Source organism: Electrona antarctica (genome assembly GCF_951216825.1).
Source record: "Electrona antarctica genome assembly, chromosome: 2".
NCBI classification, from domain to species: domain Eukaryota; kingdom Metazoa; phylum Chordata; class Actinopteri; order Myctophiformes; family Myctophidae; genus Electrona; species Electrona antarctica.
In genome coordinates, this window is record NC_136807.1 from 50,761,170 (window position 1) to 50,833,258 (window position 72,089).

General features: G+C 42.3%; 3 protein-coding genes across 4 annotated transcripts; all 3 read right to left on the reverse strand.

The window, feature by feature from the left end:
- Positions 1-2,837: 2,837 nt before the first annotated feature.
- Positions 2,838-7,933, reverse strand: LOC306939546 (pancreatic progenitor cell differentiation and proliferation factor-like). The gene is made up of 5 exons (XM_079524137.1): positions 7,779-7,933; positions 5,253-5,354; positions 5,038-5,115; positions 4,590-4,689; positions 2,838-3,922 (listed from the first exon to the last, which is right to left on the reverse strand). The coding sequence occupies exons 2-5, from the start codon at positions 5,305-5,307 to the stop codon at positions 3,751-3,753; spliced, it is 405 nt and encodes a 134-aa protein (XP_079380263.1). The 5' UTR covers positions 5,308-5,354; positions 7,779-7,933; the 3' UTR covers positions 2,838-3,750.
- Positions 7,934-15,708: 7,775 nt separating this feature from the next.
- Positions 15,709-28,206, reverse strand: LOC306918406 (tumor protein D54-like). Of its 2 annotated transcripts, XM_079496067.1 has the most exons (9): positions 28,055-28,206; positions 26,265-26,389; positions 24,935-25,083; positions 21,702-21,749; positions 19,788-19,889; positions 18,395-18,421; positions 17,423-17,449; positions 16,224-16,272; positions 15,709-15,923 (listed from the first exon to the last, which is right to left on the reverse strand). In XM_079496067.1, the coding sequence occupies exons 1-9, from the start codon at positions 28,068-28,070 to the stop codon at positions 15,864-15,866; spliced, it is 603 nt and encodes a 200-aa protein (XP_079352193.1). In that variant the 5' UTR covers positions 28,071-28,206; the 3' UTR covers positions 15,709-15,863. The 2 variants fall into 2 exon arrangements, with proteins under 2 accessions (XP_079352193.1, XP_079352194.1); XM_079496068.1 differs by lacking the exon at positions 17,423-17,449.
- Positions 28,207-33,846: 5,640 nt separating this feature from the next.
- dnajc5aa (DnaJ (Hsp40) homolog, subfamily C, member 5aa) lies at positions 33,847-51,810 on the reverse strand. The gene is made up of 5 exons (XM_079490529.1): positions 51,711-51,810; positions 47,010-47,149; positions 43,316-43,529; positions 39,934-40,105; positions 33,847-33,971 (listed from the first exon to the last, which is right to left on the reverse strand). Exons 2-5 carry the CDS (start codon positions 47,120-47,122, stop codon positions 33,868-33,870), a joined length of 603 nt encoding a protein of 200 aa, XP_079346655.1. The 5' UTR covers positions 47,123-47,149; positions 51,711-51,810; the 3' UTR covers positions 33,847-33,867.
- Positions 51,811-72,089: the final 20,279 nt, after the last annotated feature.

Genomic DNA, 72,089 nt, shown 5'->3' on the forward strand with positions numbered 1-72,089 from the left:
ATCCTTATGCTGGCTGGAACATTTGCCCAAATAAAATAGCAGATCTACAAGCTCTAGATCAGCTATTTTGGGTAAAAGAGAATAGGTGTGTAGAGGGAAGAAAGAGCGCACCTCGATCCCAAACCAAACCGAGTCAAATAAGCAGGCTAAAAATGTCAGTATTATTTTGAAATGTTTACAGATGTATTTTGTAACTGACAGACTGTAATGACTAGTCTAAAAATTAAGGAAACACAGTAAAAAGCCACATTTCCATCTATAAGGCCAAACCTCAATGAACAAAAACATTGTGATTAACGATGAAGTTATAAAATGAAGCTTCATTCACAAAATGTGGAGAGAACATATAATGAACAGATTATCACAGGTGAATAAGTGGTTAATAAACTCAGCTGACATCAGGCCATATGAGAGAAAGTGGGCTCCATTTTCGTCACCGCTAAACCCCTTATCCCTAAACTCCTTTGCCTTTTCTTTTTTTTTACTATTTTGCAAAACATTTTTGAATAGTTCAACTAGCCAATCTACATTTCCACATTGTGAGCTTTGTAGACTGGCCATTTTAAGTATTCACAAATGTTTAGCAAAATAGTAAAAAAAAGGCAAAGACATTTAGGGATAAGGGGTTTAGCGGTGACGGAAATGGAGCCCAGTGTCTCTTGGAACAATACTATACATACAATCTTGTTCAAAACAATGAAAATAACAAATTATATTTGTATTGGTATAACCACGACGGGCCACAGATACTGTACATTAAGCAGGGGCCTCGGGTTGAGTAGCACTGGTCTACTATGAGGGTTGAAGAAGTGGTTCAGCCCCATTGTATTGTATTGTGTTGTGTCACTGCTGTAGCATATCATTGTTCTGTAAAGCACCTTGAGCTGCATTTCATGTCATGAAATCTGGTATAATAATAACTTGTGTTGTTTCTAGTTGATCATACTACAGCGTGTCGAGCTTGTAGTTCTGCTACTCTTACAATTTTTTTATTTGAATCCTGAAAAGTGAACAAGTGATCGAGGTTTCCGCCCTCAGAGACGACGATATTGCACGTATTTGTGTTAATCATTTATATTTGTATTCTCTTGATCAAACAGACGGACTGATCAGCAGTCGAGCTCTTATTTAGACATGGCATGAGACGCTATGTTAAAAATAGCCATAGGCCTGCATGCAGTAATATGACTGAGCATGCTGGGCCGGCAAATTGATATCTCGAATGGTCAAGCAGATCTTCTAGCACATGCTAAAGGTTTGGGATTAAAATAACGATGGGCAGGAGGAGGCCAGGGCCAGGGGTCATCAATATGTCCGTACACGGACAAAATGTGTCCGTGCATGGCAAAGACTTGGCCTTCATAAGCTGCTGAATGTCAAGTCTCCAGGATTTCATCAGAATATCTATGACACTGATTTACTACAACACGACAATACGACACTATGGCAAGTCCAACTGGCAACTAGTACTAGTGGTTCTCAAAAGTTTTAGTTGCAAGGACCTCCTTGATAACTCTGAGACTGTATAAATGGAACCAAATGGACCTGTAATAGTCCATTTGGTTCCATTTATACACTCTCAGAGTTACAGACCTGGCTGTTATGGTCATTCAGGGCTATAGCTCTTTGTGTGTCATTTTATTGTCCAGTCCGTGGCAAAAATGGAATTTGACAAAAATGTCCACCACAAGCCGGCATGGCGATGCATGACCCCTGGGCAGGAGACAGCTGACCCTGTAACATGGATGCTCGTATGATTGAAACGCCTTGAGAAATCACATTCATTTAAGAATAGTGCATGCATCTGTCTGCCTTGTCGGCGAAGGATGTCCTAAGGCTATTTAGTCATCTGAAATTGTTAGTCTAAGGGCCGATTCATACTCCTATTTTACCGCTGTAGTGCCGAAATGATTTCGTCTCGTCAGAAATTTTCAGTAGCACCGAAGAGCCGACTTTAGGGTGGTACCCGCCCCCCCGAACCTCAAATGACGTCACATTGTAGGCTCTACAGAGCCGAACCGACTTTTATTCGGCTCTAAAATAGGAGTATGAATCGCGCCTTAGGCCCAAACCAATGCCAAACCTTGCAACAAAACAGTTTTAACCCTAGAAGACTAAACACAGGTGAATTTCACCCGGACAATTATATTTTTGTAATTTTCATAATGTTGCTGATATCTGAGGTTGGTGGGTCTTTCAGTACCTTCATGATGCTCAGTGACATCATAGAAGGTAGGTTTGTTTCCCTGCCCACATCCCTGGTTTATTCTACAGGCAGGTGTTCGGGTGAATTTCACCCGTGTTTAGTGATAGAGAAAACACCCATACACCCACACTCCTGAACATTTCTGAAAGATTTTTTTTTTATTATATATATTGTTATTTTCAAAGTATACTGCCATTTTATTTTATGCTTGAAAGAAATGTGAAAAAATGTGAAAGATTTTCTTGCATGTTTTTGTCCTAAATTAAAGGTACCCAGTTTCAATGGATTGATTGATTGATTGATTGATTACTTAACAGTTTGCAGAAAGAAGCACAGGAAAGTATACCGTTCAATACAGGGTTTAAAACCCCAAGAAAGCGGCAGCCTATTGGCTTGCCTTGTTGCCATTGGGGTCTTTCATACTCAATTCATCGATTCATGAACATGAAAGCTTAGCAGCTTATTTATATGTAGCCTAAACGTAGCAAGCAAGCTGCTATTCTTATAGTTGTAAAACAGTATAGTTCTGTGTCCATTAATTCCTACAGCCTTCTCCCAACCAGTAAAATCAATTTACAGCAGTAACCTAAATAAAATACAAAATAAAATAAATACAATGCAAACATAGGAGTACTGACTGCAAACCTTTATTTGACAGTAAAAAAACGTTATATAACAAAAACACGAAAACAGTAAAACACATCATACATTCAATTCATAAGTTTGGTCATGACAAAAAAAGATAATATACAATAACTAACATTCTCTACAGGCGTGCCGTATATATCCAGTCTGTAGAGTAGACGACGGCTAATTTAAAGCCGTGTTGTGTAACTTTTGTTGTGAATAAGATGTAATTTTGTCCAATAGAGTATGTATGTTAATACAATATAACATAACATCACAGTGCAGGAGACCTCAAGGTTCAATTCCTGAACCAGGAAAGTGACCCTGAGCCATGGGGTGTGCGCGATGACAAGAAGTGCTTCTGTTAATAAGAATACATCTAATGTACATACAATACATCCGCTCCTCTCTGTAGGAGACGATTCAACACGCACGTCAAAAATAGAATAGCCCATCACCTGCAAACAAAGCTCACTCGCCAGCTTTCGTAGGTTGGCTATTCTCGGCGCGCGACACAGCTCACAAAGTAGGCTTAATATTCTGTGTGATGTTTAACCTTTGCGAGTATAAGAGAGCAGACCCACAGTATGGTCTTCCTCACTTACAATAATAACATATATATTATATATATATTGGGGGGGGGGGGACAACCTTTATGAGGTTAACTGACGGATGGCAAGCGGCGCCACAGAAACACAGTTTGAGTGTGAATGTAACAGTCCTGCTGCATGTGGTCTTGAAAAAAAGAAAATTGGCCTTCAGTAATTGGGTCTTATAGAACATTATAGTGCCACGGACCAAGACCGAGTCTTTGCCCCGCGGACACATTTGTCCGTGTATACGGACATATTGACGACCCCTGAATGGAGAGACTGAAGATACAGGCAGTGAGGAGGAGGAGGAGGACGGAGTCATCTCTAGGAAGAGGAGGAGGCGGTCGGCGTTGTTGGCGGTGGGGACGACGGCTGCACGGTGCTCGCCTCAAACTTTCCGCTGCTGTCGCTGCACTCACTCTGCCTTCGCTGCTGCTTGGCCATTTCCCGGGCGATACACATCACCTCGCCGTTGACCACTGTGTAGGATCCGTTCCTGGAAGGGGACATGCACGTACATGACAGTCAGTCAGAGAGGGCGTCAGGAGATCCCCAGGGGTCTATTTTTAAGGGCCGCTAGCCCCTCCTGTTGAAGATTACGTCATGGCAGCCAAGTCTATTGGGATGTTTGTTTTTAGAGCATTTATGACGTAAATCGTTTGCCAGGATATTACAATGTTTGATTAGAGCACTTTTGAGATCACTTTAGAGCCAGCCAAGTCTATGGAGTTTAATGTTTGTTTGGAGCACATCGGATCCACCGCTCGGCCGCGGTAGATTTTATTTTTAAGGGGCTCTATCCCCTTCTATAAACAGCTTTTGTCCCCACACGTCTCAAGATTTGCCATTGGCAATGAAAGGGGAATTCATTCAGGTCAAATGTCCACTAAATCTTGTCCCCACACACGTCTCAAGATTTGCCATTGAGAATGAACGGAGAAATTAGGTCAAACTTTCCGCTAAATATGGCGTAAATTCAAAACATTAAACGCCATTGACATTGAAGGGAAAATGTACGTCATATGTAAACGAGCAAGTCAGCTAACCAATCAGGGGCAACAGGCATTCTGATTGGCCAGTATGAGATGATGCATGATGATGTATGTCTGATGATAAGAGCGCCCCTCACTTCACACGGGTGTGATTCTTTTTTTTTTACTCACATCATAGAGTCAGGTCCGTTCTGAATGCCGCCCGGCATGTTGCCTTTATTGGGGAAGAAAAAAGAGGACCACCAGTGACCGGAGTCCTGTCGGGGCAGACCTGTTGAGAACGCAGACAGACGGGGAGATGGTTAAACCATTTAGGCCTGACGTCGAAATAAAAAAAACAACGTCTAAATCCTCCAGTTTTCTGAAATAAATATTTTCGCGATTTTTCAAAAATAGCAGACCTACAAGCTCATAGCGCGCCACTCGGTGGCGCGCTATGAGCTTGTAGATCTGCTATTTTTCAATAGCTAAATTATAACATAATGTTTAAAACACCAAAAGGTTAACCCAGAATGGTTAAGGTACAAAGTGACTGTCAGGGCGATGGTAAGGTTAAGGTACAAGATATTCATATGGGAGGGAATCCTTTCAATACAGATTTAAATCAATCAATCTTTACCTGGGGGGTGTGGAATGACCTCTCCCGAGTACTCGGCGCTTCCACAGGAGGTGTTACTAGAAGTGGACCCGACTCTCCCTGGAACGAATACATGTAAATTCATCAATGTTAAGGATAAGGAGAGAACACGGACAGAAAGGCTTGTTGAAAACTAAAAACCAGTCTATAGAGCTCAGAAAGGAAGTTAATCATTCTGAACCGCGAGCGTCACTCACTTCTGTAGTAATCGTGCGTGGCGATGAGGGAACCGGTGGATGGAATCGCTGCCATTTTGTCAGACGGTGGAGGATTTGCTCAACGATGGGAAACGGTTCAACCTGGGAGGGAGGGGAAAAAACAGACAGACATATGAAGCTTAATAATTTTTGATGCATGTGAAAATCAAAAAGAGAGAAAGAAAAGCAAAACCATAAAAACGTTAAAATGATAGCAAAAGGCCTGGGCCGTGGCTCAGCGGTCCAGGCACCTTGGCTGATAATCCAGTCTGGCAGTGTGCCGCGGGTTCGACTCCCGATCCCGACGGCCTTTACTGCATGTCATCCCCCCCATCTCTCTCCCCATTTCCTGTCAGCCTACTGTCTGTCCCTCCATAAAAAAAATATAAAATAAAGGCGAAAGCCAAAAAAAACATTAAAGAAAATGATAGCAAAAAAGGCAGTTAATCAGACAAAACAAAGAATCTGTCCTATTAAAGCTGTCTACAGAGGCTGCCTGTCTTAGGTGTAATATATAAGATAAAATAAGATAGGTACTGTAGATTAGAGTTATGGCATAATATAGACCTGAGACAAGAAAACGTGACAAGAAAAATGCTGACAGACCGCATTCACAGAAGATATGGCCATTTCATAGAAAAGCTGGCTTAATGGGTCAGTGTCCCCTATTCCAATGACCTGCAGCTGCCGCTGCCGCTGCCCGGATCTGGTTTCAACCGACTCAAATACTTGGAATATAGGCCGTGTCCACCTAGTGCCTGGCAACCTGATATACTGACCGCTGACCCCGACCTTTTCCCCTTGGATCACCCCTTCCCATGTCTGACGACGCTGAAGTCCCCGGCCTGAAGGAGCACGCACGTGTTGTCGCACACACGCCACATTTTGTAGACATGCTGTTGACAACTTGAGCCACACATACTCTAGGCCTACATCTAATACAATTAATTCTGAAATTAATACTTATTTTCTTAATATTTTGAAAAAGATTTGGACTATTTTTTTGCCAGTATAATGTCACGCCCAAAAATAAAGATGCCATATTGAAAGTGGTTACATTTTTGTCTTGACCATGATGGTACATGCGGGAGTTATAGCTATGTGAGAGCTTCCACAGCCCCCCGCCATGGCCCCCCTCCCCCCGATGGCCCTGCACTATGGCACACTTTCTTCCTACTCGGTCTGTGTCTCATAGGAGAGCTGTGGGCAGTTCAGAAACCCGTCCACCAGTGACATCACCGATGGGGAATTCAAGCTAATAGAAACTGCAGGCTTTCTAGTCCTGAAAAGTTGCAGTGCGAAAATGGAAGCCATCGTTCTCACGATAATATACAAATCTAAAAAAAAAGTTGTAAAAAAAAAATCCTGTTAAAAAAAATCTGCCAAACGATTTCACTGGTGGACAGGTTTCTGAACTGCCCACAGTCCTCCTATGAGACACAGACTGAGTAGAAAAGAAATTGTGCCATTTTATCATGATTATTAGTGAGGAGTGAGGACCTATTATATGAAGATGTTGAAAAGTGAAGTGGTCCTTTAATGCAACTCCTTGCAACTGCCATTGGGGATACTATGGTTGCGAGTAGTTGCATACCGATATGTGTATCGACAATACAGAGTGTTTGTTCAGTAATAATAATAATAGGGGGTCTCCCCAACTCTCTAGCTCTTCAGTAAAAAACTATATTATTGTAGGGGAGGCTCTTACCCGTCTAGCATGATCTGTTCTGAAGCCAGACCTACCTAACCTCCAGACAGAATAGGCACACACCACACCAGACCTCTACCTATTATGTAACCTCCAGATGGACGCTGAGATTAGAGCATAATACCGGCCTGCGCTGGACCTACTGTACATGCAGTAGAATACATAGATCTGCACTAGACCTACAGCAATGCAACACCCGGGAATCGAACGCAGGTCTCCCGCGCAAGAAAGCCAACATCTTGTCCACTAAGGCAAAGGCATATATCTCTGTGACTCGGGGGAGATATTAAGACTTTTGAGGACATCAGGCTGCAGGTTGTGAGCCACTCTGCTACATAGAGGTATATACATCCCCAAATGCATGCTACCGCTCTACATACTTTACATGCAAACCACAATGCAGTGAGGGCACAATAGCCTATAGTGCAAAAATAAAATAAAACTTAAGGAGAAAGACATACTGTATCAGTGTATTGCAAAGGTGGAATAAGCTGGCACTATGTCACATTTCTATAATATCTTAGTGTTGATTCTCAACTGTATTCAGTCTAATATGAATTAGGTATAATAGCCAATATTACACTCTGGCTAATACGTTTATATAGCCTACTAATAACATTAAAGGCTGATAACTGGACATACTGTAAGCTACATACGATCCTATAATATTTTAAAGCTAAAATCCAATTAGGTCACATACTGTCTATAACCTATATTACACTATAGTCTGTGGCTAGGCTAATACTTTTATATACTAATAACGTTAGGCTGATAACGTGACATAATGTACATACATTTCTATAATATTTCAGACTTACCTTTTAATGAGGTGAAGGAATGATGATGTCACCAAAGTCGGTGAAGCCAATAATAATAATGTTAAATTAATTATTATTATCGCCCATTTAGTGGATATAAAGAGTCTCGTGGTCAAAGTTCTCTCTCTCGGTCGGTCAGGGGGACGTGAGTGACATGCACTTCTTAAAGCTAACCAGGAGGACACCCAGGCAGCTTTATATACGGGCTGGAGCACACCGGTGACACCCATGGGTGACAGGGCGCTGCTGTCACCACCAGGGGGAGGGGACATGTCTGTGCGGTGACACCCATGGGTGACAGGGCACTGCTGTCACCATGGGGGAGGTGACACGTCGACATGAGGGCAGAGCCAGAGGGGGGGGGGGGGGGGGGGTTGGGGGGGAGAGAGACGGACAGGTCGAACAGACAAAACGTGTTTGGTGACACCCAGTGGGTGACACACACACACACACACACACACAACACACACACACACACCTTGGATGCGCGTGTTTGCACTTTGCTGTTCCTTTCAGCATGACCAAGTGTAGGCTACTGTTTACACAGGCCTACATGGTCTGCCACTATGTGTAATAGCCTATATTACTAGGCCTACCTACCACTTTTGCACCTTATGTTTATTTTTTATTTTATTTTGTTAGGGGCGCTAGCCCTTCCAATGCATGGCTTTCTGAAATTACATCAGGTGGCAGCCAAGTCTATGGACTTTTAATGTTTGTTAGAGTATAATTATAAATCCCCTGTCGCCGGCCAAGTCTATGGACTTTTTGTTTAGGGAAGTAAATGACAACATAAGACGTCATCTCGCTGATATATAAATACATCTTGTAATAAATCTATTTCATTTTTCATGGACATGAGAACATCAACATGCCCGCAAAAATGTATCAGGTGAGGGGCTCACTTCACACGAGTCGTGACGAGTGTGATTTTATTATTGTATTATTATTTTGTGTTTACTTTGCTTGATGTTCTATGCAGTGGCTCTCAAAGTGGGGTCCGGGGACCTTTTTATGGGGGTCCTTGAAATTAAAAGAATTGCTGAGATGCTAGAGCCATTAAAAAAAAGGTTTTATGCATGTCCCTGCCTGGAACATCTTTTCAAAGGGGGTGTCAATTTGGGGGTCCAACATTGAATTGCCTAGTTGTTGTCTAGTGTTTGTTTTTCCTTAAACAAAAATGCCATCGACAAGGGAAATTTACGTCATTTTGTCCCTAACACAAACATTAAATTAAAGACAATGAAGAGAATTTTGTTTGTTTTGTCCATGTTTGTTTTGTCTGATTATTACATCATAAAAGATGATACATAATAGCGCCCCTCACTTCACACGGGTGTGATTTTTAAATTGTCTTTACTTCTCTCTAGTCTCTCTGTCCCCCATCCCTCCCTTCTCTTCTTCCAATCCTTTCTGAAAAATAACTTGATGTATTTATACTGCAAAAACGAATTCCACTCTTAACCTGTGGTGGTTTCCGAGGCTAATCATACGGAGGATGTTTACAGACAGTGTAGAATAGATTGCGGTTCCAGAGATGAAAAGAATGTCATGGATGATGGGGGTCCGTGGTGGACTGATGCATATCAAACGTAGCCTCGCGTTAGCTAGGATTTAGACTCTCGATCGTATGTAGGCTATTTTATCGATTCTGACATTTTCATAAAAAAAATATCTACGAGAGTCTAAATCTTAGGCTAGCCTAATATCTGCCCGTAAAATCTGAATCCCCCCCCCCCGCCCCCCCCTTTCCCCTCACTGTATATGTTTCTTTTCCCTTTTTACCTCCATTATGATGAATTCCTGTACTGTTCTTTGTCTATATAGAAGTGTCTATTTGTACGTCTCTAAATGTTTTGATGAATTGAACATGGTGGACCCTGTTGTAAACAAGTGCAATGCTTAATTGGGTCGTCCACTCACAGTTAACAGCCTTTGTATTGAGTTTGTGCTTGAAAATTAATGTACTGTAATTCTGCAAACTGTTAATAAAATTTTCAATCAATCAATCAATCAATGCCTGGGGCAATAATATGCATTGCAAAGGAAGATGAAAAACGGGTGGTCTTTAATGAAAAAAAAAGCACAGGTCAACTGGTTTCGGATAGAGTAGCCTCGATACCCAGGCTTTCATTTCGGATAGAGTAGCTTTCTGAATGTTTTACGCTAGGGGGCGGAGCCAATGAGATTTCCCTCTTAATAAAACGAAAAACGATCATTCCTCTCTCCATTCAACATTTGAGGGGAAAATATTTATTTGAGCCAATAATAAGACTTTCCCCTTAACATTGTGAAGCGACATCCGCAAATCACATGCGAGGTTTATTAAGAAAACACGCCCCATAGGCTTCTACCACTCCCTGGTAGTCTAGTGGTTAGGATTCGGCGCTCTCACCGCCGCGGCCCGGGTTCGATTCCCGGTCAGGGAACACGTTTTCTTGTCATTTTGAATGTGAATTAGGCCATTACTAGTAGGATTTCATTTTATTCTGCTGTTCTGTGGGACGTTTCTTTTATCTGTTAAAACGGTCTAAGGTTAGAGTGGAGTCAGTGGACTAGGCCAGGTTTTACTATATAAGTCCGTGAGCCAGGGGGGTTGGTCTGTACCATCTGGCCGAATAAGGCTCATAGTGATTTTTGTGAAGGTATACATGTCTAGAGTTAGAAAATATGTGATAGCATTGCACCCGTGGTAGCTTTATGAGTGCTATCATGCATTTTATTTTATAACACTAGGCGAAAATTGCATGGATCAATATGGGAAAAGAATAGTAATACACCCCCCAAAAATGATAGAAAAGGTTTTTCCAATTGGTTCTGGTACCTCTAGGCATGCTTAAGAATATACTGAAAATATATGTTCTGGAAAGGCGTCATTTTCAAGATGGCGTCCAATATGGCTGCCAGGAGCTTAAAATGGCTATAACTAATACTAATTCATCATTATTTGGGGGTTTAGGACTAAAGGAATGTGGCTGAATCAGTGAAAGTGATCAGTTAATTATAGGGATGTGCCGATGAGACATTTTGGCCGATATCGATATCCGATATAATTAATTGCTGTTATGGCCGATAACCAATATTACCAATGTCGATCTCATTCTGTATTGAAAGATTATAATTTTGTCTATTCTGAAAAATACATGTAACAGGGTGTCTGCACTGCAGGCTTAGGCAAGTCACATCTAACTTAAATACCTTTATAATATTGTGAGCTTGTAGATCTGTTCAAACTGTTACTTTGGGCTTGTTTATCTGTAAAGACAGACCGATTAATTAATTTCATTTCATTTTTTATTTATGTTAAAATATAAATGAGAAAAGACAAAGGAAATAAACGTCCACAAATAATAATAATAATGATCTTTCATAATCCTTAACTTATGTTTATGTTCGAAAGTCGGGCAGATACTGGCACTGAGGAGGATATTGGAAGGGGTATGGGAGCACAACCTGTCAGCGGTGATCACATTCATTGACTTCCAAAAGGCTTTCGACACCATCCACCGGGGGAAACTCATGAGTATTCTACGTGCCTACGGAGTTCCAGAAAAGTTGGTCCAGATGATAGAGTCAAGCTACAGCCAGACTCGAGCCAAGGTCCAAGTTCGGCCTCAAGCTCAATACCAAGAAAACAAAGGTAATGACAGTCAACACAGAGGACAAAACCATTGCCACTGCAGACGGGACGGTGCTCAAGCGAGTCGAGGACTTCAAGTACCTCGGGGCCTGGACTGCCTCAACTGAAAAGGATCTGAAGGTTCGGAGAGCACATGCCTGGAAAGCCTTGCACGGGATGAGGAGAGTGTGGAAATCAGACATGGGAGAAGACCTTAAGAGGCGGCTGTTCATAGATACTGTCGAGACATGGACCCTCACAGTACAACAGGAAAAATCCCTGGATGGAGTCTACACAAGAATGCTACGAATGGCACTAGGTGTCACATCACAAATGTGGACCTCTATGGGGACCTACCACGGGTCACGGACAAAGTCGGAGAGAGAAGGATGAGGCTGGCAGGGCACTGCGTCAGGTACCCAGAACTTGAGGCAAGTAAATTGACTATGGGAGCCAAACCCAGGGCAAAGCCGGGGGGGGGGGGGGAAGAAGCGTACCACCTATGTAGACGTGCTGCGGCGCGACAGCTTGGCTAACAACACTGCAGAGCTATCCTATCCAACATCAAAATAACCTGATGTTGGATAGGACATTGTGGAGGGCAGCGATCCAGGAATCCCGAGTTGGTGTTGGCTAGACCTCACTCTCGCAGTTACTATGTTCGAAAAAGGAGTAGGGAAAAGTTTATTGAAAAACGTAATCGGTCTGATTAATCAAACCGATGCCGATTAATCTAAAAACAACTCAAATCGTCCGATACCGATGTGTTTGCCGATTAATCTCCCATCACTAGTTAATTATGTATTGCCAAATCCAAAATGGTGTCCATACCACACCCAAAGTGATGTTCTATTGTACTGCATTATGTAAAAACAATACAATTACAAAATGAACAGAATAACTGTCACATAAAATCAATTTCTTATAAGTAGGTCAATCTTATGTGCTAAAGGTCAGGTCAATGTCTGTCTCATAAGCAGGTGTGTCCAAGCATGCAGCAGATACAGTATGGTCACTTGTTGACATGCACAGTATTCACCTTACCATTGATATGCAGCTGTTTGTTGTTGTAACCTACAGCAGGGGTATTCAACTAGATTGAACTGTAGAATGATGGTGTGTGGGGGCTGCACAGCGTGCACGCTTTACTGAAAATGTGGGGGTTCTCAAAATGCATTTGTGCTCAAACACAAAGATGTATACATTTGTGCACAGTAATGAGCAGGATAATATGACTATACAGCTATATGTTACCATAGAATAGATGTAGACCTATTTGACAGTGCATAAACATAATTGCCTTGACATTAACGACCTTCAATGGGACAGTCCTGTGCAACCTCATATCCATGTGCAAAGGCAAGATCAGAGCACAAAATACTTTGCTGGCAGGGAACTTCCCAGACTACCCTGATGTGCTGGGTGAGTTGGGTGTCACAATGTAACAATCTGTTGCTGCTGTTGTACCACGACAGTTGTACTCATATACAAGTGGAATGTGGCAGACCACCAAGCTCAATTTGAAAGTTCAGGTGATGTCACACAATTTGGATGGGAGATCCACATTTTGCTAAGGGTGACCTGACACCTGATGAGATGTTGAAGCTACAAATGAGAAGTGATGTTGATAATAAAGAGGATATACTTTTGACGATGAGGTAGATCAGGATTTGGGTAAGATATTGCTGCCAATCAGGAGGGCTAGGGGGATGTGGTGGGTTGATTTTATGTTCCTGATTATGAGTTGAAGCTTACAGATATTGAATGTAGTTGCAAAAGATAAATATTATCATATTTTCTTATGCTATTATAACACAAGTATAAGTTGTTATAGAAATAGAAATAGTTGTTTCTGTTTCATTGACCAGACCTTTAACATGTGAGATTGACCTGATATAAAGGCCTTTTTTTGATTATGCCAATTACCAAAGTTTGGGCAACCAAGCTAAAATTGTCCCCAAATACAAATCAACAACAAAAACGTAATATGAAACAGCATTATTAGGTTTGGTATTGAACAGATAGAAGTGTCAAATGGACTAAAAGGTGATGTAATGGTGAACGGAAAGTTATCTTATGCAGTAAGTACGTCTCATGTAATATATAGTCCCTATATGTTGTCTCTCCTGTAATAGATAACATTTCTAGATGTGCTAATTTTAACAACTTTTCAGAGAAATATATAGTCTGAGCTGTATCCCAACCATTCTTCAAAGATATATGATCAATAATAGGAGAGAACCATCAGTTTGAAGTAGAATGCTCCATTCGGATTTTGATAATTGTGTTTTGGCATGTGGTTATAAATGGAGTGATAACACACAGAAAGCTACCACAGATGCAATGCTATCACATTTTTCCTAGCACTAGGGATGTATACCTTCCCAAAAATCACTATGAGACTTATTCACCCCATCGGTACAGATGACCCCAGATTTGGGGTCCTGGCTCACGGCCCCGTATATCTAGGTGTGCCCCGAGATTTTTAGGCTATGAAAAGTGTGCCCTGGGACAAAAAAGGTGAGGGGCACTTCACCAACTCTGTTCATTGTTGGCATTTAATATTTGTGACAAAACATTAAACCTGTATATAGGAGGGCCCTCCAAAATAAGAAAGAAACAAGTGTCAAATTCTCCCTCTTTATAACAATATAGTTGTACTTTCGATGTGCATTCTAACTAGCTTTCTTAAAACGAAGTTTTACTGCAGTTATGCATTTCAAAGTTATCTGTTGAATCAAATTTCAAGCTTTGTCATTGTGCAATACATGTGATCCCCATGTAGTCTCAGTAGGTAAAAGATAAGCCCCCGGTCATTAAGAATGCATCATTCCAAAAGCCTTTTATTTTAAGGCAAGATTGAATGTTCAGTCTGCTTGGATAAATTAATATTTACCTATTTTTGTAACTAGATGCCTGGATTCATTGAAGCAAGACTTTGATTAGAGATTACCCACGGTCCACGGACACAGACAGCCAACTAGCCCCATTAAGTAACTTAGACAAAAAAATAAAATAAAGACAATGACATTTTTGATAGGCACACAGAAAGGTAGCCAATATAGATTAACCTTTACCTGCATATCACTAAGAACAGAAACTGCATGGGCTCGCTGAGAACTCACAATGTACAGTAGACAATTCCCTGATCCAGTCCAGGTTTGAATGCGTTGTTATAGCAACCACAGATAACACCTCTGTGAGAACCTAGAAAGATCGGACCCTTCCTCATGCAAAAACCTTTAAAATACAGCTGAACATGAAGTTTGAACTAGGTTTCTAGCACAAAGTATGTGGGAGTAGTTAAGATGCCAAGAAAATAAGACCATAGAACTATTGCGTGCTCGTTGGAGCGAGCCCACAATGACTAGCGGCAGCCAGGATTCCATTCAAATTGATATGGTCCGTTAGTTAAAATACACCAACAATGACACCCTAGTTAAACAAACTCATACACAAGTTCTATGAGAACACAAGTACAAACCAGATGAAAACAACGTATTGCCTGCATATGAACTTGAGGAGTCCGAGTCTGTGATCTCATGTTGCATTATTAAGACAAGAATGACTAGCAGGCAACTCATATCCCAGGAGGTGGTCATTTACACCAAGTTCTGATACAATTACATTTTGTCCAGACTTAGTATGATACTTTTACTTTAGTGCATCTGGGCAAACTTGCACACTCCTAGTTGGCGGCATACTTTAAATCAATGTGCACTTTCAAGTGAATTGCCTGGCTATGCCAATGTAACGTTGACAAACAATTATAATAATCACCTCTCTACTGTTCGAGCTTAGATAATGTAGTGAAGTAGCTTTGGTCCAAGCAACCCAATAGGCCTATCTCACAGCATTTCCCCACCCCCTTTCCACGCCCCCTTTTGGAGCTAATGGTGTTATTTTTTCTGCGGTCCATAGACTTCCATGTTAAAAGAGGTATTTTCACAAGCCACAAACTACCGTTTTGTAAAGGTAAGGTTTATTCTACTTATTTGAGTTGTTATACCATTGTGTTTTCTTCATATTATTATGTCTTTGACATTAGTGAACTTTGGAGGGAACTTTGAGTCAGGCCAGAGTTTAGCAGCAGCTTTTAAAGCACATTGTCAGGCATCGTTACTTGTCACAATTATTGCAGAACGGCACTTTCAAATACTGTACACTAGCCCTAGCATAGCATCCCTGTTCTGGCCATGTCATATTAGTCCAACAATCCACACACATTCTGCCAAAAAAATAGGTCATTTTCAGTATGACATAAAACATAGTAGGATTTAAGTGGTTAAGCAACATGCAAAAAAAAAAATACGTTTTTGAAATGATTTACTGATAAATAGTTCACAGCAATTTTACACAACAAAACATGTTTTTACATTCAGAAAAAAGACATCAGTGCTAGGATTTTAAAAAGTTATGAAAAGCCAGATGTGTGGGTCTACATCAGAAGGGTCCATGTTGAGAAGTTAGGACATGTAGAAACCTGAAGTATTTGCTCCACCACCACCACCACCCGTCACCTTCTCCTGGAAGTGAACAGCAGCACAGAAGACAACGACTTAACAAAACCTTCTCAGTCCATATTTCAACGTTTTATGCTTTGAACATTTACACCCTACTTCCTCAAGTGTTGTGGAAAGTAGCCCTATACGACACGTTGTGAGCTTGTACTGTACAAACATTATTATTATTTGTGTTTGTTTACAAAGTATTAACTTGAGACTGCACTGTATCCATTGGATCACAGACTATATCTTCCTGAAAAGTAACGTTTTAAACATGTTTTTCACCCGACAGTGACAATATTCAGACTCGGGAAAACTCACCTTCACACCGCCAACCATTTCTTCAAAAGACTTGAATGTAGAGGAATGTCTAAAGGCAAACATGAACATACATTACATTTAGCCGAGGTAACAAATACAATATTAAAGATCAGTTACCTACAAATCATAAAAATATGTCTTGAAGCAAGTTGAAGAGCCTCTTCTATTGGCAAATGGCATTATAGGCTCATCGCCTTACAAGTACAATAAAAATACTGAAAGCATCATTAGCGTCGCATTTCCCAAAGATGCACTTGTTTTGTCAACAACCAGATCTGATTTACAGCCCAATAGTATGCTGCCAATAAAATAGATGCTCGCCGGAAAACCTTCAAACTGTTGCTACAGGGTGTTCTGCAACCATTATTTTCTCAGTGATTCTTTCAATTAATCGAGATGTTTAGAAATATTATAGCAACGAAACTGAATCCCCATTTTAAAATTCATCGCATACGACAGTATTGTATCATGCAAAATAAATCAAGAGGTAAACATCTAAAAGGGTCCATTTGGTTACCAATTCATCATTTAACTGGGGACTGCCCTTAAGTCAGACCTCCCGTTAGTCCGACCTGTGCTGCGGGTTACAAATCACCCGTACCACGGGTTACAAATCACCCGTGGCTTCCTGTGAGGTTAGGGTTAGTGTTAGTAATGGTCGGACTAAAGGGAGGTCGGACCACTATTGCCACGATTCCCTGGAAGCCCCTCAAGGACCACTGGTTGAGAAGCACTGCTCTATGTGAAGCACATAATGTATGGCAGTGGTCCTCAGTCTGATTTTGGAGTCTCTCCAGATGACAGTGAAGTGACAATTTAAAGGACTTATAGGACCTTTTAAACACCTAAAAATATGAAAGTCAAAGATTTTGAAAATACTCGATCTACAAGCTCACAACGCCTCTGCGAGGGGGCGGTGTGAACTTGCAGATCTGCCATTTTCACAAATGTATCTGTGGAACCGAGTCAAACTACATTTTCAGTGCTTATCAGGGTGGGGGGTCCCACTCCCCAGTTCACATATTTTGTGGGGGTCCCCAGTTCAAAATAAATAGGATTATTTTGGGGTGTCGTGGCCTGAAAAGGTTGAGAACAACTTTGATGTACAGTACAGACAGACATCCCTACTTGATCAACATACAGTAACTACCAAACCATAGAACAGCATCAGCAGAAGCAAACCATCGTAAAGCCTTTACCTCATAGTAGGCACACTTATGGCGTGACTGTGTGTGTCGGCGGTGTAGGGGAGGACAGGGGAGAGAGGAGGGTTTAGATTTTAGATTCAGAGAGTTAAAGTCAGAAGGATAAAGGAGATTTGACATTGAGCATCATGTAGGTTAGTCCCGTCAGACATTTCAGAAACAATACCTTTCAGTTGGTTTCATAAATCTTTAATGATAATTAACCAACAGTGGATTTTGGTTGATGTTCTTTTGTTGCGTTAAAAGTGTTAAATAGCTCTACATTCCCACATAAATCATTGCTATAGTGTGTTTGTTGAAGAACAAGGATCCACCATTCTATCCAATCAGGAGAGAGAACTCACACAGGATAAACGAGTGAAACAAACAGGATCCAACAAAATTGGAACAAAACTGATATTTGAGGGGTTCTCTCTCGTGACTGTATGAAAATAACCCACCTGAAAACTAAGTACTTTTGTATTTATAAAAGAGCTGGAGAGACAGGTGGACCACAGATACTAAACAAACACTCTATAACATTTTAAAGCACTTTTGTTTTAACCAAAATAATTACGGACAAGCCCCTTTCTGGTCATAATCTGAGGTCATTATATCCATTAACCAGTGGTATATAATAATAACCAGAGGCAATAATAATGTAGAACTGCTATTTTTGAATGCTTAAAACACCAAAAAGGGGTTCCTGTCCTGAATGGGTAAAAAAAAAATAAAAAAAAAATCTTGGGATGCAATGTAATTTTTCACATGTACCCACTCGTCGTTGGATATAATATCAGATTAAGGCAAGAAAACAGTTAATCGGTCATTCTCCTTTAAACCCAGACACTGCATTCAAATTGCAGACGCAGTGAAGTGATACACACTTCATGATAAAAACCCATGCAAAGTGCTCTTCAAACAAAGTGCCCACACACCATTCCAATGAGACTAAATTGGTCTTACCACTTAACGAAAGTGTCTTACCGGGGTGGGCCTTGGAGCGGCAGAGCTCTGTTCACATTGTGGGGTTAAGATAAACACACAGGTTAGCTCACACACACACACACATGGTGTCATCACAGAGTGCGTGTTCACAGAAGTTCAGAGGGCAGCAGAGACTGGTCAACTGGAAAGCTATTGTTGCGTTAAGCTCAGATGTACTGGTGGGGTGCGTGGTGATTGGATTACGTTTAATGTTTACTGGTGGTGTGATGGGATTAGGTTCATTGTGTTTACGACACAAGACAGTCCACTGTCTATATAATCTCTCAGTCTGCCCTAATGTAGTGTTGTTAGGAGAAATAAACACAGAAAAACCAGCAGGTAACCCAAAGCGATTTCCCGATTCTACCCCAAAAAAAAAAAAGGAGGTGATACTCCCAGAGGCAAAAACTACATAGTTTTACTGAATGCGTTCCTGTCCATGACCTTCTCTAGGAATGCGGTGGTGACATTTTCTCTTTTCTTGCATATCAGCATAAAGGATAATTATATTACCACACAACTAGAGAACATGAAGTTCACAGAAATCCATCTGCTCTACGGTTACAATTTGAGGCTACAAATGAAAATGGAGAATGGAGAAAAGATGAAGGCATCAAGAAGAACAGTAAGAGAGAAGTATGAAGGAGAAGAACATTAATATAAGGGCAGATTCACACTATGGTCGCGGGTGCGCACTCGGGACCACTTGGCAGATGTTGTGGTTAGTGTGAAAGCAGCGTATCGTTCCTGGGAGGGATCCCCCAACCGTTCCCGGGGACGGCATGGAGGTAGTCTCGGGGACCGACTGAAGTGTACTCGGATACGGATCGATGCAATGTGAAAGCATTGAATACAGTTGAGTGAAGTGTAGTCGTGTACTCGGGTGGCGGAAGACTCAAGGCCAATGTGAATTATGGAAAAGAAAATAAGGTCCGCACACTGGACTAAGCTCCAAAGCTTAAAAAAAAAAGTTCCTTACACCCAAGTGAACATGACGTTTCGAGCCTCACGGCTCTTCAGACCGTCATCTTCTGATGAAGAGTCATGTCCACTTTGGTGTAAAGAACCTTCAATACATATTTAAGCTTTGGCGCTTAGTCCAGTGTGCGGACCTTATTGTCTTTTCTATTATTTACCTCAGGCCCAGCTGCACCTGGCGTTTAGTTAGTGGCTCTATTGTATTTTTCAATGTGAATCATGGCCAGCGGGGGGGGGGGGGGGGGGGGGACCAGGCGTATTCGGGAACAGTTTGAATCAAAAAGACTCGGTGTGAATCTGCCCTGAGCAGAGTGTTGTGAAGTCAAGTATGAAGGAGAACAACATTAAAAGCTATAATATGACACAGATGCGTCCTCAGGTCTAAATGGGTTAAGGACAGTACGACGGCCGTTACCTCATCTCTGCCAGTCTCCTGGTGAGGGCCATACCCACACTGGACAGAGCAGCGGTGGTCACCTGACCCACCTGGGAGAAGGTCTCCTGGGTCCTCTTGTACCTGCAGTAGAGCCATTGAAACCACAGTTAGAGTAGAGTTTATTTATTTTGGTCATTAAAAACAATACAGTGCCTGCTTTGTGTTTTTTTGCAAAAAGAAATATTGACCAAAAAGGTGTAGGCTGAAGCCTAAGCTTATTGTGCCTACCCTTCTAACAAATAATTTACTTTCATATGTAAAATAATACAACAAAGCAAACAGAAGGGAGAAAAAAACAAGAAAACAAAACAAATACAAACAAACACAACATAAAACAAAAAAACAAAGCAAAAACAAGAACAAAGACAGACAGGAAAAAAACAGTTAACAGGAACAAGACAAAAAAAAACAAAAAAAAAAACAACAAAAACGAAACAAAACAAAGTTCATTTCCTCAACTAAAACTATGACCAAAAATGTTCGCAGACATACTTTTTTTCACTGATGAAAACTAAATAAAAACTAAGCTCCGATGCCTAAAACTAAGACTAAATAAATATACTGACAATTTCGTCAGCAAATAAAAACTATCCTAAAAAGTCAGGGGACGGACTAGTGGAGAAGAGTCCCAGTATAACTAAAAGACAAGTCATTTTATGTTTGTAGATCTTTCAGCATGCAACCAACTAACCAAGTGTAAAATAAGCCATTACGACACTCTTTTATACATTAGGATGTTGCCTTTAGTGTCTTCCCACGCAGGAGACCCTGAATATGAATTCTGGGTGTTACACAAGCAGCTATAACATACTGTATACACTCTGAATCCGAGAGGTGTAAATCACATATGCCAGTGGCGTGCACAGACATTTAGAGGGGCAGGTGCTCAAGTGGAAAAAAAGGGCACTTTGTGCAGCGCGTGGAACCGGCCGGTTGCCTTAATAGTGAGATTTATAGATTGTGGGGCCTAAATAATATATTAGAAGCTTTTTATCAAGAATTGATCAATGTTACCATGGTCCACATACTGTACAGTGTAACTGTACAAAAAAAAAGAAAAAAAAAAAAGAAACAAATATGTTTTTTTTCCTTTTTTTTCTAAAGGGCACATTGCCAAAAGGGCAGGGGGTGCTCTAGCACCCCCTAGTGTCTATGTGTGCACGCCACTGACATATGCTCAATGTACTGTATACAGATACACTCATCACAAGATGCTGTCTGTCTCGTCTGTCAATAAGATGTGGTCATGAGAACCACGCTGCCATCTTGCGTTTCAGACAAACAAACTGCAGTCTCACGCTGCCTGCAGTGCCGTCTCACACACTGCCTTAAGTCAGGCTATTAACAGGTTCACTGATCCTAATTGATCTGGAGAATCCCATCAGTGTCCCAAACAAGAGCTGCCTCCCTCTTCAACATGCGAGTGGAACAGAACCAACAACAACTGCTCCATGGGAACAACATCATAATCATTATATAATCTACTACTCTAGTCCAGGGGTTCTCAACGTCTTTGGCCGGGGACCCCCGGAAATGCTTTGGCAATGTCTCGGGACCCCCGCCACGCCCCCTCCCGACCCCCAATATAAATTGACTGCTACAATAACCTTAAACCATTTTGGGCGGGAACCCCTTTTGATGTTTTAAGCATTGTTATAATTTAGCTATTGAAAAATAGCAGATCTACAAGCTCATAGCACGCCACCGAGTGGCGCGCTACGAGCTTGTAGGTCTGCTATTTTTGAAAAATCGTGAAAATAAATCTTTTTGAAAATAATTTGGGGACCCCCTAAAATAATTTGGCGACCCCCCGAGGGGTCGCGACCCACGAGTTGAGAACCCCTGGTCTAGACAGTGTTTTAGTAGAACATTAAATACTTCACTACTACTCACGCCTCAGAGCGACTGATGTCGTCCAACGTGGCAGAGGCTGTGATATATCTGCGGAAAGAAACGGAGCAACATGCACAGGTCGGAGGATTAGCAACACTTAACAGTGACCATGACAGACAGCCACGCATGTGGTTATGTAATGTAACCCTATGGCACTGGTGGAGAGTGGTCGTTGTCCACCAGTGGTCCCAGGCAAGTGTTGATTTCGTCGACTAAAAATGTTTTTTCACTGACGAAAACGAAATGGAAACCAAGCTATATGATGTCTAAAACTAGACTAAAATGTCAGGAAGGGACTAGTGGACAAGAGATCCACTACAAGTCATTTTACAATTGGTTCCATGCTGAAAATAGCAGATCCACAAGCTCACAACGCGAGCTTGTAGATCAGCTATTTTCAGCAAGTGTAAAAACAGTCATTACGACGGCACCAAGAACCGCCAAAATACATTTTGTTCGACTAAATAAACTGTAGATTTAGTCGACTAAAATCCTATGATATTAGTCGACTAAAACTAGACTAAGACATTCCAGGTGACTAAAACTAAATGAAAACTATTCAAGAGACTAAAATCAAAATTTGCTGCCAAAAACACTGGTCCCAGGTGGTCCCCAGCTAAATGATGGAGTCACTAACCAAATGGACCCATATTAGATGTTTAACTCTTGAGAGCATAAAATGAAACCAAATGGACCCTCTCAGTTAAAATTTTAAACATCTGTATTGCTTCATTTTACAAGAAGACTACACATTTAGAGAATGTAGAAGAATTGTTATTTTGATAAAGATTTGCCCATTGGGTGCCCGTTGGCCTAGAGGTCCAGGCGCATGCCACATATAGGCTCTGGCCTGACAGTGTCACGTGTTCCGAGTCCCGTTCATGACGACCTTTGCTGCATGTCTCTCCCATAGATATTAAAACAATAGATGCCTCATTGGCCGCTGCAGTTCGTTGGAGCCATGTGTGTAGACGGGAGGGCGGAAGAATTTACACTGGTACGCCGGAAGAGTGGACGGCACACTACGTCACGCTGCCACTCAAGTGACTACTGGCCAATCACAGCGCATCTTTTCCGGGACTTATCAGACCCGAACATGCGCTCTGGGACGCACACTCATGCTTCCGTGGGGCTTCGCAAGGAATCTCGGGAATTTTGACAACAAACAAATCATGACAACAAACACAATTTTTTGGGCCGAACAAAGAATTAGAAAGAAGAAAAAAACGGCAGGTTACAACACTTTTTTTGTTGTTTTTCTTCTTTGTAATTATTTGTTTGGTCCAAAATATTGTGTTTATTGTCATGATTTGTCACGACTCGAGTTGGCTTTGTCCGCGGCGTAACTGTCTTTAAATAAATACTTTGTGAAATGTCTATGGGAATCATTTCCTGGGCCATGACAGGGGGCGGGACTGCGACGCTCTATAGTCTCTCACCTTCTCTCTCTCTCTTTCCTGTCAATCTCCACTTGAAACTATCAATAAAAGGCAGAAATGTCACCAATTGATGGCCCGTAGCTCAAACGCCAAATAAATAATTTTCCTTGATATGGAGGTTGAAAACCACTGCACTATAGGGCCAAATTCAGATTGGCAGCTTATACCTGCTTTCTGGTCAATAAAGACGGGAATCTAATTCAAACCAAGTCTGAACATCAAAAAATATAGGCCTATCGTTGCTGTCGGGAGGAAACCTCATAACTCCCTTTTTGGGGTTTTTGATTTTTTTCTTTTGCATCAATGCTTATTGAACACCCTTTACGTCTGTGTGTCGTTTCTAAAATATTGAACCAATGGAAAGTAGTAAAAAAGGCTTGGGACAAAACCTCTTAACTCCATTGGACCCTCAAACTGTCTCATGTAAGTAATTGATAATATATAAAGTCACAACACCAACTTTGATAAGGCACTAAAGGCAGTATATAAGGTTTTCTTAATTTCCTGAAAAAACATTTTGGAGTTAGGTGGTTTCTTCCTGACAGCAGAGATGTATGTGTATGTTTAACACCCTGAGCGCACAGGATGAAGTTCTCCGCCCTTTCAATTAGTAACGCCCAGCACTCAGGACGGAGATTGATCAAAAGGACGGAGATTATTGATATCAAAACCGATCACATCGCTCCACAGGCTGGGAGCGTCTGTGTTATTTTCCGGTGGGACGTCATCGAAAATGTTCCCCTCCCATTTTAGCCGACGAGATTCGAAAACCTTAAAACGTGAATAACTCTTGATCTAAATCATTCCGTCCAATTCTAAGAAAAGATTATGTGTTAGACGGCCCATTGCGGTCCCGTCGCTAGTCACGTTAGAATTAAATCATACTTCCCGTTGTTGATCGCCTCGAGATTGTTTTGGCTAAATCAAGCTACTTCAGCCACATCCGGGATAACATCCGGTCTGTCGCTAAATGTGCTCCGCTGCTATACATCGGTGGGGGCTATGATTTAATGGATTAAATAACCGCGGGCGTTTGGGGTGTTAATTAGTTTTCATTGTAGCGCCAACAAGTTGTCTCAAGACTCGTCATATCGTCTGTCAGGTGGAGACCTCTTATGTCCGAAACTGTTTAAATAAAAAAAAGGAAAAAAAAGGAGCAGATCTACAAGCTCAACGCCGCGTTTCTAGCGTGTAGATCTGCTACTTCGGTGCTTCTGCGTGAGGATGTAGTATAAATAATCAGTAGGGCAAAAACTAAAGGACCATACTAAAGTATTGCAACGAGTTATTTCAGTTGGTCAAAACAGTTTCTACATTATTGGATTTATTTCAGAGAAATGTGTAAAATGATTTGTTTTCAAAACATACAAAGATAGAAAAATCATACTCTGGTCTAAAGCGCCATTTACACAGACTCACAGAGTACTATAACTATATGGTTCACCATTGTATTGTTTATAGTTTGTGTGAACTATGCCAATCACTTGACTCAAAACACATTTTAAAACTAGTGAATGGCCTTTAAAACTCATTCAACGCCACCAGGGGGCGCCAAAAGGCCCAGACCGCCACCATATATCTTTTCTTTTATTTTATATATATATATATATATATATATATATATATATATTTTTTTTAAAGTCTAAAAAAAAAACTAAAAATAAATTAGTTTTTTTAAAACACGAAAAACACGTCCTTGGCGCTCCAGGACATCATGAAAAAGAAGTTAAATAAGTCCTTGGCGACCATTGAGTTTTAACTGTATAATAATGTGTTAAAACATCCTTCACTCACGGGGTTGATGTCTGGACGTCCTGCCAGCCTTTGGACAGGTTCTGCTTGAGGTTGCTGAGCGGACTCAGACCCAGCTGTCTCTTGATGTCCGACGCATACTTCTCTTTGGCCAAAAGAACTTGTCGCAGAGTCTGAATCTCATCCTCAGTCTGTGTAGGGCAAATAAACACATTTGACATGTCCTAATAGCATAACAGATAATTGACATGATACTATTTTGCCTTATTTATACCCATTTAGTAGGCATGTAACGATTCACTCAACTCACGATACGATTCGTATCACGATATGAGGTTCACGATACGATTTCACGATATTAAAAAAATATATATATATATATTTTAAAGAAAAATTACTGTTTTTTTAATTTTATATAATTTATCTTCCCCCCTGAGATTTTTTATTTAACTACATTGCAAAAAAGTAGCATTACTTTTGACAGTGCAGAAACATAATTCCCTTCATTGATGAGCATCAACGACCATCATCACCTGGGCACAGTCACACACACACAGCTCCCCTCTACAGTGCTCTACTACTGAAAGTGACTATCATTTCAATGAATCGATTCATATCGTCAGGATTGATATCGATATATATCGATATAAGAGATATCGTTACATGCCTACCATTTAGGATTCAAATTAAAAAATAGCACAGGTAGAAGATCTACAAGCTTGAGATGTGCTACTTTTGAGGCTTTAGTGCGGTGGTTTTCAACCAGTGGTCCTTGAGGGGGTTCCAGGTGGTCCCGAGCTAAATGATGGAGAGTTGGTAACCTCCAAATGGACCCTTATAGATCTTGAGAACGTATTCTCAAGTATTGTTAATCATCTGCATCGTGACTTAATTTACAAGACGTCTACACAATTAGAGAATGTAGATTAGAAGTGTTATTTTTGATCGTTGCCCGTTATCTCTGCTAATGGTACCAACATCAATACAGCATGGAGTTGTGGACAAAATCTTATTCAACAACAAAATATTCTTTAGCTTTGTGTCTGAGAGGCTAAGGCGCGATTCATACTCCTATTTTAGAGCCGAATAAAAGTCGGTTCGGCTCTGTAGAGCCTACAATGTGACGTCATTTGAGGTTCGGGGGGCGGGTACCGTCCTAAAGTCGGCTCTTCGGTGCTACTGAAAATGTATGATGAGCCGAAATCATTTCGGCACTACAGCGCCGAAACAGCGGTAAAATAGGAGTATGAATCGGCCCTAAATCTCATCAACCATTTGACATGACGTGACGTGACAAGCGACGATATAGTATACATTATCGTTGAACACAACAGTGTTCTCTGGAGAAAAAAAGAAAACTATGAATCCAGACCTTTAATAATTCAATTCTCAGATCGTCCAACTCCTCCTCGGTAAGCCCTGGGGGTGAGCAGTCATCTATTGGTCGAGTGCTGAAATTCATCGATGGTCCAGTAGAGACATTCTCTCCAGCAAAGCCTTAAAAAAAAAAGAGCACATGTAAATTAAATTAAATACTATTCATAACTGAATTACATAATGTCTCAGTAGTTATTTGCCCCGTGCAATTTTGTTTACGAAACCTAAACAAGGCGAAGAGAAATGCATGTTTTATTTATTTACACCTTCCATTATGTTCGAATGCCAATCGCGATCATTTGTATGACAAATCAACTAAAACTTCGCGATCGTTACAGCTCTTATGTTATTATGTAAAAGCAAGAATGCAGATGGAAACATGACTTCAGCTGGCCATAGGGTAACAGCCAGCATAGGTGGGAAGTGGGAATCTATTGTTCTTTTCCAAAATCTTAAAAACATACATACACACATATATATATCCCATTTTGGGCGGGAACCCCTTTTGGTGTTTTAAACATTGTTATAATTTAGCTATTGAAAAATAGCAGATGTACAAGCTCATAGCGCGCCACCGAGTGGCACGCTACGAGCTTGTAGGTCTGCTATTTTTGAAAAATCGTGAAAATATTTATTTCAGAAAACTGGAGGATTTAGAAGACATTTTTTTTATTTCGACATCAGGCCTATGGGAAAGGTTTTTAAGTAAAGTATACATCTACAGCTGCTTCAAATTGCTACAAACCTGTATATCCAGTCATGTTGGGGCATAAGCAATAAGTGGAATGATAAAATCAAGTCTGATAATGATGTACCGTGCATCTTCACAGCATACTATACTGTACATTACTTGAGACCATTTTTCAAATATTGTATTTTTTAATTTTGACAAAATAAGATACCCAATTTTACATTGAGGTGCCCATATACGTCTCTATAGTGCCCACCTATCCTGTAATAATTATTTTCCTGTAATAATTATTGAAATATATAGCATGAGTCCAACATACAGTGTCACTGATAATGATTCATTAATAATGTATCTGTCCATAGTATAATGTATGATAATTATTCATTTACTATTATAATATGTAAACATGTTGCTGTTCATATAGTATAATTTATGATAATGATTAATTATAATAAACATGTCTGTCCATAGTATAATGTATGATAATTATGTATTTACTATTATAATATGTAAACATGTTGCTGTTCATAGTATAATTTATGATAATGATTCATTATAATAAACATGTCTGTCCATAGTATAATGTATGATAATTATTCCTTTACTATTATAATATGTAAACATGTTGCTGTTCATATAGTATAATTTATGATAATGATTCATTATTATAATAAACATGTCTGTCCATAGTATAATGTATGATAATTATTAATTTACTATTATAATATGTAAACATGTTGCTGTTCATAGTATAATTTATGATAATGATTCATTATAATAAACATGTCTGTCGATAGTATAATTTATGATAATGATTCATTTATTATAATATGTAAACATGTCTCTGTCCATAGTGCTGACAGATAGATAGTTCTCCATCTTGTACCTGTTGCGGCTAAATGGACTCAGCATCTACAGTTGCACCGCACCACACACACACACAGACACACACACACACAGCAACTCTCACAGTATGAACACGCACACACACAAAGCGAAAGCTCATATTACAGACACAACTACAGCGTTTCCATTTGGAAACGGGCAGCATTTCATACTCCTCCAGCATCGGGAGTCATTCCTAAAAGTCTTACCTTGTTGCCTGTGCATATTGTCAGAGATAGTTTTAAAACAAGCTAACACAGAGCAGCAGGCTAGTTTCACGCAGCTTAACACAACAAGGACGCTGATGATGATGATGATGGCGGTGATGATGACGATGACACTTGATGACGTCACTCACCGGTGCCCAGGTGCGACGCAATTTTGTAGTCTTTTCACAGCTGAGGGTGATGAGGATGATGACATTGTAAAACCTCTTACAATATTATTGTGTGGGTGGTGGTGGGGCGTACGCCGTACGGTACACACCACCACTGGTACGTTCCATAACTTCTACATAACTCTACTGAGATATTATGTATTTCAGTTTATATGAATAATATTTAATTGTCCACCACGTCTGTCACTGTTTTTACACGTGCTCTTTTTCTTTTTTTCAAAGGCTTTGCTGGAGACTGGAGGGAATCGGAGGGAATGTCTCTACTGGAGTAACTGGAGTCCATCGGTGCCAGGCAGCCATGGTGCCATGATGCAGCAGGCTGCGGCTGCCACTGCCAGCATCTCCCTGGAAACTGTCCAGGGACGGATCTGGCACAGAAAATCAGCCCTGGCATTTGTGGTCTTCACCGGCCCAAAAAAATACACTTTTTTTTTTAAATAACTTTTTATTTTTGTTTTGGCTCAGCCTCAGCCCCGGCCCCATGACTGACTGCCCAGCTCTTCTGGCAGATCTGCCAGATGAGGACCCTGTCTCTCCAGCTAAGCTCTTTAGTAATTAACAGAGAATTCAGTTTGAACTAAAGGTTAAGTTTGAACAGTAAATTAATAAAGTGATGTTTTTTGTTTTTTTTTGTTTTTTTAACTCTGTAGCCTATGGGCAGAATGCAGATAGGGTTAAAAAAAACACACACATCACTTTACAATTCATATTACTGTAAAAATGTATGCCGCTCACTGCTGCATTATGTTGATGCCAAATAATGGCAATAATAATGATAACGAGGAAAGGATTAAGATGAGTATTGTATTATTATACAAAAACACATTTTGTACTGTCAATACATATAATTCAATAGAACATAACTGAGATAAAGTTTTTTTTCCCCACTTGACATTTTCTGTAATGCAGTCGTCTTTAAGTAAAGAATCAAGATTAATTGAATATGAAGGACCCCAATGGAAACAAGCCATAATAGTGCTTTCTTGGGTTTAAAATCTGCAAACTGTTAATTATGTATTCAATCAATCAATCAATCAATCAATAGCTTACACTACAGACTGTACAAGCACACATATTATGTGATGGACTCTCAACAAGATAAGAAGTTGTTTGTCTCCATCTGCTGGCTATACTGAAACTGCAGCGCAGTAACGTCAGCTGTGTAAAATACACACAATAACATTTGACACTTGCTTTGGCAATTAAAACGTATTCTTCTCGTGCCAATAAAGCTTCTTTGAATTTGATATTGACAACACCCACAGGCAGCGACGCAGGCCCAAATGTTCAGGAACATTTATTCAACAACAGTAAATCAGATCCATTTATTTTTTCTTTCAGACACACATACAGTTACCATGCTACAACATAAAAGGTTCAAGATTTACACGTCATATATACTGTAGGCCTAAGAGTGTATGTACAGTACAAGCAACCATATTTTTTTTTCTTTTTTCTTTTTAGAAACCATTAAACCATGCGTCGCAAAATTTAATGGCCACATTACCACAACAACGTCACCATACCATTGAAATGTTATAGCCAGTCATCATTTTTGAAACATGACAAAAGTAGTGAAATAAATTATGGTCCAAATAAAATGCATCATATAACCATTTCACTATAGTTACACTATACACTATTATGCTGTCTCGAGATATTTTTCATGGAGCCGTTTCCTGATCATTGATCAATTAGAGTTATTATATATAGATATTTCTTTTACATTTTTTTAACACACAGGCCCCTTTTCCACCTAAAGAACTTTGGTCCAAGAACTGGTTCCGTTCTTTTTATTTTCCAAAAAAATATTTGTATCTTCCAACCTGAATAGTGACACAACACACTTTTGGTTCCCACTTCAGGACAAGAAGAAGTATTGTTTTGGTTCCAGTTCCGAGACAATTTTAAGGAATCTGAACCAAATTCATTTGGTTCAAAATTAGGCGTGTGGGGGGGGGGGGGGGGGGGGGGGGGGGGGGAGAAAAAGAGGAACGGAACCGGTTCAAACCGCCGGTAGAAAAGGAGCCACGTTGCGTTCGACTGTGACTGTGTAGAACATTAATATTATCATCCAGTATGTCAATGAAACAGCTGACAGCCAGGTAACATATATGTTTTGTTTGTTTTTGTTTTTTTATCAGGGGTTACAGGGGTCAATCACCCATACCGTCACTAGAGCAGGGCGGGCATGCGGTGAAGCGGCCCACCCTTTAATGTAAACCATTTAAACACGTTATTAGCAGTCATGGAACAAAGTGGCAAAGAGAAGGGATTCATGGCAATTTCACACAACTCTGTGGCAATATATTATTATTATGCATATTCAGTGGTATGAAAAGAATCTATAGTGTACGTCTAAACTGTCGTCGTTAGTACTGTTCAAAGAAGCTGCCTGTAATGCCGACGACCCCTCACAGACCATTTGGCTTCTGTGAGCTTCTTATGCATCTCTAAAATATGATTTATAATATTCGACAATGATAAACAACTACAGCATTGGACCAAAAAAAACAGTCAACACCCGGACTTGCCCTGAAGACATGAATACAAAAATAAAAAAAATCATATTCTCCCAATGCTGGGAATTATTTGTGTTTTTTTCTTTTTTACAGATTTTCGTGTAGGCAGCCTTCACATCAAAAGAAAAATGACCTCCCGCTGGCTTCACACAGACTTGTATTAAAGACTCAAGAGTAGAGAGTGACAGAGATTGATTGTTCCATCAATCTACACAGAGATGGGATTTAGAAGAACCGTATAGGATTACTGGGTCATGCTCCACGCTTCTTTATGCCACGAGAAAGCACGAGATTAACCCATTTTGGACCCAGTTAAAAACATTCACTTTGTAACAATATATATTCAAAGATTTGCGCCACATTTTTACCATCTTTCAAAAATAGCAGACCTACAAGCTCGTAGCGCGCCACTCGGTGGCGCGCTATGAGCTTGTAGATCTGCTATTTTTCAATAGCTTAATTATAACACAATGTTTAAAACACCAAAAGGGGTTCCCGCCCAAAATGGGTTAATGTCTCTACGTTAATAACGGTACGACGGAGTGCAATGCCAAGACATCCAGTGAATGTCCTTCGTCGTGTTGCTATTTCTGCATTGATTTCACACTTTGATATTAAAACATTGGTTTACCCAAAAATGCTCTCTCTTAAGGAAGAACACTATTTTAAGCATACGTTTGATACAGTACATCACACGCACGGAAGTGTATTCCTGCCATGCCGGGGGGGGGACAAAATAAACGTATAACGTGAAATGTTTCACCTTATAATAACGTATACATTTCTCTTGTTAAAGCCTGATAAGTTACAACATGTTATCGTGAGAACATATAAAGTTATATCTTGTTATAACACAAAAAACAAAAACATCTTCTTCTTATGACAATAAACATTTACATCATACATAACGCGATAGGATTTTTTAAAAATTTCCTGGCATGGCAGCAAAGCGCTTCCACAGATAAGCAATTGAATTTCCCACTGTAATCATAGTTTTGAACATAATGATCTGGAATTTCATGAGAATGAATTGCACACCGCTGATATGATTTTTAAAAACTGTTCCGCTGAACCCCTACATAGTGACAGTACCGTAAGACAGTGGTTATCAACCTTTTCAGACAGCGACCGCCAAAAAAATATCATATTTGAACTGGTTACCCCCCAAAAATAATCATATTTGAACTGGGGACCCCACCCCAAAATAATCATATTTGAACTGGGGACCCCCCTCAAGATAATCATATTTGAACTGGGGACCCCCACCCTGACAAGCACTCTTACAGGATTGTAAGAGTTGAGGCAATACATTTACTTTGACTCGGTTCCACGGATAAATATCGTGAAAACAACCGATTCACAAGCTCACAACGCCTCTCAACGCAATAACAGGTTTAGAACCACAGCGTTGCGGTACCGTGTTATGGTAGTTCACGTATAGGAACACATCTGAACACCAATCAGTCCACCTGGGATGAAACCACATCCCCTTAACGAGATGAATTAACATAAAACCAGTGTAAACCCACCACCACCACCACAACAACAAACAACAACAAAACGTTCACGTCAATGCTCGTCGCCCACCCCCTACAGGTACCGATGGAAATAAAGCTCAGACACCAAAGACCCCGCCCGACCGAACCCCAAAGCTACGCCTGATTTGTACTGCGTCTTACGACGGCACCGAACATTAGCTGTGTTCGACGCACGACACCGCCGTAGGACGTTACATAAATGATGCTGCGTTCACACCGGCAGATGCAAAAGATTCAAAGATACAAAGCTACACCGCATATTTGTAGCTTCGTACTGTGTCTTTGTGGCGGGAGTTGAAAATAGCTCAACCTTTGTTGTAGCTTTGTAGCTCTTGTATAGCTTTTGCAGCAGCTACAAGCTACCGTGTGTATCGTTGTATCTTCACGTCGCTGGCTTCCATTGAAAATGAATGGTATCTTCGTATCTGACCGTGTGAACGCAACATTAGGCAGTAGTTACGTCGTAACTTAAGTAGTTAAGTTTAAATAAACCGTATATATTCCTAAAGTCCCTTTGCCCTTTTAACAACCAAACTGGAGGGAGCAGCGACGGTCCGAACAACCACAAACACAACAGCTCACACAATGAGACAGACAGGTAAAAAAAAAAAAAAGGAATTGGCATTTTGGAACTATATGACTTGCAGCGTTGCAGATGGCAAAAAAAATAAAAATCTGAACGAAAAACGTTCCTCCTATACGACAATGCTGTCGATTTAAACACGCCCCAAAAACCAAAGCCGGGACGACATAACAACACGCAATCTCAGCAACTCCCTGAGCCACACACACACACACACACACACACACACACACACACACACAAACCTCTCTTCAAAACGTCGAGTAAACTTTTTCCCCCATAGCGAACGACACTTCTATGAACATATTGCACACACTTCGGCGTCGACGTCAATGAACGAACGATTCCTCAAACCAAAGGGAAAACAATGTGAGAGGACGATTTCTCTTAAAACAGTGCATGCTACACCATGATGCAAACCATGGGAGGGACACAGACAGACAGACAGACAGACAGACAGACAGACAGACAGACAGCAGAGGAGGAGAAAGGCCTAGAAGTATAGCGATAAAGAGCAGTGGTTCTCAAAAAGGTGGGGTCCCAGGGACCCCCCCCGCGCGAGTTCTAAACGAGGACGGGTGTTCTAAAAATGGACCCTTTTACGGGTCCGCAACACTGGGAGTGCACAAATGGAACCGAAAAGCACCCGTTAAGGGTCATTCGCACACTCTCAGAGACAGTTACTGGTGGGGGGTCCTTGGAAATGAAAAGGTTTGAGAACCACTGCCAAAGAGGAACACACGTAAGGGAATCAATTGTTAAAGAGTTCCTGTCAGGGACCAGCGCGCTCCCTCTCGCTCTCTCTCTCTCTCTCTCTGCTAAAAGGTTGCACGACGTCTCGCTCAGCAGTGGGAACGGGTCGCCCCTCTGGGTGGTCTTCAGGTTTGGAGCAGGGAAGCAGGCGGGGTCCGGGGGGTTGTCCGGGGGGTTGTCCCCGGGGGGGGGGGGGGGGGGTGGTCCCCGGCAGGCAGGAGGGTGCAGGTTAGTTGAAGCCGGTGTCGGTGTGGTAGGACTGGTGGCCGTCCCCTGTTAGCTGGGTGGTCTCTGTCGCGGAGGGTTGCAGCACGACGGGCTCGCCGCCGGCCTCTGTTGGGAGAAAAAAAACGACAGAAGCAGGGGGTCATGAATACGTCCGATTACACGGACAAAATGTGTCCGTGGCAAAGACTTGGTCTTGCAAATTTTTGTCTTTTACACACCATTATAATATTCTTATTTTTGATCATAAGACCCAATTGCTGAATGTCAAGTTTTCTTCCGAATATGTGTGCACTAAATTACCACGACACTATGGCAGGAGTCCAACTAGTACTAGTGGTTCTCAAATGTTTTATTTGCAAGGATCAAGGACCCCCGGCCTTAACTCTGAGAGTGTACAAATGCAACCACATGGACCAGTAAGGGTCCATTTGGTTCCAATTTGTACGCTCTCTGAGTCACAGACCTGTTATGGTCATTCAGGGCTCTTTATGTGTTTCTGGTAATATTATTGGCCGTCTATGGCAAAAAAAATAATAATTTAGACAAAAATGGCCACCACAAGCCAGCCTAGCGATCGACTTCAAACTTCAAATCGTCAGATGGGTGCGCAGCGCCACATGTATTTTCAGAGCATGTTTAAGTTATGTCCATGATCACTGGATCAATGGGTTGTGTTCTGGCTTGGATCAAAGTGTTAAAGAATAAATGCCATGACATTTGTGACATAAATCACAATGTTATATTGTCGTTAAAATCATAGTTGTATATGTACTCTATGAACGTCTGGATTCTCTAGAATAAAGATTTAATTTAGTTAAATAAATTCAATTAGCCATGCTTATGAAAGTGCTAATGGGGATCCATAATAACATAAAGTTAAATAAATTGATTTAGTGTTTTGCCACTTTTTGGCCAACTCATTCCTCACGACGTCCCACCAGTGCAGAGCTAAACAGACCAGTGCTTAGTCCTCACCTCTAGTGGTCAACTTCCGATGAATTGAATATGAAGGACCGCAATGGAAACAAGCCAATAGGGCTTTCTTGGGTTTTAAATCCTCTTCACAGACAAAAGCACAGGAAAGTACAGTTCAATACAAACTGAACTGTACCTTCCTGTGCTTTTGTTTCCCTTCTGAAAACCGTTAATAAAGTATTCAATCAATCAATCAAACTAATACTAGTTAAACTGACCAGTACTAGTCCTCCTCACCTCTCTGGTCAGACTGCATCTGGGCCTCCAGGTCTTTTGGTGCGATCGCAGGTCGCATTTACTATGGAATTTCCCGTCAGTGTGTTGGTTGGTTGGTCACCCCAGGCAAGCCCCCATATATGGTGCCCAGGTCATCGTGACATCACGTGATATCATCAGGAATGGATATCCCTGATGTCATAGTAAATGCGACCTGCTGTCGCAGTTAAGCCCATATATGGAGATCCCTGATGTCATCAATATTGGCCAGCAACTCTACACCTGACCTCAAACCTCAAACCCTTAGATCTCCATATATGGATATATGTCAGAACCTGTTCTGACATTCCATGTGTTGTTCCTTCCCCAGCCATCCTTCCTCTTTGATGTCTCCCTTTTGACTTATTCCCTGAAGAAGACCTCCTAGGTCGAAACGTTGGATTCTTGTCAATAAATATACAGCATCGTGGCTACGAGTGTGCGGCCTTTTTCTCATTTTTACTCATTTACTGCCTTAGGCCAGGGGTTCTCAACGTTTTTGGCCGGGGACCCCCGGAAATGCTTTGGCAATGTCTCGGGACCCCCGCCCCGCCCCCTCCCAACCCCCAATATAAATTGACTGCTACAATAACCTTAACCCATTTTGGGCGGGAACCCCTTTTGGTGTTTTAAGCATTATGTTATAATTTAGCTATTGAAAAATAGCAGATCTACAAGCTCATAGCGCGCCACCGAGTGGCGCGCTACGAGCTTGTAGGTCTGCTATTTTTGAAAAATCGTGAAAATAAAATTTTAAAAAATATCTTTTTTTTCTTTTTTTTTTTTGAAAATAATTTGGGGACCCCCTAAAATAATTTGGCGACCCCCCGAGGGGTCGCGACCCACGGGTTGAGAACCCCTGCCTTAGGCCAGCACCTCACCAACACTGGTGTGCGCCCTTTCCTGTTTTGTCTCCCTTGTGACTTATACCTGTCCATTCAAACCCTAGACGGGCCCGCCCCCAAAGTTATTAGTGCAGCCGCACCCGGCAGCCGGCGAAAACTAGAGTTCTCAACAGGCCCGGAAATTAAGGCCCGGCCCTACCTGGGCCCTCATCAAACCCTGTACACTCAAGAGAATGGCCCCGCTACCACCCTTAGATCTCATACTGTATGGAGTTGACCTGTTCTGACATTCCATTATGTTGATCTGACCTCATCAAACCCTGTACACTCAAGACATGCTCCTTATGTGGCCAGTACAGAATTCATTCCATATGTTGATCTGACCCCCCCATGCCAAAGCGCCAGCGCTCGCCCAGCAGTCTGCCGTCAACGAGGCGGATGCGTGCACAGCCTACTGGTTTAACTATACTAATAGGAAAAAATAAAGTCTGCAACACTGGTATGAAAACTCAGCTCCACTGGTTTATTTGACTCAACGTTTCGATCCCTTAGGATCTTCTTCAGGAATAGTGTGACAGGGAATGGGTGTGCACCTTTATACAGGAAGGGGTACAACAGATTGGCTCTAACGATGGGTGGTGACGAATGCCACCTAAGCCCAAACCAATTATCCAATTTCCAATATCACAATAATAATAATAAACATGATTTTTTTGATGTTTAAATATACAAAAATACAACAGGTACAGAATGTGTACACAATATGCAATATTTAAGCACAATAATAGACAGGCTAAATTCAGGATAGGAGTCATAGGACACAAAAAGATTGTCATGGATAACAAAAATCTAATTTAAAATTCCAGATGACTCATTTATTTATTGTTTGGTGTTGAAAATAAAATAAATAAAGTCCCAAAGCTCCTAGTAAGGAAGCTGGGACCATTACTTTAATTATCACCAATTGTGTCCGATGCTGAGAACAAATGAGGATGAGGACTAGTAGTTCTTCAGGAGGGGCACTCCATCATCAGAGTCCATCATCTGACAACCTACAGATAGTAGAGAAGAGAACATGTGAGATACAAATAGTACATCAGGTGAGTACCTAAACATAATAAAGTATAGGGAATGCATGCACACCATACTACTGCAAGAGTTAAAATCAAGTTTAAAAACCATCAAGTAAAAGGGGATAAATTCACCACAAATGTACTCAAAAGTATACTGGATTGAGAGACTCATAATCAATGTACAATTATAGGAATGGTCTGATATCGAAAGACTCATTCAAGCCCTTATTCACAGTATTGAGGGTTGACATCCAAAAAGTCTCACACTGCAGGAGTAAAACATCAATGTCTCCACCCCTAGGTGGCAGTTGGACCCTTTCAATACCAATATACCTCAAGGAGGAAATACAATGTTGGGCTTGGTGGAAATGTAGGGCTACAGGATTTCTGAATTTTTTGTTTCTTATGTCACTCCTATGTTCCGAAATTCTGGTTTTAAGGGGTCTTAGAGTTTTGCCTATGTAGGCAAGCACACACACACACTTAAGCATCTAGACCACATTATTTGTCGTACAGCTGATAATGCCCTTGACTTTGAAAGTCTTGCCTGTAGTGGGGTGATTAAATGTATGACATTTTGATGTGAAACCACATTGTGCACATCTGCCACACTTGTAATTACCATCTGGAATATCAGACAAAAAATGTGTGGGTGTCTCCTGACGTAAATGTGACCTGACCAAGAGGTTCTTAAGATTTGGTGGTCGTTTATAAACTATGCGAGGAGGGGCAGAGAAGGTTCTTCCTAGGGTGGGATCTGATTTCAAGATATGCCAGTGCTTTCTGATCGTTGCTTCGAATTGTCTACCTAATGGAGAATACTGTGTATAACAGTTAATTTGTTGTTCTTTATCAGTCTTCTCCTTTGTTTTAAGACACAGTTTATTTTTGATTCCAGTCACAATCCGTTTCTACAACACATTCAGTTGTGGAAACGCTTTATAGATGATATCTTCCTTATCTGGACTGGTTCTTCTACAGAGTTGACAGCCTTCCACAGCTTTTTAAATGACAGCAGTCATTCTTTAAGGTTCACCATGGCCTCTGATCGTTGCGAATGAATTTTCTTGACATTCTTGTCATTAAAGAAAACAACAGACTAAACATGGATCTGTATAGGAAACCGACAGACCGAAATGCCCTGTTGCATGGTGAAAGTTATCATCCGACCCCATTGAAGAAGGGCATCCCTATGGGTCAGTTCAAACGGGTACGTAGGATCTGCAGCTCAGATCAATCATTCACTACACATGCAAATGACCTCCAAAATCGTTTTGAACAACGTGGGTACCCAGATGAATGGATCAGACCTGCCATAGACAAATTCAGTGGATGTACCCAATTAGAGTGTCTTAAAACAAAGGAGAAGACTGATAAAGAACAAATTAACTGTTATACACAGTATTCTCCATTAGGTAGACAATTCGAAGCAACGATCAGAAAGCACTGGCATATCTTGAGATCAGATCCCACCCTAGGAAGAACCTTCTCTGCCCCTCCTCGCATAGTTTATAAACGACCACCAAATCTCTTTTGGTCAGGTCACATTTACGTCAGGAGACACCCACACATTTTTTGTCTGATATTCCAGATGGTAATTACAAGTGTGGCAGATGTGCACAATGTGGTTTCACATCAAAATGTCATACATTTAATCACCCCACTACAGGCAAGACTTTCAAAGTCAAGGGCATTATCAGCTGTACGACAAAGAATGTGGTCTATATGCTTAAGTGTGTGTGTGGGCTTGCCTACATAGGCAAAACTCTAAGACCCCTTAAAACCAGAATTTCGGAACATAGGAGTGACATAAGAAACAAAAAATTCAGAAATCCTGTAGCCCTACATTTCCACCAAGCCCAACATTGTATTTCCTCCTTGAGGTATATTGGTATTGAAAGGGTCCAACTGCCACCTAGGGGTGGAGACATTGATGTTTTACTCCTGCGGCGTGACACTTTTTGGATGTCAACCCTCAATACTGTGAATAAGGGCTTGAATGAGTCTTTCGATATCAGACCATTCCTATAATTGTACATTGATTATGAGTCTCTCAATCCAGTATGCTTTTGAGTACATTTGTGGTGAATTTATCCCCTTTTACTTGATGGTTTTTAACTTGATTTTAACTCTTGCAGTAGTACGGTGTGCATGCCCTATACTTTATTATGTTTAGGTACTCACCTGATGTACTATTTGTATCTCACATGTTCTCTTCTCTACTATCTGTAGGTTGTCAGATGATGGACTCTGATGATGGAGTGCCCCTCCTGAAGAACTACTAGTCCTCATCCTCATTTGTTCTCAGCATCGGACACAATTGGTGATAATTAAAGTAATGGTCCCAGCTTCCTTACTAGGAGCTTTGGGACTTTATTTATTTTATTTTCAACACCAAACAATAAATAAATGAGTCATCTGGAATTTTAAATTAGATTTTTGTTATCCATGACAATCTTTTTGTGTCCTATGACTCCTATCCTGAATTTAGCCTGTGTATTATTGTGCTTAAATATTGCATATTGTGTACACATTCTGTACCTGTTGTATTTTTGTATATTTAAACCTGTCATGTTTATTATTATTATTGTGATATTGGAAATTGGATAATTGGTTTGGGCTTAGGTGGCATTTGTCACCACCCATCGTTAGAGCCAATCTGTTGTACCCCTTCCTGTATAAAGGTGCACAGTGCACACCCATTCCCTGTCACACTATTCCTGAAGAAGATCCTAAGGGATCGAAACGTTGAGTCAAATAAACCAGTGGAGCTGAGTTTTCATACCAGTGGTGCAGACTTTATTTTTTCCAGCACCTATCTTTTGTCCAGCACCTGGGCTAGAGTGGAGGTGCATGCTCTATTACCTTTGTTAACTATAATAATAACCTTAACTATAATAATAACCTTAAGGTCCTCACCTCTCTCGTCAGACTGCATCTGGGCCTCCAGGTCCTCGGGGGACACGTAGAACTCCTGCTCGTGGCCCTCGGGGGGCCGAGGTTTACACTTCCCACAGCAGCAGTTACAGCAGCAGCACAGGCAGCAGCAGAAGTAGCAGCCGGTCGCCAGGCCGCAGAACACAAACAGAGCCTGCGTGTGCGTGTGCGTGTGCGTGTGTGTGTGTGTGTGTGTGTGTGTGTGTGTGTGTGTGTGTGTGTGTGTGTGTGTAAAAAAAAACAGGAGAGGTGCGTTAAGATGACAGAGAAAACCCACAATAGAGAGAGGTTGAACAGTATATTTATATGGTGATAATGAGTACCACAGACGAAAAACAGTCTAAGTCCAAATTTCATTCTGACCCCTCCACGAAAAGGCCTCGTTGTCCTGAACCCTTATCTATCATTTATACATTATGGGTCAATAGTGTGTGTGGACTTAGACTGTTTTTCGTCTGTGGCATTTAATATCGCAGAGACGATGCAATGTCTGTCTATATCGTGATACAGTGAACGCACATTCTATGATTTGCAGTTCCATACCTTCATTTATACCTCTGTAGAACGACGGTTTAGTTCACCAAAAACAAGTATTGTGGTCTGAATGGTCTGTTACTCCTTTTTCTTTTAGTTTGTGTTACCTTGTAGTTGGTTGTACTGCTGCTAAGTAACTTGAAAATTATCCCTAAAAAAATGCATGAAAAAATATTGTGATTTGTTTTTTATATTTTTCCATATCGCCCACCCCTAGCCACCCCTACCCACACATACTGTATTAATAGCAAAAACAAACCTCTGAGCTGATTTTTGTTAGGTTAAAGTCTCAAACAGTGATCTGTGAAACAGTGTGACGCTAGCGCTCTGTTTCCTAAACAATTAAAGCATAACATGTAGAATTATGATGTTTAGCTATTATAAACCTATCAATAAATGTGACTAAATTTGACTGAGGGACTGCCATTGGATTTTTTTTGAATTTTAGTTTTTTCACGTCATATGAAAGCAGGGAATCAAATTCAATTCAAATTGACATATTGTTTGTTCAGTTTAACCCACCGGTTTTGGAGATATGGCTTATAGAGTAATGTCTTGCAGAAAACAGTGAGTTGAGAAAACAGGCTTGAAAGGTTCACTTCTGTGGACTCTAACATTACACCTAGCTACATGTTTAAGCATTTATTTCATATTTACATGTCGATTTCAGCTCAGACACTTATTTCAGACATGCTCTAGTATGTGAATAGTCTGCCTGTGCTATTAACTCATTTTTGAAAGAAAAAGTTTGCCTCAAAGGAAGTAAACCTTTGGACTTTGCTACTGCTCATCCTTGTGTATTATGTTACTATGTAATCTATTATACTTCCTTTGTTTTTGCTCAGTTATGCCTATAGCACTGTTCTAAGACAGTAGTGACTGTTTCTTCAGCTCTTTATCAATCAACAGACCCTCATGTGACATGCAACATGTCTGTTTCCTGGTTGTATACTTGTAGCTGTGGGCAGGTTAAAAGAAAAAACTATGAACTTGCAATCAGATCTGCAGCATCACTCCCGATCTTCCGCCGTAGTTTGAAAACCCACCTTTTCAGACTCCACCATGGCCCATAGCACTTACCCTACCCCCTTAGACAGCACTTTTTTAGACTTAGATAGCATTTGAAACAGACTTATAGCATGTCATGTAGACAGCACAATAACAGTACAGCATAGCATAATATATATGTATAACTTATATGTATAGTGTCATTATATATAGATATGTTCTAGTTACGTTCTTAGCTTACGCATGTTTCTTGATAAATGCTGTTTATATATGTGATGTATTCCCATGCTTTTTGTTCTTGCTTAATGTAAGTCGCTCTGGATTAAGAGCGTCTGCTAAATGCCTAAATTGTAAATTGTATGAATCCCTGTTGTTCAAGGAGCCAGGCTGGGTTTCCACATGTACGTTTTGGCTCCTTTACTCATACTTTCGAAGTCTGAATTCTTGTCTTGCCTCATATTACATTTGAGCATCTATAACTACAGATTCTGCATCCACAACTTCACGTCTGCTATACCAGGGGTTCTCAACGTTTTTGGCCGGGGACCCCCGGAAATGCTTTGGCAATGTCTCGGGACCCCCGCCCCGCCCCCTCCCGACCCCCAATATAAATTGACTGCTACAATTTAGCTATTGAAAAATAGCAGATCTACAAGCTCATAGCGCGCCACCGAGTGGCGCGCTATGAGCTTGTAGGTCTGCTATTTTTGAAAAATCGTGAAATTAAAAAAATAAATAAAAATAAAAATATTTTTTATTTATTTTTTTAAATAATTTGGGGACCCCCTAAAATAATTTGGCGACCCCCCGAGGGGTCGCGACCCACGGGTTGAGAACCCCTGTGCTATACAATTACAATACCAGTGGTTCTCATAACTCGCTGGACCTCACTACAATAATAGGTTATGTAATATTGCATGACGTTGCTGTCAGGAGGAAACCTCCTAATGCTATTTTTTGAGGTTTTTGATTAATTTATTTTGCATAAACACTCTTTTTGAACACTCTTTACATCTGTGTGTTGTTTCGAAAATAATTGAACCAATGGAAAGTAGTAAAAAAACACCTTGGACAAAACCTCTTAACTCCATTGGACCCTCAAACTGTCTGCTAAAGCAGCCAACTCCACCACCTCTCCCCCTCTCATGCAAGTAATTAACAATACATAAAGTCACAACACCAACTTTGATGAGGCAGTATTGCTTTGTTCTCAAAATATAAGGGTTTCTTAATTTCCTGAAAATTTTACATTTTTCATTTCCTGAAAAATGAACATTTTGGAGTTAGGTGGTTTCTTCCCCACAGTAGAGATATACATTTTTATAAACCCAAATACATCCTATTAATAATTTAGCGGACTGTCTGTCAGTCAGTCAGTCAGTCAGAGTACTTTAGGATAGAGCAAGACAGCTGCTCGCTTTCTACGCCATCTCACAACGCCATGACGCACGGACCGCCTCACGGAACCTAGCGCCGCTCAGCCCTGTCCTCCAACCTCAATCTGCCCTGCATTACACACGCCAAACATTATAACAATCATCTTAATTAAATTAATTTGCGTCAAATGCATGTTGGGACGGACACAGATTAATACTGGGACACACTTTTCCGCGTAACAGACCCACACGGATAGCGACCGAGCAAAATAGACAGCGGAAAAGCGATTATTAGATAGATTACCCACACTGAACATCATTTGCTGTTCATATATTCAGAACGGGTAAGGACTAGTACAGTATAATTATCCTGTATATTCAAAATTATAATGAAGGCCAAAATTATAGAGGTTTTTCTAAATATAGGAACCATTAAGGAGTCTCACCTTGGCCCACCAGCTGGACAGCACAAAGTATGTGTTGACGTTCTCCTCTCCGAACTGCTCGGCCACGTACAGACCCAGCGAGCCGTACTTGTCATAGATGTTTCGCTTGGTGGGGTCGTTGAGGATGGAGTGGGCGCTGTTGATCTCCTTGAACTTGTCCGCAGCCTCCGGGTTGTCGGGGTTCTTGTCGGGGTGGAACTTCAACGCGAGTTTCCTGAGAGACACGAGAAAGAGACAGGGTTCTAGTCAGGGTGGAACTTCAACGCTAGTTTCCTGAGGAACACCAAGGTTAATTAAATAAGGTTAGGAAGCGAAGACCGTACGGTGGACTCCATGTTGCTCCCTGGAAGGAAAGAAACATGCGCAATTGAGACCAAGGAAGCTGAACGCGGAAGTGTTGGCTGCATATAGCACATTGCGCATGTTTCTTTCCTTCCAGGGAGCAACATGGAGTCCACCGTGTGGTCTTCGCTTCCTAACCTTATTTAATTAACCTTGGGGACACGAGAAGAGACAGGGTTCTTGTCAGGGTGGAACTTCAACACTAGTTTCCTGCAGGGACAGAAGAGACAGGGTTCTAGTCATGGTGGAACTTCAACACTAGTTTCTTGAGGGACAAGAGAAGGGACGGCGTGGAGGTCCTTACTAGACCACTCTTTGTCATCCTGTACACACCTATGACTCCATATGCTCATGGAATAAAAGCTAATTATTACACAGCTTTGGTTGAATGCTTGATTCTGATTGGTCAATCACTGAATTCAGCTGTGTGTTATTTCTGGACTCGATAACAGACTGCCGGTCTAAATAATCAAAGGCTCATGCAGAGCACCTGCTCATATCAATCTGCGCTGCTTGATGTTGTGCTGTATTTGTTTACATGACAGCCATGTCACTCGGCTAACCCAAGCTTTGTGGAACAAACTCCCCATTGCAGTCAGATATGCAGCAGACTCACTCCCAATTTGACACTGTAATCTGAAGTCTCAACTCTTCAGACTCCACCTTAGGCCTTTAGTGCTCTGGACTTGAGTCTGCTAAATGTCTACATTGTAAATTGTCAAGAACCAACAAATGGATGCCACTGCACCAGGGACGCCCATAAGAGAAGGGGTGGTGTGACAAAAAGTTGCTATTAAATGCCTTGATGTCCTATTCAACCATAGGCCGTATTACGTCATGTTTCTTATTGAACCTGCAGTAGCTGAGACAAGAGTATGTTGCTAGGCGACATTTCTCAAGTTATTTCTACACATTTAACACATCAGGAAAAGAGACAGTTAGACTTACGGGAAGCGTTAGATTTGGAACCGTTGGAAATGTTTCAAACAAGCTTGAACAAAACATGTGTTTTGATTCTGTACTGGACAGCGTTCTCTTTCAGTAGGCTATAGGCTACAGAGGTGTACTACAGCCCCTGTAATTCTCTTTCAGTACGCTATAGGCTAGCCCCTGTAATTCTCCTATTTCACTTTTGATTAGATGCAACCATGCTGCAGCAATTTCTCTGATCATCGTCTCTCGACAAAATAAACGTGACACAGTGTTTGTGACCGACTGAAAGGATGCCCTGTGGTTTATTCACGTGCTGCTGTGTCTCGTTGACCCAAAAGAACACGGTCCAGTCCAGTCTGCTGTCTGTGACCTCACGTTAAGAGCTTCTGCAGCAATCGGTGCCTCTCAACACCTGCGCCTCACGCTGTTTTATCTTAAAGACAAGGGTATAATTAGACCACTGTCTCCACACAGCCCTTTGATTTGATGAAACGTAGATTTTATAAACGTGTATTTGAACACCGGAGTTCGCCAGGGTGGGCGGCGTCTCAATTTGTGGGACGCGTGAAAAAGGGGAGGCATACTTGCGTTAGACATAGCATTGGTTAGACATAGCATTGGTCCGACTGGATTAAAGGTATATTCAGTGATTTCACTTCATTCAAATAATCACTTATTTTTTCTTTTTTTTGGATAATCCTCCCTACCATAGAGTGTGCTGACCATATAAGGAGTTCCTCCCTGTCCCCAGTGAGCCCCTGGGGTCAAAAAACCCTAGTTTCAGTTTTGGTGGCGGGTGGCAAAGCCTTCATCCAATCAGGATGAGAGGGACTTTCCTCCAATCATGATCGAGTGGGGGCACATGCTGTTGGCCTGTTGCACTTCCCCCCACTGTAGAGTGTGTGCATGTGCACATTTTGTTACCGGGGCGGACTGGGTGGTTTTCCAAATCACCCAAATCACTGAATGCTCCTTTTAAGGTTGGTGAGGGGCGCGTTAAAACGACCGGATTAAGGTTGGTGAGGGGTGCGTTAAAACGACCGGATTAAGGTTGGTGAGGGGTGCGTTAAAATGACCGGATTAAGGTTGGTGAGGGGTGCGTTAAGGGTTGGGAGAGGGTTAAGGTTAGGTTTAGGTGTGCTGCCCCATGGGAGGTTACTTAAGCGGCAACGCATGTCGGGAGCCACGGGTGAGTCTTAACCAGCCACGCATGTGTCGGACTAATGGGATGTCAGACAAATGCACATTGGACTAACATCTGCCCCGATCAGATGTCCTTTTGTGCGGGACAGTCACACCGTGGGACTACCCTACCACCTCAGTGGTTCCCAAACTTTTCGGCTTGAGACCCAAAAGAGATATTTAGTCTCCCCAGGCCGAGACCCAAACTAATGAAAGTAGCAGATCTACAAACACACAACAGGTCACTCGTGGATCTACCAGAAAAACAAAATTACAACATGACGTCAGTGAGCCGCGGTGGTAAGCGACGCACCGCTCACCCAAACACATCTCTCTGTTTGTACTAACCACCGTTTCAGTGGTCACCTTATCACCTAAAACTGGTATATGAATAGGCCTTAAGACTTCATGATGTCATCAGGAGTGGCCACCTTCTCTAGAGTCATGTGTTTACCTGTAAGACTTCTTGATGTCATCAGGAGTGGCCACCTTCTCTAGAGTCATGTGTTTACCTGTAAGACTTCTTGATGTCATCAGGAGTGGCCACCTTCTCTAGAGTCATGTGTTTACCTGTAAGACTTCTTGATGTCATCAGGAGTGGCCACCTTCTCTAGAGTCATGTGTTTACCTGTAAGACTTCTTGATGTCATCAGGAGTGGCCACCTTCTCTAGAGTCACGTGTTTACCTGTAAGACTTCTTGATGTCATCAGGAGTGGCCACCTTCTCTAGAGTCACGTGTTTACCTGTAAGACTTCTTGATGTCATCAGGAGTGGCCACCTTCTCTAGAGTCATGTGTTTACCTGTAAGACTTCTTGATGTCATCAGGAGTGGCCACCTTCTCTAGAGTCACGTGTTTACCTGTAAGACTTCTTGATGTCATCAGGAGTGGCCACCTTCTCTAGAGTCATGTGTTTACCTGTAAGACTTCTTGATGTCATCAGGAGTGGCCACCTTCTATAGAGTCACGTGTTTAGGTGCTGCCACACTTACTAAAGAGCCGCGGACGTTCTCGGCTGTCCGCAGCTTATTTTCCGGGTTTTTAGACAGCTGGTGGATGGAAATTAAGCGGAAATTAAGCGTTTCCGGGAATCTGTCCGTCGCGGCAGTTAGCCGCGGAGGTGGAGCTTCTTTTGCATCCACCAGCTGTCTAAAAACTCGGAAATGACGTAAAACACAGCTATTTCTGTCCGCGGCTGTCGGGACGTTTTCCGCTCAGGTGTGGAAACACTGTTTACCTGTAAGACTTCTTGATGTCATCAGGAGTGGCCACCTTCTCCACTCCCAGAACGAGGTACAGAGATTCTCCAGCGGTGGACAGAGAGCGCTGCCTCTGTTGTTCAGCCGTCATGATGATGCCTCACCTCACCTCCCAGATCTGTGTCGCACGCGCACGCACGCACGCACGCACGCACGCACGCACGCACGCACGCACGCACGCACGCACACACACACACACACACACACACACACACACACACACACACACACACACACACACACACACACACACACACACACACACAGTCACACAGTCACACACACACGTGAATACTAGCGCAAATACCAATTTACATCATGACTTCCAATCAATATCATGACTGATTGATTGAATACTTTATTAACATTATACAAGGAGTAGTCAAAGGTTATGCTAAAAGGATAACCCAAAGATTCCCAGGACAGGGGCTTAGTGTTTCCATTACTAGGCAGCACCGGCCTACTCTGAAGATATTATTTGCCAGGGACGCCCATAAGAGAAGGGGTGGCGTGACAAAAAGTTGCTATTAAATGCATTGATGTCCTATTCAACCATAGGCCTAAATATGTCATGTTTTGTATTGAACCTGCAGTAGCTGAGACAAGAGTATGTTGCTAGGCGATATTTCTACACATTTAACACATCACGAAAAGAGACAGTTAGACTTACAACGGGAAGCGTTAGATTTGGAACCGTTGGAAACGTTTCAAACAAGCTAGCCTTGAACATAACTGTGTTTTGATTCTGTACTTGAACTTGAATTCTTAAAGGTATATTCAGTGATTTCACTTAATTCAAATATAACTTTTTTTGTTTTGTGATAATCCTCCCTACTATAGAGTGTGCTGACCATATAAGGAGTTCATCCCTGTCCCCAGTTAAAGGTATATTCAGTGATTTCACTTAATTCAAATATCACTTTTTTTGTTTTGTTGTGATAATCCTCCCTACTATAGAGTGTGCTGACCATATAAGGAGTTCCTCCCTGTCCCCAGTTAACCCCTGGGGTCAAAGAACCTTAGGTTTCGTTTTTGGCTAGGCCTTCATCCAGCCTTCATCCAATCAGGATAGAGAGGGGCCTTCCGCCAATCATGATCGAGCGGGGGAGGGCCTTGGTGTGTGTGCTGTTGGCCTGTCGCGTGTCCCCCCCACTGTAGTGCATGCATGTGCACGTCTTGTCTGGAACGATGCAAGTTGGGAACGATGCAAATAGGGCATGCATTTCATGCCCCAGCCTGTTATACAACCCGTTGTAACCTTATGTCTGTCTGTCCCTGATGTTATCAGTGTATGGCCAATGCATGAATCTCGTTTGCGTCCGAGCATAGGCATGGTAACGCCCCGCCTGCCTCTGATTGGCCTACCGACACTGCCCGTCTTGACTGTCCTCCGAGATGCGAGGTTTAGTTAGTCGACAGAATGCAGCCTTGTAACTAACTTGTAAGTTTGTAACTTTGTATAAGAGGCAAACTAATATAGTGTATGCCGTTTGCTTTGATTGAATAAGGTACAATAATGTTTCACGTTTACACATACAAATAAATTACACAATCAACACTTTATTTAGAACACACCCAAATCAAATCATATCACGGCGTACATGTTCAATCAATTATTCCATCAAAGCAAAGGGCATAAACAATATTAGTTTGCCTCTTCTACAAAAAATAAAACGTACAAGTTGAAGTTATGCAGACAGTTATCTTGTATCACACACCGATACCGTATACTTGTATTTTCCACCAACCTGGCATCAGACTACTATATCCAGCATCCACCTCGGAGGACAGTCAAGATGGGCAGTGTCGGTAGGCCAATCAGAGGGAGGCGGTGCGTTACCATGTCTATGCTCGGACGCAAACGAGATTCACGCATTGGCTAATATATGGGCATATCGGGGGGGGGGGGGGGTAAAACGTCTGTGCAGTGGTAAAACGTCTGTGGAGAATGTGTACTGTAGAGAATGTCTGAAGAGTGCAAACTGACTGTGGAAAGTAGAATAAGTCATCAAGGGGGTCCCAGCGAAATGTGTTAATACAGTTAAGTATCACAATAATTGTAACCACAACATCCATGTATATGTTGGTAGCTATTCAGAAATAGCAGATACACAAGCAGCTTGTACTGCTTATTTTTGAGTGGTGTAAACCACTCCTACAACTGGCTTTGTTAGTTTACGTGTCTGTCTGTTTGTCTGTCTGTCTGTTCGTACCAAAAAATGAGCATGGTTGCTATGGTCACCCAGTTCACACGGGTGTGATTTCATTACGTCAGACATTACGTCAGACCACAGCTGATCAGTCTATATAAGACCTTACACCACTCAGTTCACACAGGTGTGATTTTTGAATATTAAACTATCTGTCTGTCTATCTGTCTGTCTGTCTGTCTGTCTGTCTGTCTGTCTGTCTGCAGAGTGTTGCTCAGAACAAGCATCTAGTGTGCTCAGCAACTTCCCATGGCTGAATAAAGGACAAAAGATCACACCCGTGTGAACTGAGTGGTGTAAGGTCCTATATAGACTGATCAGCTGTGGTCTGACGTAATGTCTGACGTAATGAAATCACACCCGTATGAACTGGGTGACCATAGCAACCATGCTCATTTTTTGGTACGAACAGACAGACAGACAAACAGACAGACACATAAACTAACAAAGCCAGTCGTAGGAGTGGTTTACACCACTCAAAAATGTATTAAAAAGTTCAAATATGATTGATTTTTTTTTGGGGGGGAGGGGGGGGCTGAAAAGGTTGAGAAAGGTATATGTACAAACACACACAGTCTGCTAAATGTTTCTAAAGAACCAAACTGATCAATATAGATTCTGTTCTGTTCTCTGACACAGGCCGGACTGGGTAAAATGCACCCATATGAATTGACATGATGACAAAATGGTTCATTAGGAACATGCTGTAGTTACCACACACACAGACAGACCACCGTGGTCACTATTTGTGTGACTTGTGTGACTTTGGGTGTCTATTCCTTCCTTATGTTTCCGCGGCGCCCTCTGTGACGTCATGTGGGTCAATACATTACATCACCATCAGACATCATCACCACACGTCATCAGCGAGAAGGACACCGCTCACTTCAAACCGGGTGTGATTTTATTAGTGCGGTTGCTATAGGCAACAATGCACCATTGTTCTCGGCCCGAGAATGTTTTGCCTGCAAAGTGAACCTGCTTTTTGTTCAATTTTGCACAACAGAAAAGTGAAGCTAATGTTGGTCATGCTTCACACTGTTAACTGTCATCGTTGTCATGCTTCTCATGACATCACAATATAAATGGTAATTGCACTTCCCAGTGGACTCCTCGCGACTCGCGTCAGTGCAACCACACTTTCTACTTACTATTAGGCTTGTTTTTTGTCTTGACCACGATGTAAAAATGTAGATATCATGTTATTTAGACAGCTGCTATAGGTTTGTTGTTTGATATCCTATCATTTCAATGCACACATTATTATTTTGATAGTAGGCCTATATATCGTTTAGTGTAGACTGATGCTATAGGGTCTTGGCTTATAGCTGTGATCCTCGTTTACTGAGGCACGGCACTATAAGAATTGCTCAATAGCTTTGGATCAAGATGTCTTAGATGTGCAGTATTTTATCAAGTCTGACTCAATAAATCTAGTCTTGATCCAAGTCTACTAAGAGTGTACACCCGCTCTGCTAAATGGCTAATGTAGGCCTAATAACGTAAATTGTACATTTGAACATATTCATAACATGTTCTTTTTTGGCTCAGATGTAGGCTATAGGCTATCGTTCACAACCTTTTTTCCCACAATGCATTTGCACTGCTGATACACAAACAGTGTCCAGGCTATATACATGATATATATTTAATGTATAGTAATGCAGTCTGACATCTTGTCAGGTTCATCTCTGTCATGATGGATTCACATCTGCACGCACGCGCGCACACACGCACGCACGCACGCACTAGCCAGACGCATGCTGCAAGACAGAAACATTTACTGAACTGACGCAGCAATGGAGAACATCATGACTAAATGCACTTCCAAGAAATAGACTAGGCTACTATAGCCTACTACTGACTGCTTTCGAAGAGGATGCCACGTACTGTTGCCTCCTCAAAACATTCCATCGATACAGCATGAATATGGGGCTATTCGTCTTATACTCTCTTGAATCCATTCCTGACGCCCGTTTTTAACTTAAAATAGAAACACATTCCGCATAATTAAACGTATATGTGTAGGTATTAATATAGGCTATAACAGCCCAGGATTTTAAGCATCACTATTAAACGCCTATATGGATGCAGCGACGCCGATGATGCTCGGCTCATAATCTGTGTGCAGCATCATGCATCCACACACGCACGCACGCACAGTCACGCACGCACGCGCGCACACAAACACACGCGCGCGCACACACACACACGCACACGCACACACAGTCACGCACGCACGGCCATAGCGCAGCAGCATCCATGTTGATTAGACTGGCTGCCTGCTACTATAGCTCAGATCTGTGGCCTTCTCTCTCTATCTCTCTCTCCTCTCTCTTCATGCAGTAACACACACACACACACACACACACACACACACACACAACCGTCGCTTTTCTACATTTCGTTTCAAGGGCACAAAAATGTCGACATTTACAATAATAAAAACCGCCATCCGGACGCACGTACGTTCGAAAGCTCACCTCTCCGCCCGTATTGCGATGCTGTAGTTATAAAGGTCTATTATTCCAGCGGGTTATTATTATCATTTATGATAGAGTGATCCGATGTGCTCTCTCTCTATGGTTGCATCCTTCCTTACTGACTTGACTGTGTGACTGAGGCTCTCTCTCTCTCTCTCTCTCTCTCGCTCTCTCTCTCTCTCTCTCACCACGCACACAACCATGGACAGCAGCTGCAGAGCGAGTCAGTCAAGCAAGGCCCCGCCCCCCCAACGACCACCCACCCGCCCATCCATCCATTTGTAGGCCCGGCCGGCTATAGTGGCGCGCGCATGATCAGTTGATCACGACCATGCACGCACGCGCACGCACGCCACCAGATTTTTGGGGGAGGGTTGGGTGAACCGTCCGGGGGGAAGATCATGCAAATTAGCCACTCAGCTTTCTTTTTTTTAAGGTTAATTTCTAGGCTACTACTATGCAGTCATGATTGATGATTCATCTTTTTTAGTTGTAGGCATTCCTCAGTTTGACATTATTATAGGGACACGGAACACCATGAATCTGTAGGCTATTGTGGGTCCATTTGGTTCAATTTTGAATTGAATTGAATACTCAGGACTTCAATGGAAACAAGCCATAGTGCTTTTGGGTTCCATCCTTTTAGCAATATATGAAAATATGTATAACAGTTTGCAGAATTACAGTGCATTTCAAGCACAACTCAATACAAGACTGTTAAATGTGAGTGGACGACCGCATATGAAAGCATTTCTACTTATATGGTATTTGTATTAAAGTTTAAACTTATATTCTTCTGTGCTTTTTTGCAAACTGTTAAGTATTCAATTAAATCAAGCCAGTCATTTAGCTGGGGACCCCCTGGAAGGACCTCAAGGACCCGTGGGGGTCCCCAGACCCAACATTTAGAACCAGTGGTGACATCTATAGGGCTGCAGCGAGTGACTGATTGATTCCAATCAATGTAACGATTCCCCTGCCCTGCCTGCACAAAGAACTGAAGACCGTAAATTACCTACGCCACTTTCTTTTTTTTAAGCCATAAACTACGTTTACGAGTAAGATAGGACCTATTATATCAGCATCTGTGGATACTTTGCCCAGAAAGAGAGTATAACCTACTGTAGGCTACACAGAAATGGACAAGACTATACCATGATTATGATTTCACTCCAATGTGTGAGATTTACAGAATTACCATCTAGCTTCCTATTCAAAATAACACTTACCGGTATATATGTGAAGTGAACTGGATTCATATCGGCCACATGACATCTTGCGCTAATTGTCATTTAGTGCCCTAAACCAGGGGTTCTCAACGTTTTTGGCTGGGGACCCCCAGAAATGCTTTGGCTGTGTCTCGTGACCCCCGTCCCGCCCTCCTCCCCATCCCCAATACAAATTGGCCGCTACAATAACCATAATAATAGTGAAAATACATCATAAATCAATACTGAAACCAGATATAATCATTAAGGAAAGTTTATGAATGTACTATGTGTACTATGTAAACTCTTCATTTCTCTTTTCCAGCAATTCAGTTGCAAAAAAAGAAAATAATAATATAATAATTTGGCGACCCCCAGGTTGAGAACCCCTGCCCTAAACAAACATTAAAGTCCATGACTTTATATGACGTAATCTTCAAAAGTTATACGTATATTGGAGGGAAAAAAGTGTTTTCTATCATTTTCCCTCGAAAAAGAATAGCCTAGTATAAGCCTATACCATGACATGCTCAAACTGCTGATACCAGGGTGAAAGTGCAGGTTCTCTGATGAAGACCGCAAGGTGGAAACGTTAGTCGTTCTGTATACATACTTAGCACCTAATAAAAGGCTCTAAATGTCCTATGCCACCAAAATGGGGAACGCCCTACCAACAGTCATTAAGACATGTGACTCCTTCAAAACCGCTCTCAAAGGGCACCTACGGACGGCTGCAATTCGAAACTGGCCCCCGTAAAATCTGACCCCCCCCCCCCTTTTCCCTCACTGTATATGTTTATTTTCCCTTTTTACCTCCTTTATGATGAATTCCTGTTCTGTTCTTTGACTATATATAGTAGTGTCTACCTGTACGTCTCTAAATGTTTTGATGAATTGAACATGGTGGACCCTCTTGTAAACAAGTGTAATGCTTAATTGGGTCGTCCACTCACAGTTAACAGTCTTTGTATTGAGTTTGTGCTTGAAATGTACTGTAATTCTACAAACTGTTAATAAATATTTCAATCAATCAATCAAACCGTGCTGCTCCAGTGTCCTCTCCTCCTTCTGCAACGTATGTCCCTGTACTGTACCTGTGAAGCACCGGATCAGCCGTTTCAGGCTCGAGGCGCGCTGGTAGACTCCCTTTGTTGCTCAACAGGTTCATCACATTCACTATACATTATGTTCTTCCTTATAAGTTACCATTCCAGTTTGACCATCAAATAAATCAATACACCTCCCTTTAACCCATGCATTCTGACCTGAGATCAGATTCTAAAAATGTCTTCTACATCCTGACAGTTTTCTGAAAAAGCTATGTTTCTATGTCAGTCGTTCTTCGATTTTTCAAAAATAGCAGACCTACAAGCTCGTAGCGCGCCACTCGGTGGCGCGCTATGAGCTTGTAGATCTGCTATTTTTCAATAGCTAAAGCATAACATAATGCTAACACCAAAAGGGGTTCCCGCCCAGAATGGGTTAATATTTTGGAGTGCCGCGTTTTCCAATTTGGTGGTAGTTTGAACCTATAGTTCATTGATTGATTGAATGTTTTATCCACAGTATATGTAGAATGGGTATGCATTTCAAACGAAAGCACAAGTCAATACAGAAACTGCTATACGAGGACGAAACCAGAAAACTACTAAGACTTGTTTACATCAGGGTCCTCCATTTTCAATTCATAAGAACATTTAAAGACGTACAAATATACAATGTACAGTGTACAGTATGGGAAAAAGCTGAGTACCCACTACTGCCTACATCAAAAAGGCATCCAGAGGAAGCACACTTTTTTCTACCCCCTCCTATATTCAGCTATTAGTGTAGATTTTCGTCTTACACAAACATTAAATTCCCATTGACAATGAATGGAGAATTTACGTCAAAATGTGTCTGAGCAAATCGACATGTTACGTCATGATGATGGACGATGATAAGATAAGAGCGCCCCTCACTTCACACGGGTGGGATTTTTCTTTTTTTTACAATAAACAGAGCCTACTATATAGGGGCCTTTAGAACAGAAGGGTTTGATTGATTGATTGAACATTAACAAGTGTATTAACAGTATAGGCTACAGGTGGAACATCAAAGGCTATGCTAGAAGGATAACACAAAAAGCCCCAGCTATAGAGCGTCGCAGTCCCGCCCCCTACCATGGACCAGGAAATGATTCTCCGTTCATTTTCCTCATAGACATTTCAGAAAGTATTTATTTAAAGACGTTTACGCCGCGGACAAAGCCAGCTCGAGTCGTGACAAATCATGACAAGAAACACAATTTTTTGGGCCGAACAAATAATTAGAAAGAAGAAAAAAACGGCAGGTTACAACACTTTTTTTGTTGTTTTTCTTCTTTGTAATTATTTGTTTGGTCCAAAATATTGTTTGTGTTGTCATGAGTTGTCACGACTCGAGTTGGCTTTGTCCGCGGCGTAACCGTCTTTAAATAAATACTTTTTGAAATGTCTATGGGAAAAAATGCATTGGGATTCATTTCCTGGTCCATGGTAGGGGGCGGGACTGCGACGCTCTATAGGGGCTTGTTTCCATTGTGTTCCATTGTACTCACTGCATGAGTAATACATAGTAAATGCATTACATTCTCAAAGTGGGTGCTGTGGCACCCGGTGCATTGACACAAGTCCATGGGGTGCCTCATAGCCAAGTTAACCACTCCCCCTTGAAAATGTTTCATGTTTATACTGTGATAATATTTGGAATCAATATCAATATCACTTCAGTTTAACCACTTTTGAACCTATACTGTAAATCAGACCTGAATTAAACTGTACTGTTGTCAAAAAATTGTACAATTGACGCGTTGTGAGCCCCCACCCTTCAGGTGTTTAAATGAGCTGCCTCTGCACATAAGACAATTATGTGCAGACAAATATGTGGTTTTTATTTTATTTTTTTATTGTAAAGCACTTTGGTACAACTTTGTATGGTATGGTATGGTATGGTATGGTATGGTATGGTATGGTATGGTATGGTATCGAATTATGTTCAAGTGACAGAAGGTAGGTTTGTTTCCCTGCATGTCCACATCCCTGTTTTAGGGCAGGTGTTTTAGGGCAAATTTCATATAGTTTCAAATTTCATTTTTCATATAGTGATAGTGTGATAGAGAACAATCCCAGACAGTTGCAGCAGTGGTAACAGACCAGTAGTATTAGTGGCATAATTGTCATATTGCATAATTGCATTATATCAGGGGTTCTTAACCTGTGGGTCGCGACCCCCCGGGGGGTCGCCAAATTATTTTGGGGGTCCCCAAATTATATTAAAAAAAAAACTGAACTGCTGGAAAAGAGAAATGAAGAGTTTACATAGTACACATAGTACATGCATAAACATTCCTTAATGATTATATCTGGTTTCAGTATTTATTTATGATGTATTTTCACTATTATTACAACATGGCTGTGCATATAGGCGGGTGATTCACCTTCTGTTCTGACAACTCCTTGAACTCCAGTTTTAGAGCATCCTCTGACCCCACCCCTCCTTTCTCTGTAAATATACCCCACTACACTGCCAAGCCATTTAGAACAGTGGTTCCCAAACGTTTTCATGGGTCAAGGACCCCCAGTTTGACCTGAATTTTAGCTGGGGACCCCCTGGAACTCTCTCAAGGACCCCTAGGGGTCCCCGGACCCCACTTTGGGAACCACTGCTTTAGACACACAAACAAAGAGCAAGATATCGCACCTACTGTACTGTAGGAAGCCAGTGGAGGGAGGCTAGTACAGGGCTAAGATGTTATCATGAAGGTACTGATAGACCCACCCCAGTGGCCACCGCAGACATCAACAACATTATGGAAATTACAAAAATATAACTGCGCGGGTGAAAATCTGCCATGTTTAGTGTTCTAGGGTTAAATAAAGTTGTTCCTATTGTGCAAGTGTATACAGTGTACGGGTCATTTTAATTTCATTCTTACTGCACACCTGTGTCTGAGCTGATCAGGTGTGCATAAGACTTGATCTAAACCCACCCACCCATGCACGCACGCACGCACGCACGGTCGCACGCACACACAGAATATATCCACATTCAGTTGATTGCTAGAGACTCATTTTGTACAAAATGTTTCATTTTGACTAATAGAGCTATGAATTAAAACAACGTCAACTTGTACTTGAACTTTAAGTTTATTGCCTCATCACAGGTATAAAACCTTTAAACTTGTTACAAATATAGTCACAAGAAATGAGATAGTAAAACAGGAAATGTCAAATGACGGGACAAATAAAAAGGGCAGAATATGATGGTCCATTGTACCAGTAAGAGACCGTATGAGTATTCATTCATAGTAATACATACATAAAGTGATAAACTTTATGTCAACATACAGTATAGTAACATAATTTCATAAGTTGGAGTGGCTTATTGTGAACAATAAGAGTGTGCGTGTCTATTCCCTTTTCAAAGCGTAACACCTATATGTTACATCAGGTCCCATTATTTCTTTTAATGTTCTTGTTTTAATATCAATTTGTTTTGGTAGCGCAATCTGCGGGATAAGTCCCAACAACTGTACACAGCTTGTACCTGTATAGGTCAGTGACAATACGTTGATTGATTGATTGAAGTATTTATTAACCGTTTGCAGAATGACAGTAGATTTCAACACACAACTTTGAAGCACAACTCAATACAAAAACTGTCAAATGTGAGTGGACGACCCAATAAAGCATTGCACTTGTTTACGAGAGGGTCCACCTTTTTCAATTCATCATAACATTTAGAGACGTACAAATATCCACTTCTATATAGCCAAAAACAGGAAATCATCATAGAGGGGGTAAATAACGGGGGGGGGGGGGGGAAACATATACAGTGAGGGGGAAAAGGGGTGGACAACCTCTTGAATCAATTCATCCCATTCAGTTGGTAACCATCATTGCGTATTGCTCCACTGTCTCAGTCTCCATGCTGGAAGTGGGAAGCAGGTGGGAAGATATTCCAAGCGGGCCAGTTAGGTTGAACAGGGTTTGTGTAAAGCAGGGTTCCCCAATTAATTAATTAAATAGCAGGTCCCAGATTTTAAATCTGGGACCTGCTATTGGGGAACCCTGGTTTAAATTAGGTAATGGATGTTTTAAACTGGTTTAAAGCCAGCAAACAATGCACCCGGTAGCATTCAGCAGCCAGATCTCTGATTTCCCCAGGGGCCACCGTCACCGTCCTTTGGTATTTCTGGAGCGGAACATTTATGAGACAATGTTGACAATTAAAGGAGAATTCAGTGATTTGGGTGGATGTGCACATGCATGCACTACAGTAGGGTGACACGCGCCTCTGGCCAACAGCACACACACCAAGGACCCCCCCCCCGATCATGATTGGATGTAGGCTTTGCCACCTAAAGCCAATGACGAAACCTAAGGTTTTTTGAACCCCAGGGGTTAACTGGGGACAGGGAGGAACTCCTTATATGGTCAGCACTCTATAGTAGGGAGGATTATCACAACAAAACGAAAAAAGGAAGTGATATTTGAATTAAGTGAAATCACTGAATATATATACCTTTAAACATTGACAAACTAAGATTTTGAATGATTCTATGTATGATTAAACAATCTCAATTTCATTCAGTGATTCATGAGACCACAAACCTATGCTTAAACACAAGCATGTTCCAATACTGTTCTCTCGCTCTCTAGTCCTGAATAGTCTCTGATAGAGTCCATACACCTAAGCTTCATGTACAGTAAAGTAGGCCTATTCTATACGTTTGTAGTGCACAGTGCCATACCTCAACAACATCTTCTTTTCTCATGTGGTATAGAGCCATTTGTAGACTTTTGACAGCCATTTCTGTGTACACTGCTACCTGTGTAAAGAAAGGTAGAACATTAACAGTGCCGCACAAGTATACAAGATTAAACGTGGATTTAGTTTTTATAATCATGTCATCATACGTCCTTGTGTGGCGGTGACGTGCTGTGCTCGTCCAATGTAAACATTGCTTTGATTTGCTGCTTCTCTTCTGCCATATCAACCGATGAATGTTTGATCATTAGCTATATGATGATAAAAGCATATTGGGTGTGTTAGAGGATGCATGGATTTAGTAAATGAAGCTAAGAACTGAATAAGGAGACTGCAGGACATAAATCAGTATAGCAGCACAACTTTCAGTCATCACATGTATACATACCCCAAACAATTCATCTGCCCGCCTTTTGTATTCCTGCGTGGTATTCAAATCATTCATGATTTCAGCCCTCTTGCTGTTGAATTGTTCAGTTATATCCAGTCGTGTCTTGCTAATAGGACTGTCCATGCTCTCACAATCTCCTGTCTTTAATTCATCTTCTGGATTGGTTCCCATTCTTCATAGGTTGAAAAAGAAAATATTTCCATGTTGCATTATAACAAGTCATTACAAGTTTTTCGTTTGTAGTTGCTTTCGTACATTATTCCTGTTTTATTCTAAATCATTTCACGTACCTCTTTTTGAATCTTTGCAAATGTTCAGATTGTTTCTGATGTTCTTCCGATGCAGTTCTGAGGGAGGAAAATGTATTTTAATACGTGAAAATGCTTAACTCCTTGATCAAACATTCCATGAATTATTGTATTTTCATTTGTTTGTGTCTTTTGTGTTCAAGCTGATCTGATCCATGTCGTACACACCGCATCTCCACTAGCTAAAGAGTGCTGGGTTGCGCCCCGAAAATAGCTGATCTACAAGCTCACAACGTGTCGCAGCGTGACGCGTTGTGAGCTTGTAGATCTGCTATTTTCGCTATTTTTGTCTCTTACGGGATTTCAGCCCCTGCCCCTCTAACACTCTCTGCACGTCGCTGAGAGTAACATATTAGTAACATATTACTAGTAAGTAGTAAAACAAGATTATTTACCTTTCCTGCTTTATTTTCTCCTGGTAATCTCGCAGAATCCCATCACACCTGTCACAGCTTAATTTGCGCATAACAGAGCTAAAGAATTCAGTTTAACATGTTAAGTCTGTATAAAATACATATACCAGTCTGTATTGTGCATCTTCCAATTAGCACGCTATGCCAGTAGTTCCCGAAGTGGGGTCCGGTGACCCCCAGGGGTCCTAGTTCCAGGGGGTCCCCAGCTAAATGATATAGTTTGGAACCAAATGGACCCTTATGGGTCTGTAACTCAGAGAGTTAAATTAACATTGATTTTACAATATACTGTACATTGTGGTCCCAGAGATAGAAATGCCATTAAATGCTTAATTCAGGTCCAACTGGGGGCCCTTGAAATGAAAATGGTTGAAAAATCATTGCTAGAGCCGTACAAATCTTCTGTTATGGGGGGTCCCTGGCATATATTTTCTAATGGGGGACCGCAGGCTAATGAGTGTCATTTTGGGGGTCCATGAAAAAGTTTGGGAACCACTGCTCTCTGCCTACTTACTTGATGGATGCTGGATGCTGTTCTCCTTTAACGTTCTATTTATCCAAACAAACAAAACAAAAGAACACAATCAGTGACAAAAGGAGTTAAATATGAACGACTTTTTCTATTCAAACAAGAGGTAAGTACAGCGTTATCAACATTTTAAAGGGAATTGGATTAATCTAGTCCTTCCTTACCTTGATACATCTTTGGTCACATTACTTACATTTAACTTTTGTGACATATTTTATTCTTTAGCGAACGACTTGTCAACATCCATCAAATGAAAACATTTGATGGATGTTTTCACCTCATCCATCAAAGAAACATTAATGAAAATCAGTGCTTACCATATTTCCCATGTTTTGCCTCAGATCTGATTCGCGTCGACACTAAAAGCTGTCTTGCACCAATGTAGGTTAAGTATCAAGAATTTGTGGAATGCAGCCTAGGTCTCTCTCTGTCGGGTGAGCTCACTGAAGCGTGAAGTACCATAAGACACCTCTCTCTCTCTCTCTCTCTCTCTCTCTAGCTGTTGCCACACTGTCGAAAGAGCTGCGCAAGTTCTCGGCTGCGCGCAGCTTAAAGCTTGAGTTTTTAGACAGCTGGTGGATGGAAATTAAGCTCCACCTCCGCGGAATACTTGAGCGACGGCCAGATTCCCGGAAACGCTCTCCTCCGCTCAAGTCTTCCGCGCGGAGGTGGAGCTCATAGAGTATATATATAATACAGACTGAACTGGCGCGAAGCTCCGCCCCCCCAGCTATTCATGTCAGTGGAAGTTGCTCAGTGGCGTTTTGAAGCACCCAGAACTTCGGAAGACTGCCGGAAGTCCCTCCCCGGACCTCAACTTTGAGGTCCTGGGTGACGTAGGGCAACCGAGCGCTCAACGTTATAGCCCAGCTGCACGGGGTTTCCCGGTCATGAATCCACGGGTCCGCCTGTAGTCCCTCCTCCTACCACTAGGACCCAGAGCTTCAACGTTGAATAGCCTCACTGGCCCCTTGGTGGAGCTTCTTTTCCATCCACCAGCTAGCTGTCTAAAAACTCAGAATTTAAGCTGCGCGCAGTTTAAGAAGTGCGCAGCTTAAGACCGTTTTGCGCTAAGGTGTGGAGACGGTGACACTCTCTCTCTCTCCACAACAAGTGAGTGTGTCGTCATTGAAAAAAAGGCGTTGTAGGAAAAAGAACACAAACCCCTCTCTCCCTGTCAATCACAGCGACTACTGGCCAATCGCATCGGGGTTTTCCTAAAACTGCGATGGGATCCATTCCATGATAACGCATGTGTTGTAGTTAAAGGTCCAAGCTTAGAATCTCATTGTATTATAAATCAAAAGAAAGTAATGCAGGTCTAAAACGGCCTGCATTACTGCATAAAATAAAAGGTTGTAGTAGCCAACTGTCACAAAACGTCCTGGTTAATTTCCTCACGTTGCAGTATGTAACTGCACAAAAAACGGAGCTAATGGCAACATGCACAGGTACATGGACAAACTCTCACAGCTGGCAAGTGAGAGTTGTACCCGTTATGCCTAAAATGTACCAGCATGTTACAGTGAAAACCCGCCTCGACAAGACATTGGATCACTGCTACACATCTATAAAACAGGCATACAAATCACTAGTGCGCCCAGCTTTTGGCAAATCCGACCATTCATCTGTATTCCTTATGCCTGCTTATAAACAAAAGGTCAAGCAGTCACCTCCAATAACGAAAACAGTCCAGCGCTGGTCAGATGAGTCTGACTCTTACTCTACAGGACTGTTTTGAGTCCATGGACTGGTCAATGTTTAAAGAGGCTGCAGAGGGAAATATTGATGAATATGCCGACACCGTACTGTCAGTGATCAAGAAATGCATTGATGATGTAGTCCCCACTAAGACCATCAGAGTCTTCCCAAACGATAAGCCATGGTTAAACAGTACTGTGCGTGGGGCCATAACTCAGAGAGACATTGCATTTAAATCGAGATAAGGAAGAGGAAAAACGATCTCACTACTTCCTCCGCAAAACACTGGAAACCGCCAAAAGGGATTATGCTAAGAAGGTAGAAGAACACCTTGCTTCAAATAACAGCAGGGAGCTGTGGAAGGGTCTGAAAATCCTGACTGACTTTAAATCCCCCCCGAAAAACGATAATGCCCTGTCCCCTTCTCTCCCTGATCAGTTGAACAATTACTATTTCAGGTTTGAAGAAGCACAGAGAAAGCTGCCCCCCTCCCCCCCCAGCAGCCTCACTGTCTGACCCCCTGGGTTCTCAACAAAGGAACTGCCGTTCACACCTTGGTGACGGAATGTTGCAGAGATAGCCATCAGATGGACGACCCACTACAGCCTCTGGAAGAGGCTGATGTTCGTCTGTCATTCCTGCACACCAACACCAGGAAAGGAGCAGGACCGGACGAGATCCCAGGGCGAGTCCTCAAAGCCTGCGCAACACAGCTGGCCGGTGTCTTCACAGACATTTTCAACCAATCTCTCCGTGAAAGCAAAGTACCATCATGCTTTAAAACAGCAATCATTGTCCCAGTCCGTAAAAAAGGCAAAGTAACTGGGTTAAATGACTGGAGACCGGTCGCACTCACACCCATTGTGAGCAAATGCTTTGAAAAACATTTCAGAAAGATGATCAACAGCAAGCTGCCACCCACACTGGACCCCCTGCAATTTGCCTACCGTCAGAACAGATCCACGGACGACGCCATTGCAACATCACTCCACACCACCCTCTCACACCTTGAGAAGGAGAAGTCTTATGTGAGAATGCTGTTCATCGACTATAGTTCAGCGTTCAACACCATTATCCCCCTCAAACTAGACTTCAAGCTAAAGCGCCTGGGTTTAAACTCAAACCTTTGCAGCTGGAACCTCAACTTCCTGTCAGAGCGCCGTCAGGTGGTGCGGATGGGAACAAAGTTCTCTGCCCCCCTGACCCTCAGCACAGGAGCCTCTCAAGGATGCGTTTTGAGCCCCCTTCTCTACTCCCTGTACACCCACGACTGCGTGGCTTTGTTCAACTCAAACCAAGTGGTCAAGTTTGCAGACGACACCACAGTCATAGGCTTGATCACGGATGACGACGAAACAGCGTACAGGAAGGAAGTAGAAAACCTGGCACAATGGTGTCAAGAGAACAACCTGGCTCTCAACATTGACAAAACAAAAGAGCTGATCTTTGACTACAGGAGGCCTCCCAGAGATCACTCTCCTATCCAGATCGGAGGTGCTGCAGTGGAAAGGGTCAGAGAGTTCAAATTCCTGGGAGTGCACATTACTGAGGACCTCACCTGGGCAGTGCAGACAGAGCGGGTGGTGAAGAAAGCACAACAACGCCTCTTCTTTCTCAGAAAACTGAAGAAAGCTGGTGTAGGAGCCAAAGAGTGCTTAGGTATAGGAACTTTCACTTGGTTGGTGATGGGTGTGGGCACCGCATTGACGCTCCATTATTGGTGGGAGCGTCTCTGTGGGTGGCCACTTGGAGTTGACAAATATGGGTATCTGTACCTAGCCTGGTTAATAAACCAGACCGAATCAGCCGTTGGCAAAAAAAAGTTGCCTACCAGCGGATTACGGTCTGGCGAGGCTCAGTAGCACGCCTCTTTCCTACAACCGAGAACAGGTCGGACCAATCGGGACACGGTATGCAATATGGGCGGGCTTTGGTACAGTGACGTTCAATGCTTGAGACTTTTGACTGACAGTAGCTCTGACCAATTGCGTCAAAGAGAAAATGTTCCCCGGGAAATGAAATCCAAGTGGAGCCAGCCCAGACTGATATACCGCGACAGTGTTGTGTGATATTAGTCTGGCTTATTAGCCAGGCTAATCTGTACCAGCTCACTCTAAGGCTGTTGGAACTTGGAGGCAGGGTGAGCTGGGAGGATACGTATATTTTGTTGACCGCACTCGCACTTTAGTACATTGATTCATTCACGTTTGTTTTGCTCACTGTTTAATAGTTTTGGATTCTTTGCACATATTTATTACATATATATTTATTAATTGTATTGTGATATTTGGTGCACTGAAATACTATAAACATTTTAAACTTATGAGCTCGTTTCTATGAATCATTTTATCATTGTGTTTGATGGCGCGTCATACAGATTGGTTTATCTCCCATGTTTAGCCTGCCGGTTGAATAATTTAAATGGAAATTACCAGCCACAACATTGTCAACAAACTGTATCATTCTGAAGTGTTGGTGTCGGGAAGTTGGCGTTTAGCCTACCTGGTTTCCCACGGCGCTTAAAGCTTAAACAACGGAACGTGCATGGATGCGCACCACGGCAGTATATGTTGTACTCCTTTTATCGTTTGTCTAATTCATTCGTTATCGAGTCCATTTGGCACGTTACACGCACGCATAGCGGCATAGCCCAAACAGCTGTTGCACACACGCGCACACACACACACACACACACACACACACACACACACACACACACACACACACACACACACACACACACACACACACACACACACACACACACACACACACACACACACACACACACACACACACACACACACACACACACACACACACACACACACAATTGTTCCCCTATAGGTGAAGCGGCATTAGCCTATAGCTCCGGCTGTATGGCTATTGTTTTTTGTTTTTCTTGTGCATGAACGGGTCGGCCCGCTTTCTATTACCCGTGGATCGGGTGGCCCGGGAGTGCCGTCTCTTAATCGAGATATATAGGCACATAAATACCCATCGTTACATGCTGAAGACATAGGGTCTGCATTGATAGTTTAGATTAAGTAGGAAGTTTAGAGGGGAACAATAGCTGACTACATTTACATTCACACACATGCATACTATTTAGGGCTGTCACTGTGCAACGTGTATATGCTGACCTTTGAGTTGGACGAAGGATTTTGTATTTTTGATTCATTTAACGCAAATGTGAAATGGAATCAAATCCATCAAGGCCAGGTTCTAATGCCAGTACAAATGAACCGAAAAGGCAATCAAAGCTCACTGCCAAGGCATTAGTAAACAAAATGGAACAACTTCAAAAGGAACGACAGGCTAAGGTTAACAAAATTGAAGGTCTTGTAAAAGCAATTACTGACCTTATGCAAAACGCTGACAATGCAAAAACTGTTCAATTTAATCTTCACACTGTATCTGCACTGTACGATGAAGCGAGCCATCTGCATGATTCTGTCATCCCATTACTTCCTCCGGAAGAACAAGAGAGACAAAATACTTGGTTTTTGAACGTACACAAACGTAAAGTTATTTTCATTGAAAATGCAAATAAATGGCTCTCAGAAATAAATGGCCCACTTCAAAGTGCAGCTCAGTTACAGGAAGTTACTCAGTCACACACACCTCATGTTGACACATTGAATAATAAAGTAAATAACGATGATGTTACTTATGTTTCAGAAGGCCATGAGGATGAGGTGGGAGCCTCAGTCATTGATGACATTAACCCTGATGATAGCATTTCAAATGTTGCAGTTGAATCATCAAGGGAAAGGAGCACTGCAGGTAGTAAGTGTAGGTCCATTAGTACCACCGCCTAAGGCTGAACGATTTTGAGAAAAAATCTAATTGCGATTTTTCTGACCAATATTGCGATTGCGATTTGACTCGCGATATATATTTTTTTAAATCACACCTGTGTGAAGTAAGTGGTGCAACTCCGTGTGGGCGCCCCCGGGGGGGTCCCCGGAACTTCCAGACCCACAGGAACGTGCCCAGGGTGCCGGCCCGGTTTAGGCGAGCCGCCCCGCGTCCGAAACGGTCGAGAAAGAGTTACCGTGTGTGGGTCCCCAGGCGGTCCCTGTACTGTACTGTACTGTACTGTACTGTACTGTACTGTACTGTACTGTACTGTACTGTACTGTACTGTACTGTCACTGTACTGTACTGTACTGTACTGTACAGTCACTGTACTGTAATGTCACACCTAAAATCATCATATAGGGCCTATACAGTTAGGCTGCGCAACAGTGACACTTGGTTGTGAAAACCAACCAAATGCTATTTTCGTGCTCGGACAGACCCAGCCAGCCAGCCACCCACCCACCCACAGACACACAAAGCTCCATAATGAAGTGGTTGCACCACTTAAAAAGTAAAGCTTCAATTTAGTATTCACTGTGTCCATTTAAAAAGTAATGAAACATTATACCAAATGGCATACCATTCATTTACTTTACCAGGCAGTGATGTCAGGATTCACAGGATGTGAGACAGCTCAAAATAATGTAGGCTAACTAACCAAATTGACCTGTGTTTAATTAACTACAAAAATAATGTGTGTTAAAATTGTAATGTTAGAAATAATTGTAAATAGCTCTCTGGATACAGACCATAAATGCAATGTAATTTCCAGACTTTCTATTTAAGTGCAATTGCTATTAGGATACAGTTATCTAATCATCAGAGCACAATATTGTCATTCTCATTTAATATTCACATTTAGATATTATGTTCAATTGATTTATTTGTTCTCCTAAATCCAGTGCACGTATGTTCACAAACGTCCTACACAAACATTAAATTCCCATTGACAATTTGATGTCATTGTCTGAGCAAAGAAATAGGCCTAGTGTCTATTTTACGTCATGATGATGTACGATGATAAGAGCGCCCCTCACTTCACACGGGTGGGATTTTTGTAACCAAATGAAAGCATATGCATTGCATAAGTGTAGGCTACATTTTGACAGATGTGATGACAGAATTAGGCTATCAATTATTAGAGATCATTTTGTCTGAGGTTTAAGACAAGCTCATAACTTTAACTTTAATGTTTATGAGCTTGTTGGCCGGCTATTTTCCCACCACGGGTCCTGGTGTAAGCTTTTTTTTAATGATGGCTCTCGGATCTCGGTACAATTTCGCGGACCTCGCTCAGACAAATCATTACAAATGTACATGCACCACAATGGGGACCGGTTCACTAGAATCGGGGACGACGACGACAATGTAGCATTAATAAAAATAAACAGGGGACAGGACAGCAGGACAGCGCCCGTGCCATGCGAAGGTTTGTGGTGTTGCTGCGGGATGTTTTGACTGTCGCTGTACCATGACAGGTCTTGCACAAAACTCTCTTGTTGGACGTCTGTAACGTCAAAACCAAAATAATGCCATATCCCCGAAGTGCCTGATCTCTTTGGGATTAAATTGTGCGGATTTAAGAAAGTTTATTCGGGCTCCGCAGACGCTATCTGCTCATCAGCTGCTGCTGACTCCTAGCATGGTAGCATTACTATCAACGCACTGAACACAGAGCAGAGTAGACGTAAATGATGACTTTGTTTTGGGCACTGCGCGAGCGTGTACACATGCACTGCAGTCACATGCACTGCAGGGACACTTCTGATTGGTTAGAATAGAGAGCACAGTATAGCCGTGTTGTAAATACTGGATCAGACGCGCTCCGGGTTGATTATGATTTTTTTTTTAAATCGCAGCCTTTGCGATTTGCTAATCGCGTGGTTTCAAATCGCAATTTCGGTTTGAAAACGATTAATCGTTCAGCCTTACCACCGCCTCATCTACTGCATCTGCACGCATAATGGCAGAAGCAGACTTGGCAGCTCTTCTCGCTCGCCAGAAGATGCTCAAGGACAAACAGGCTCTGGAAGAGCAAGAGGCGCAGCTCAAAAGGAAGAAAGAGCAGCTAGAGTTGGAGACGGAGATAGCAGCATCTGCAGCTAAAATAAGTGTCTTGAGGGTTTCTGGCAGCTCTCGAGTGTCTGGTGCTGCAGCCAGTAGGGCAGATAGGACGAACTCCTACGTTGAGAAAAGGAAAGAAAGGTTTCCGATGTTTGATGCTGATGCTGAGACCTTTGTGCCTGTGTCAGGGAGGCATCCATCTCAGCATGCTTCAGCACGTGAACCACAGTCACGTTCACATTTTCTTGACGCTAGGCCTAAGCAGCCAGTATCGCGTCCACCTTTATTGGATTCTCGACCTAAGGTGAAGAACATGGGGCTACAGTCTCAAGCTGCAGTAGACCAGCCTCAGCCAAGGCCAGAGATGGTTAGGGTGCAACAAAGTGGAGGGCATAACCCTCAAGTACATCCCCAGCCGCAGCTGCAGTCACAACATTCTGCACCTTTAGCACAAGGCAGCGCCAGTCATGGTCAGCTGATCTCTGTTTTGGAAAAACAAAACCAGATAACCTCTTTGCTGGCTGAACAGCAGTCGTTGTTCTTTCTCCCGCGCCGTGACATTGCAGCCTTTGACGGTGATCCTTTGGAATACCAAACGTTTATGAGAGCCTTTGAGCACTGCATTGAGGAGAAGACTCGCAGCGCCAAGGACTGCTTGTACTTTCTCGAACAGTATACCAAAGGGAAGCCCAGAGACATGGTTCGGAGCTGTCATCATATGTCTTCCGAAAATGGCTATGCCAAGGCCAAATCCTTATTGCAAGAACACTTTGGCAACTCATTGAAGATCACCTCGGCATACATGGACAAGGTCTTCTTGTGGCCAGCGCTAAAGTCTGAGGACGTGAACGCGCTTCAATCTTACAGCTTCTTGCTGCGGTCCTGCTTCAATGCTCTGGGAGAGTTTGCATCCACATACGAGCTAGATGTTCCTGCTAACATGCAGACTGTTATCAAGAAGTTGCCCTACAAGCTCAGGGATAAGTGGAGAGATGTCGCTTGCAGTTTGCAGGAGACGAACCACCGCAGAGCCACCTTTTGTGACATCGTTGAATTCATCGAATGGCAGGTGAAAATTGCAAGCGACCCCCTGTTTGGAGACTTACAGGATTCTTCCCCGGCAGTATCGAGAACTACTAAACCCCAGTCCTTTTCTAAGCCCAGGGGAAGTAGCTTTGCGACCACTGTCGCTGCAGTCGAAGGGGACAAGGACACTGGATGGAAGAGAGAGAGGAGCTCACCTGAAGTTTGCTTGCTTTGTGGAGCAGGTCATACATTGGACATGTGTTCCTTATTGGAAAGGAAGACACACAGCGATAAGATGTTCTTCTTGAAAGAAAAAGGGGTGTGCTTTGGCTGCATGTGCACTGGGCACCGAAGCAAACAATGTCGCAAACGCCTGGTGTGCAAGGTGTGCGGTATGAAACATCCCAGCATGCTGCACATCTATTCCAAAGACTGGGAAGATTCTATGCAAGCCAAAGGCGAAAAGAGAACAGCAGATGAAAGTGCTTTGATCTCAGTCCAGTCCAGCGGTCTTACTGGGGCCGGAGATAGTGAGTGCACACTTGCTATACTTCCGGTTCGAGTGAAGTCTAAGAAGGGTCATAAAACAGTGGTCACTTATGCCTTTCTTGATCCTGGAAGCTCGGCTACTTTCTGTACAGAAGGGCTCATGAAACGTCTGAACCTCTCGGGACGAAAGTCAGATATTCTCTTACGGACAATGGGTCAGGAGAAGGTGGTAGGCAGTCACATTGTGATGGACTTGGAGGTAGCTGGGCTGGACACAGACTGTTTCTGTGAGCTACCTGAAATATTCACGCAGAAATGCATGCCTGTCCACCAAGGCAACATCCCTAGGCAGGAAGATCTGCGGAACTGGCCGCACCTTGAGCACATAAACATCACGGCAATCGACTCAGGGGTGGATCTTCTTATTGGCACCAATGTCCCCAAGGCTCTAGAGCCATGGGAGGTGGTCAGAAGTGAGTCTGGCGGTCCTTATGCCATTCGAACCATGTTGGGTTGGACCGTGAATGGTCCTCTTAGGGGTGACTGCACTACTGACACCACTTACACGAGCCATGACGTAACAGTCAATCGGATTGCAGTCGCAAGACTAGACCAGCTGTGGGAGCAGCAGATGAAGGCAGACTTCCCTGAATGTGTTCAGGATGAACAGCTTGGAATGTCTAGGGAAGACTTGAACTTCATGGAGTCTGTCAATGGCTCTGTACAGTTAGTTGATGGTCATTACCACATTGGCCTACCCTTGAGACAAGATAATGTCAGAATGCCGAACAACAGGAAGGTTGCTGAGCAGCGTACCCTGGCTCTCAAAAGGAGATTCGACAAGGACTGTTCGTTCCATACGGACTACACCAACTTTATGAATGAGATCATCGCCAGTGGTTATGCTGAGCAGGTGCCAACTGAGGATCTGGGTCGTTCTGATGGCAAGGTGTGGTACATACCGCACCATGGTGTATACCATCCACAAAAGAAAAAGCTGAGGGTCGTGTTTGACTGCGCAGCTACGTTCCAAGGAACGTCTTTGAATGCGCAACTTCTTCAAGGGCCGGATCTGACAAGCTCACTGGTTGGTGTCATGAGCAGGTTCCGAAAAGAGCCAGTTGTTCTTATGGCTGATATCGCAGCCATGTTCCATCAGGTCAAAGTACCTAGGTCAGACTCTGACCTATTGAGGTTCCTTTGGTGGCCAAATGGTGACCACAGCCAGGGGTTGGTGGAGCATAGGATGTTGGCACATCTGTTTGGAGCAACATCTTCTCCAAGTTGTGCAAACTTTGCATTAAGGAAATGTGCAGAGGATAACCGGGACCAGTTCGGTTCAGAGGTTGCGGACACAGTTCTGCATCATTTCTATGTGGACGACTGTCTTGTGTCTATTGGCACTGAAGAGGAGGCAGTGTCACTATATCACCAACTTCGTGCTCTGTGTGCTAAAGGAGGCTTCCAGCTAACAAAGTGGATTAGCAACAGACGCACTGTGCTTGCTGCCATACCTCCACAGGAAAGAGCAGCGGACGTCAAGGATCTTGACTTGGACAACGACACTTTGCCTGTGGAAAGGGCTCTGGGCGTACAGTGGTGTGTCCAGTCGGATGCCTTCAAGTTCAAGATCACACTCAAGGACAAACCTCTGAAAAGGAGAGGGATCTTATCCACCGTCAGCTCCATATACGATCCATTGGGATTTCTTGCACCTGTGGTGCTGAGCGCCAAGAAGCTACTTCAAAGCCTGTGCAGGGATCAGCTGGGCTGGGATGAGGCTTTGCCAGTAAGCGCTGCCCAGGAGTGGACAGTCTGGCTGGAGGAGCTTCATCTCATCGAAGAGTTTCGAATGTGCAGGTGCTTGAAACCTCCCAAGTTTGGAGAAGTCACTTCCGCTCAACTGCATCACTTTGCGGATGCCAGCGAGGATGGATATGGCACAGTCACATACCTGTTGCTGAACAACATCCACAAGCAAACCAACTGTGCATTTGTAATGGGTAAGGCACGAGTGGCCCCATTGAAATCCATCACAATCCCTCGCATGGAGTTAACAGCGGCAGTGGTGGCAAGCAGGATGGATAAGCTCTGGAAAAGGGAGTTGCGAATGCCACTATTGGAGTCAGTGTTCTGGACGGATAGTACCTCCGTACTGAAATACATCCGGAATGAAACATCAAGGTTCAAGACATTTGTGGCAAATCGTGTCTCTGAGATACTTACAATGTCCAGTCCTTCTCAGTGGAGATACGTCGACACGTCGACCAATCCAGCAGACCTGGCTTCCCGAGGGACCAGAGTGGAATCCTTCTTGAGGTCTGATGTTTGGGTGTCGGGACCCAAGTTCCTAGTAGAGCCTGAAATGGAGTGGCCGGCACAGCCTGATCTTGCTGGAAAGATCTCTCTAGAGGATCCTGAAGTTAAGACGGTGGTCTCTGTGAATGCGATCCAAGCTGATGAGCAGGCAGACTTGGTCACGCAGTTCGTTAGCCACTTCTCGTCTTGGTTCCGCCTGAGAAAGATGGTTGGTTGGTTTCTCAGGTTTAGGAGACTGTTGTTGGATTTGGCTCAGAAGAGGA

Excerpts from the sequence above, each read along its gene's own strand:
- dnajc5aa (XM_079490529.1), bottom strand. The coding sequence starts at position 47,122 with ATGACGGCTGAACAACAGAGGCAGCGCTCTCTGTCCACCGCTGGAGAA. Across the intron at positions 43,530-47,009 it reads GACATCAAGAAGTCTTACAG|GAAACTCGCGTTGAAGTTCC; the intron begins GTAAACAGTGTT and ends CGTGTCTCTCAG. Across the intron at positions 40,106-43,315 it reads TGTCCAGCTGGTGGGCCAAG|GCTCTGTTTGTGTTCTGCGG; the intron begins GTGAGACTCCTT and ends ACGCACACGCAG.
- LOC306918406 (XM_079496067.1), bottom strand. Across the intron at positions 16,273-17,422 it reads ATAAGTGTGCCTACTATGAG|ACATTCCTCTACATTCAAGT; the intron begins GTAAAGGCTTTA and ends GTTTGCCTTTAG. Across the intron at positions 15,924-16,223 it reads AAATGGTTGGCGGTGTGAAG|GAGAAGGTGACGGGTGGTGG; the intron begins GTGAGTTTTCCC and ends GTTCACTTCCAG.
- LOC306939546 (XM_079524137.1), bottom strand. The coding sequence starts at position 5,307 with ATGGCAGCGATTCCATCCACCGGTTCCCTCATCGCCACGCACGATTAC. Across the intron at positions 5,116-5,252 it reads CACGCACGATTACTACAGAA|GGAGAGTCGGGTCCACTTCT; the intron begins GTGAGTGACGCT and ends TATTCGTTCCAG. Across the intron at positions 4,690-5,037 it reads GGTCATTCCACACCCCCCAG|GTCTGCCCCGACAGGACTCC; the intron begins GTAAAGATTGAT and ends CGTTCTCAACAG.